We start from the raw sequence: 72,089 nt of genomic DNA, 5'->3' as shown, positions 1-72,089 counted from the left end.
GAGCACTTGCACTCCTTGCCGAGGCTCGCTAGTCCTCTGCCCAGAGAGATGCTGTACATATACTTAGCCGTCTCGGATCATGCCCTCAGTGTCGTTCTCCTTGCTGAAAGAGACGACGTCCAGCTCCTGATCTATTCATTAGCCATGTACTCAAAAATGCTGAACTCCGGTACCCCATGGTTGAAAATTTTGGCCTTTCTTTGTATATGGCATTCAAGAAGTTGAAGCCTTATTTCCTGGCACATCCGATAGTGTTGTACACTGACCAGCCACTCAAACGGCTAATGTCTACCTTGGAGTCATCCGGCAGAATGCTTAAATGGGCTATTGAAATGCAAAGTCTTGAAATCAATTTCGAATCAATAAAGGCAGTGAAAGGTCAGGCGTTTGCCGACTTCATTGTTGAAATGACCCGTCCGGTGGCTCCGGATAATCTTGATCAGGTTTGGAAAGTGTTTGTAAACGGGAGCTCAACAAAGAACGGTTGTGGTGTAGGCGTAATCTATGAATCTCTGGAAGGAGAAAAATATGAGTATGCACTACGGTTCAAATTTCAGGCCTCAAACAATGAGGCGGAGTATGAAGCCCTTCTAGCTGGAATTCGCATGTGTAAGGCAGCAGGGGCAACCAAAGTTGACGTCTATTCTGATTCTAAATTGGTCGCTAGCTAATACGAAGGTACATATGAGGCTACCCATCCGGCAATGATCAAATATCTTCAGGCGGTCAAAGAAGAGGCTGGGACACTCGAAGGGCTCACTCTGAGCCAAGTGCCTAGGTCCGGTAACAACCAGACGGATGCTTTGTCCAAATTGGCATCCTTCGCCTGGTTTGATACGCCTCGGTCAGTTTTTTGGGAAGTCCTAGAAAAAAGAAGCATATATGAAGAGCCCATTGGAATTTTGGACCCAAGATCTACCTGGATGGATGCCATCCGGGCTTACTTAACTGACGTCACGCTCCCTGATTCGCCACAGGAGGCAGGCGTCATGAAAAAGAGAGCGGCAAACTTCGAGATGAAAAACGAAGAACTCTTCAAGGCGGGGTTTCTAAAGCCTCTTCTGAAGTGTGTTACCCTAGAAAAGGGGAAGGAAGTTCTCGAAGAGCTGCATGCGGGGTACTGCGCCTCCCACATAGGCGGCAGATCCCTAGCCGTCAGAGCCAGGCGGCACTACTTTTGGCTTACCCTTGAGGCAGACGCCAAAGAGCTGGTGAAAAAATGTCACAAATGTCAGAAATTTGGCAAACTTATACACCGCCCGGCTACTGATCTGATGGCCATCCACAACCCAGTCCCGTTTGCAAAATGGGGCATGGACATTCTAGGTCCTTATACGTCTGCGCCAGGCGGAAAATGCTACATTCTAGTGGTTGTGGGTTACTTCACCAAATGGGTGGAGGCGGAGGCGGTCAGGAGCATTAAGACAAAGGATGTCATCTCCTTCATTTGGAAGAACATCATCACCCGGTTTGGGGTACCTATGTCTAGGGCTGTGCACCGGTCCAAACCTGGACCAGGTCGTACCGGAACCCTGAATTAAATTTTTTGGGGACCGAGACCAGACCGTAATCAATCGGTCCGGGTTTCGGTCCAAACCTAATTATTCCGGTCCGATTTTGGACCGAAATGGACCGGTTACATTATTTTTTTATTTTTCTTTTTCATTTTAGTATCTTAATAAATACATAAATTTTTAACGTCTTGTTTTTGTTTGCGTGTTTTCCTATTTTACACCTAGAATTTATAAATTACAAGTTTTGTACCTAAATTTTTTAGAAATTTAAAAATAAAATTTAAAATTTTCACCCAAAAAATTACAAACACACACATTCCGGTCCGGAATATTCTGGTTTTTACCCGGACCGGACCGGAAACCCGGAATCCTCAATTTTTGAGGACCGAAGACCGGACCGGAATCAACCGGTTCGGGCCGGTCTGGTCCAATTCCGGTCCGGTCCCGGTCGGTTTTCCGGTCCAGGTCCATTTATGCACACCCCTACCTATGTTTATGGTGTTTGATAATGGCCCTCGGGTTGAGACGCCTCAGCTCAAGACTTGGTTGGGGGATCAAGGGATCTCAAACTGTTTTGCATCAGTCGGCCGACCCCAAGCAAACGACCAGGTTGAAGCCTTCAACAAACTCATCTCATACGGCATAAAAAAGAAAATTGAAAGGGCCGGTGGCTTATGGGCATAGGAGTTGATTCATGTCCTATGGGCCATCCGAACAACAGCCAAGGGGGCAACCGGTGAAACCCATTTCTCATGGTTTACGGTGCTGAAGCCGTCCTGCCCATTGGACATTACGAGCCGACTATCAGAGTTATGCTTTATGATGAAGAGGCAAATTGGGAGGCCATGCGTCTGACATTGGAATCACTCCTAGAACGCAGGGTGTAACACCCTAGAAATTCCTTTCTTTTAAAATACCTGTTTTGCCATGTTTAAAAATTTAAATAGGAATATCTAAGATATTACCGCCACCGTGAAAACGGCTAAGGCAACCATCAAAGACACACAGCGGAAGACTAATTTCAAAACAAGTCAACATGAAAAGTCAACCAACGGAAGTAAAGTCAAAACCAAAGTCAAACGAAGTAAATAAAACCATCCTACAACTTGGAACCATTGTAGGCCCTTATTAAAACTAAACCGACTTTAAAACTTTTGCGTTAGTCATGCATGATAATAATATCATAAATAATTAAAGCGTTAAACACATCATATACTTATAGAAACTAGCATGATTCGCTCTTCACCCATGCCCATTCATGAATTTGCTTCATCACCTGAAAACCTCCTCTCTACTTGTCCCCACTACTCGCCATTAGAAAATGGGTTGTCGTAGGGCCAAAGTAAAGACATGGCCAAACACACAAACACACACAATCAGCAAGGCTGAGTACATAAGCGTAATTACACACACTAACATGCTTTCACCTATCAACACACACTTACCTCATTGCACCTGTTTACAAGCACACACAACAATCAACAAGACACATTAACTAGACACTAAATAATTCATTTAGCGTTGATTACGCATCGAACGGGTTTCCTCCTACTAACCTCCCCCAAATAAATTTGAGGTTAACTAACACGGGAGCTAACCGTGCCAGCGACAAAACCACTCAAAGGTGGCGGAATTCCTACGCATAATAATAGATAAAAAGGAATGTACAGCGTCCTGTATTCCATTAGAAGTTATGGTTAAATATAAAACCCCATAACTCCTCCCATTGTTCATACTCAAGGTATATACGTTCCAAGAGTTTTGGTGCGTAATCTCTTTCACTTTACGTTATTTACATGTTATTGGACTTGGTGATGACTCTCAAAGCATAATAGATCAATTAACCATAATTATTCAATCAACCAAAAATACCAATTTAATTCTTGAATAATTAGTGACCACATATTATTTAATGTTGAACCCTTTTTAATTCTACCTCAGTGTCAAAGACACCTTAAACGCATAAAGCGCCAAAAATCCTATCCCTCGGTGTTAAAAACACCTTAGGTGCACAAAGGCACCAACATACAATTTATTCCTTGTGTACATAGACACTTATATAGCTCCTTCCTCATGCTTAAAGCATCAATAAAAATTATTTGAACCATAATAAAATTCTTTTTCAATATTCCAAACATAATTAAACATGTAGTTTAATTAATCATGCCTTCTAACATGCCATAAATAAAAATGTGGTTCAAATACAACATGCCCAAAATATAATTTTCCAATCCATAACCATCACAAATAATTCATGCTTCACAATTCTATCACAAACACCATAAATTCACAATTCCATACATAAACCTTAGCATGATACTACTTGTAATTGATTGAAATCAAACCTAGCATGATTCTACATCATCAAAATATGCTAATTACGCGTACGTACCTCAAATAAGGTCTTAAAATAACCGAGTACTCTACAACAATTCTCGAACCAAGTCTCCTACATAAAGGGACAATAATACTATATTAATTACCCTTGTATACACAATTTCCAACAACTTAAACTCACTTTAAATTACTTATAATAATCTGAAAATTATTTAAAAACCCCTAATTAAACTCCTTTTTAATGGATAATCACACCCTTTTATTAAAAATCACAATTATACTACTTTAACTAAAATTCCAACATTTTAAACTAATCAAAAATCCTTTAAAACTTCATCAAAATACATCTTTGTACTTAAATTATCCATAGAAACATTAAATTATCTCTTACCCCTTTTAAACTCAAAGATAAAATTTAAAGCATAAAAAAAAACTTCGTTAAAAATCAAAAACTGCTCGAAAATCGTATTTAGAGACTGAATTTGGCCACGCGAGGGTGGTTCTCACTACCCAAGGTAGTGAGTCTTTCTTAAAACGTTGTTTCCACTCGAAAACCACTACTTCTTTTTTTTATCAAAATCGGAGGCGTTTAGAACCTGATCGGGATTAAAACGGGATTAATATTAATGAACGGAAATCTAATAATTAAAACATGAATTTACGTGTTCAAAATAATTTGGAATTAAGTTAAACTAATAAGTAGTTATTATCACCAAAATTTCAAAACATCATTACTATAAAAGCCCTAAATCAATTATTCATTAAAATCCTAAAATCATGATTTTCAATAATTAAAAACCCTAGATTATAAAATTTACAAAATCTGAAAATTATAAAGTTTAATCATAAAAATACAATTTGATACTAATTAAATTAATTTTAAACAATAAAATCAAAACCCATAAATCGATAATTATAATTCCACAAATTAATAAAACAAAGGAGAGAGAAAATAAGACTAACCTTTTTTGTGTGGGAAATTTTTGGGGATTCATGGGGAATTTATAGAGTAGAGAGTGTAGGGTTAAATTTGGGCTTATAAAAATGTGGGCTTGAGTTATGGGGTAGGGCTTAAGTTATGGGTTTTGGAATGGGTTATTCCAATAAGAGTATGTAGGAATAATTTACATTGCCCAATAATTATAAACGTTTGGCCCAAAACATATTTTACTTTTATAAACCTTTATATTTAAAATACTTTAACCCTTTAAAATATTTAATTAAAATACTTGAGCCCTTGACAATACATTTTATTAATACTTAAATATTTTATAAAAATACATAAAAATACGGGGTATTACACAGGGGCAATGCCGCCTTGCGTTATGAGATATATCGTCTGAGGATGACAAGAGCCTACAACAAGAGAGTACACAAGCACCCTTTGAAAGTTGGAGACTTCGTGTTAAGGAAAATGGAGGAAACCGGTAGGGCCAATGAACTTGGAAAGCTGACTCCAAATTAGGAAGGCCCCTACCGGATCTATGGGGAAATTAGAGACGGCAACTACCGCCTGGAAACTCCATACGGCAGACGCCTGCCTCGAACTTGGAATGTAGATAACTTTAAAAAGTACTATTTCTGAGAAATGTAAATTTTTTGTAAGCAGCTAGTCTATCAATGAGAAATCAGGCTTTGTTTGCAAAGTTGTTATCTTTATAATCACTTATCCGTCTGGGTTATACTCAGACGAAACTTTTGCTTAACTATCTAAGTTTGATACTTGGTGTAAATGCAAGGTCATAATTACTTGTCCTCTTGGGTAATACTCAGACAGACTATTTGTTTAACCGACTAAGTTTGATACTTAGTGTAATTTAATTACTTGTCCGCCTGGTTAATACCCAAACGGACTAATTAACCAACTAAATTCGACATTTAGTGTAAATTCAATGTTATAATACTGCATGGCCAATGGCCAGATTGAAAAAACTAAGCACAAAAACGCTTAGTGGCTATACAACCAGTCTCAAACAAGACAAAAGGCCAATGGCCGGATGGTTGCTTTTTTTTTAAAACCGCCTGTCCCAACATGGACAATGGCGTTCGGCGACACCCCTCCAGGTGCAATCGTCGCAGAGAGCAGACTCTTCGTCAGTTCTACGTACCTATGCAAACGGCAAAAAAGAACGACCAAAATGGTCAACTCATAGCTGTCTGACCAAAAAAGTTTAAATAATGATTAAGGTTCGACGTACCGAATGTCCCAAGACATCAGTCGGTGACCGACCGAAGTTGTTAAGCTTTTCATTCCAAAGTTGCACAGACTCTCCTATTAGGGAAAAAAGGGTTAAGCAATGGCTACGCAACCGTCAAAAGGATATGAGGCCGATGGCCGGATGGTTATTCGAATTTTGTCTACTCCAATGAGTAATAAGGCGACCGGTAACACCCCCCGGGTGCAATCATCACAAGCACTATCAAAAAGTGCATCTATACATACAGGCAGCATGGTTCAACTCATTGTCGCCTGACCTTGGTAATCTGAATTACCCTTTGAAATTATACGTCCTTTGAAAGTATAATTGGATTGCTAACCCCTCAGGCGGCCATTTGCCTCCTGTCTTATGATAGGACAGGCGACTCTTTGCCTTTTTTCTGATTCCCCGACAGCCTTTTTCCATCTGATCCTCAGCGCTTGAGGGGCTGATCGGCCTTTTTTCCGGAACGCCTATCATATGAGAGGCTATATACTTGGTTTGGGGCAATCACTGTTGTGATTGATTGACTTGCAAACATATAATGCTCTTTAAAGCATCAGATGTTTCCAAGCCAATCAATCGATTTAAAGGTGAAACCTACCACACAGCCGCCCAGGGGCAAGGGCAGCCGAGCTATCAATTTCCGCATGCTTTTTATAATTTAGGCAAAAGCAAAAATATCAAGCATACTTGAAAAACTAAAGATAAAAAACTCAAGCGCAAAATAATCAAAACCGAACTCAGTCGGCACCTTCATTAAAAAACTACCCAACCAAACGGTTGTGGTAGAACATTGTTAACCGGACCCCGTCCGGGAAAGTGATGCAAATCGTTATTTAACCCGGCTCCCCAGCCGGTAAAGACAACATATACTCGGCGCGCAGGCCGGAAAGAAAGTAATTTGGCATACAGCCGCTGAATTAGAAAAAAAAATAATAAAAATGGCGTACTGCTGCAGAGAATCATTGCTGAGACGGGTCCACCGGGTCATTGCCCCCTTCATCTTCTTCGTCAGAAGGAATCTCATGCGCTTGACGCCAGCGTGAGCCCAAGCTTCAAACGACTCCGGCTCTGGCTCGCCTTTCTCCCTCAAGAATAGAACCTCTTTAGCATATTTGTGAGCCAGTACCCAGACGCCATATTCCTTGTTTGGATACAAGGCATTCCAAGCAATATTCATTCAGGCTGCAAAGCGGATAAAAGTTAGTTATGCATCCGAAAATGAAACTTGTGAACTAAAAGAAAAGGGGGATAGGCGTCTTACCTTGGCCCTGATCGCAGCCGCCTATTTTTCCGCAATAACTCTGCGGATGGTGGCGGAGGACCTCTTCTGCAAAAAAGAGAAAAAATAACAGTATTTGCCAATCTGACATGGAAATACCCCAGACGGTCTTAAGGTTAGGCGCATATGTTTGGTAAACATTGTGCTGAGCCCGCATACGGATAAAAAGGCCTCGTCTCTAAACCAAGCGCTTTTTGGAATCCAGTTCTTTGGAACTTTTATTGTTTCCCCGGTTGATAGGGTAGCATTCTCAAGGCCAAAAACGTTGGTCTCAATTATTTTGTCGTAGTCCTCATCCGGAATCCGGGAAAAACAACACTTTCGGCCCAGAAGGTCGGGTTTCTTATTATACCGGCGTAGTTCAAAATTTTCTCGCTGGCTAGGTGCAGACAGCAAGTAGAAGCTGTGCTTCCAGCCGTCGAATTTGGACACCTTGTCCAAAGTCATCATGTACTGAGCGAGTGTGGTCAACGTATACCACGCCCTCCAACCGCCTGGGTTTCGACTCAAGTAATGCATATGGGGAAAGGCCTCCCAGCCGGGATGCAGCCCTTGAAACTCAGAGGCGGCAACATACCGCAAAATTTTATCCCAAGAATTGGAGGTAAGTTGCTATACTCAAAGGCCATAGCCTCTTAAAATTGCCTTCACCGCCTCATGAAGTGGAAATCTCAGCCCGACTAGGAACGCCGCTGTACGGAATATTTCAAGCGTTAACCCCTAGCTTGAACCCCACTGTGATCATACACTAAAGTACGGTGGCGTCCAAAAGGGAAGAAGATAGAGCAAAAGAGTCGCCAACAAGTTTTAGGAACTTGTAAACCGTTCACGAGGTGAAGGTTACACCCCTTAACGATCCAAAAGACCGTCAACTCCATAAGGTCTAGAACCAAATAAAGCTTCGGGATTGAAGGTACAAAACCTAAAAGAGATTGAACCTTCCCTAATAATAGGCCTCTACTTTATTCTGATCGTATTCATGTGCGCTTTCTGACTAACATGCAATCAATAGGATTAACTCTAAACCTGTTTAATCTATGTTTGTTGAATTTAATGCACAAATAAACTATTATTGGCGATCACTTGAATTTATAATCAAATTAACCCTAAACAAGATTATTAAATATCTTATTAAGCATGATTACAAGTATAGATTCCCTTTAAACATGCATAAAAGGCGTGATCAAGCAATAACAATAAATATCAAGCAACATAATAATAATAAATATCATGACAATAAATTTATAACAATAATAAAATTATAATCATCAAAATAATCATAATAATAATATTCATAATAATAATCGTCATAAATAAAATAATAATCATCATCATAAATTATAGTCATTATAATCATAATCATGTTCATGTTAATATAAAAGCATAATAAAAATAGCAAGATCCTAGGCATGATACTAACAAGATTAATTACAAACCCTAGCATGTCACTAAGCATTAAAAATCAAAGCTTTAGCCCTAACATGATACTAACATGAATAAATATTAGGAAGAACATAGGAGGAATCATAGCAATCATATTTAATATTAAAATTATACAAGGAATATCATAATAACAATGTAAACATGATTTCAACATCATAATATCAATTAAAATCATTAAAGCACTAACTTTGATGCCTCGTACCTCTTTCTAATAACAAAATACACACGTTAGTAACTTCAAGGAAAATAATAATCAAAACAATTAAATTAAATAATTGAAATAGAGATTTGGGACCAAACCCTCAGAAATTAAACCTTTCACGTCTAGGGCGAAGGCAACTTCGAATATGGCTAGGTGTTTCTAGATCTTGTGAATGCGGAATTTTGTATTTGAGAAAAGGCTAGTTTAGAAAAGAGAGAGAGAATAATCAAGAAAATCTTGATGAGAGTTGGTGAATGATTAAGAGAGAATTATAGAATTAATGATTGCGAATGAAAACTGATTGTCGATGAGAATTGGTGAATGAAAACGGAGTTTTTCATACGTTATTTATAGAGAAATCAGCCAAAAAGATAAAATATCAAAACAGAGCACTTGGCGCACGCAAAACGAGGTTGGCGCACGCAAAACAGAGCTGGCGCCAACCCTGACTAATAGGCGCCAGGCGCTAATGGCTAGCACCAGGCGCCAATGCCTGGAGTCAGGCGTCAGGCCTGTTTTCAACGCGTTTTCGAAAATCAGATAAGTTTGCCGTACTGGAGGATAAAATCGTATCTTTTCCTCGAAAATGCTATTTGATTTTAATTAAACTCTGAAAAGTCGACAAAAGTCAATTTATCAATGCTAATTGAATTAGGAATGAAAAGAACATTCTAGAAGAATCTAGAAGACTAAAACCATTCCTAATTGCATTAGGAAGGATAAATCATATTAGGCCCCCCCTAGATCATTGGGCCGTACATAAGGCTCAAACCGGGTCCAATTTAGGAAATTGGCCATAACTTCCTCAGTATTCATCGGAATTGGTCTTATAATATATCGTTGGAAAGCTCTTGTCAAGCCCCATCCAACTACACTACTATTGGACCCATATCATGGACCAACCAAACTGTATTGGCTGTTTTCTTAAAATAAGTTTTTAAAAACAGAAAGAAGAGAAAAGAAATTAAAATTATCCGCAACACTAGACTTTCCACACTTTCGCTTCATTCGATTATGATTCGACGTAAAAGGTACTCATCACTGGGTTTGGTTTTGGGGAGACACAAATGGGTGTCTACAGAAGCCCCCACTTTGACTGAGCTTGGAGAAACGCGAGTTTCGAAAACAAAAGTTAATGTATCGATAGGGACGGAGAATGACTCAGAACGTTCTACGATCCTAAATCTCTCTTGCAACGCCGATACCTACAAAACTAGCATTAGTTAAACAGATAAAAGAGTTAAGAAACGCGTATCTTGCACCGTCGAGCACACGTCACTGAAAGTAACCAATTTGCTGCCGCTTTATTGTTTTGATGACCTCCTGCAAGCTAGAGATTGCCATCCCGCTTGAAAACCGCTACGCCAGTAACTGCTTCCAAATTGGAAGATTGCTTCGCCTTAAACAATCCTCCTCCGCTATGATAATATTCCACATCCAAGGGAATACTATCGAAGATTGCTTCTCTTGAAACAATCCTCAGTTGTTTGTGACAACTCTCCACAATCTAGGGAATGCCACCTTGCTGTTTAGATGTTCACTCGTCTCTGAACAAAGAGCTTCCTTTTTTTGTTATGTCCACGCGCCTCTGAACAAAGAGCTTCCGATGATATGATCCTTTGAATGATGTGTCCACGTGTCTCTGAACGAAGAGCTTGATAATAGGATGCTCACGCGTCTCTGAGCGAAAGAGCTTGAAAATAGGAGATCTTTGATGATATGTCCACGCGTCTCTGAACAAAAGATCTTTTGAATGATATGCCCACGCGTCTCTGGAGCAAAAGAGCTTAATGGAAATGTTCACGCGTCTCTGAACAAAAGAGCTTGAATAATATGCCCACGCGTCTCTGAGCAAAGAGCTTGAAAGAAATGTCCACGCGTCTCTGAACAAAAGACCTTTGATGGAAATGTTCACGCATCTCTGAACAATAGAGCTTCGGTACTTGAACGTTTGTTGCGATAATATTCCGAAGAAAAATTTCCGAAGACCAACGTTTGCCGATCTCTAAAGCTTGCCTGAACTTTGTTTCCGCTGAAACCAGTATGTCGGTGTCTCCGTGATTAGGCGCTTTAAGCTAAGTGAGACGATCTTTCATCAGGTCGACCACTTATTGTGTTTGTAATCAAACTGACAACTTAATCATGTCAAATTGCTTATAGGGGCTAACTGGCGTACCAAGGAACCCGAAATTGCTATATGAGGTCGAAATGTCACTGCTGAAATATCTCTAGCGCTAGGAATTGACTCTGTCGCCAGATGTTGTGATAAGGTCTTCCCGATTCTGCTGCACCTGTATTTATTTTTTACTATAGAACTTTGCCAATCTTCAATTATCTTAGGGTTGACCTAAGGCTTAATTATCTTAGGGTTGACCTAAGGTTTAGCATTGCTTGACTCATTAACTTTGACACGACTCAAGGTATAAACTTGACTCTCTGTGATTGATTGACTCGAGGTTGACTCGAATCGAAGTGAAATGACACATGTGACTCATGACCCGTGTGTGCATAGTGTTGTGATCGTGCGACTCGAAAAATGCAAAAAAGCAAAAATTTCCGTATTTTTATGGAGGGTATCGACTTTCTCCCGAAAAAGAAAGACGCGAAAAAGAATCGAAAGTTTGAAGATGCATGTTAAATGAGCTTAGGCAAATGTCGTTTGATACTGTCTCTCAAGGTGCAAGGATTAATCCATCCTAGGTTATCTCAATGGTTGACTCAATGATGAAAGTATTTGGGTAACTTAGGCACGGAGGCTAAGCACTTCATACTTCGATGTAATGACAATTATGAGTGATGAGTGATGTGACAAGGCATGCTTCATTGTTATGTTAAGATTTCATGACAAAGGGTTCCTAAGGGAAGTATATTTGGTCATGTATATGTGCGGTGTATGAAAGTGACACTAAAGTTAGGCCGCAAGAGCTAAGTGTGTGGAGAAAATATTTTAAAAGAGTCAAATGGTGGTGACTCTTAGGCTAGGTAAGCTAATGATGTAGGGATCAAGCCCCAAGTCTAGCTCTAAGTGAATAGGGATGAGCATTGGAGATCCCTTGATATGATCATGGTGTAAGTGTGTGAATGTGAATATGAATGCATGTTTATTACGGCCGCACCTCGATGTGAGGTTCCCTACGTATCCGTTAGGAATCAGGCCGAACGTAGCTCTAGCCAAACCTCGCACAAGTGTGTGTATACCTCAAAAAGGTCTTTTAAGGGTTGTAACGTGGTTAGGCTAAAGGTTATAGAAAAAAGGGATAAAGGCTCAAGACCCTAAATAAGCCCCCAAGGTGTGCAACCTTGCTTTTGAATATTTGTATTTTCATGCTTGAGGTTTTCTACTATTTTTTTAGCTCTTTCTTTTGCTTTAGCATTTATTTCATGTTTATAAGTGTGAGCAATCTCGATCATGCGGTCTATCACTCACTTGGCATTCATGTTTCTCAAGCACGGTACCGAGCACTCGATAAGAGACGCAATCTGAGACGTGTTCTTATCGAAGATATTTTCATATCAAAGACATTGGAACACTTGCCCTTTTGTACACTTTTATTTATTTTTTTGCTATTTTTGCTATTTTAATCTTTGAATTTGCTCAAGCTTTCTTTAGAATTGCAAAGGTTTATCGTTATACGAGGCTCAAAGTGGTTTATGAAGAAAGGATTGCATATTTGAAAGGTGAAAGGAGATATGATGTAGCTACAAGGGTTGCCTTAAATCATTGGTATACCTTGTGTTTAATTCGACATGGATTTTTGTTTCTTTTTTTAATGCAATGCAATGTGATGATCATATGCAAGGAAATAAATGCTCATTTTGTTAAAAAGGGGGAAAATAATAAAGAATCTACAAAATTAATATAAGGGAAAAGAATGGTGCCTATGCTAGACTTATTGGGGAAAGGAAAAAATGAAAAATAAATAGAGAAAGAGGTCATGAAATCTTGTCGTTGAAGCTCGCCTCTGTCTTGTGTTGTTTGCTCCGACATCATCCAGTCTTCTCGCTAACTAGAGGCAATGGGATCTTATTTGCCTCTATGAGATCTTGAATGAGGTTTTGAAACCTATAGCATTCATCAGTAGTATGACCGCGCCCTCGATGGTACTTGCAATAGGAGTTTAGATTCCATCTCGAAGATCGATTTTCTGGTGTTGGATCCTCGGTAGGGCCAATAGGTTTGATTAATCCTTGATCATAGAGACGAGCGAAAGCAGCATCGTAGGTCATTCCAATGGGTGTGAACTCTCGCCTGGGTTTCCTTTTAGATCCTTGATTGTCCATGGCTAAGACACCATTATGGTCAAAGGTACTAACATTATTACTAGAGTGGGCGTTTTCGGAAGAAGAAGGATTGTCGCTCTCCTTTCCTTTCCAGCCACCGTGGTTACTATTGTTAGTATCTTTTTGCTTTGCGAGGTCATCTTCAATTTCAATTCCGATGTCATAAACGGCCTTGAAAGTATTCAGGTTGTGTTGATATTTTAAGTGCTTTGAATACTTTTCTTGGAGATTCTTGATAAACATCCTCACATACTCCTTTTCGGTGGGGACCTTAATCATCTTGGCGGAAGTTTCCCTCCATTTATTAAAGAAAGAAGTAAAACCTTCATTCTCTTTTTGTCTTAGCATCTCAAGTTTTCTATGATCGGTTTCAACTTGAATATTGCACTTGTATCTATCAACGAAAGCGTTTACTATCGATTCCCAGGTAGAGTTTTTCTCTTTGTCAAGGGAGAAGAACCATTGTTGGAAAACGATTTCAAGAGATAGTGGGAACAGAGAGGGGAAAACCTTCTTATCGATACCCTTAATGTTCATTATAGTTTCGAAAGCTCTCAGATTAAAATAAGGGTTATTTGTTGCCTTGAATTTAGGGATGTCAGTGGCGTTGAACTTATGCGGAAAAAGTTCCTTGTCCAGCAAGACCCCTTGTGAACTCATGCCTTGAAATTTATAGTCACTAGATAGCTTGATTAGACTCTCTTGCATGAGGTTCATTCGTTGTTGCTTCACGGGATCATCGATCTTGAGTGTGAGAAGCTTCAGTGTCTCAGTCACGGTAACCAATTGGTTCCTAAGCTCATTGAATTCTTCTTGAGTTGCCATTATCTTTTTAGACTTCCTATTTTGACGAATTGGTTTATCAAAAAGTGAGACTTGAACAAAGAGGTTATCCTTGATTAGTCGCCCTTCTCTCCTCGACCAAGTACTGTGGAAAAGGAATTTGGGGATATTCATTGTTAATTATTTGTTTCAAACTTTATTCAACATGCAATGGATGGAGGAAGTGAAGAAATATTGGAATAGAATGTGAAGAAAAAAGACGTAGATGGAGGGATATGGAGAATTAGGAATAGAATGTACCCTCAACTCAAATGACGAAAAAAACCAACTCATGCATAAACCTAAGACATGGTCATGGTGATGTGTACTCGAAGTGTGTGCTAAGACTAGTGAGTGTAGGTGGTACGTTAAGACTCGTGTCATGACCATGTGGCTAGACTATGTGACTAGACTCAATCAATGACTCGACAAGGTGTTATTGGCAGCAAACGTTAACCGAATTAATTAGCAAAATGGTTAATTAGACTCTAGGTGATGACTAGACCAATGACCATGTTTTCGGTATTTTTAATCAACTGGGGTATGCCTAAAGTTGTACTAGGTCAATTCCGATTAAAATATTAGACTTTATTTACGCAAATTAATTAATTAATTAATTAATTAGGCAAAGTTCTTTAAGTCATTAATCGGTTCAGAGAAACATAGAATATATGCACAACAATTAATGCGCAATTAGTCAAGTAGGCACAATATGATGCAATGCGTTTGCAACCTAACCATGGCTCTAGTTCTCTAAAGTTCGGGATATGGTTTAGTCAATAGAGGGTCCATGGTTAATTGTCCGGATGCACCGCGCGGAAGCCTAACCGTGAAGGGTTGGCGCGAGTGGATGGGACACCGCGATCTTTAGAAAAAACTCGCTTCCATGGTTTGGTGAATTCAACATCTCGGATGTACCCTTTGTTGCACATAGCGTTAAATCAGGTAGATGGAGCATGAATTCCCAGAGGGTTATGTCCATATGTAGCACACATATGGGTATCAGAAAAATGAGAAAAAATTCAATCAGGAAGTAGGATCGAGCAAACAATACGAAAAACCGGTCGAAATTAGAACGCATATTTCTGGCTCGGTATTGGGGGAAGTTGGCGCCAGCAATCAGAGACTGGCGCTAGCTATTAACTGTAGCGCCTGGCGCCAATGTTGGTGTCCGGCGCTACGACTAAAATGCTGGCGCCAAGCTCTGGCCCCTGACGCTACTTCCCACATGCCTCAGTAGCTTTCTGTGCTCGATAAAATTTTCCAGTTTCGCGCGGTGTTATTTCGGTCCTAGTTGTGAAAGATATTTCTCAAATTTCCTAGGTGTAAAATCCTATGTTTTTAACTCATTACGGATGGTCTTTCCAATGAGATCTTTTTTATGCATATGACAATAATGATAATCAAAATTACACACATGAAATACTTAGAACGTTTCGAGTCTCATCCACTCATTCTAAATCACTGCCAAAACAAATTCAGGAATTAAAATAGAAATCCTCCCTAGTGGAGTCGCCAAAAGATGTAGGGAATATTTCAAGCGTTAACCCCTAGCTTGAACCCCACTGTGATCATACACTAAAGTACGGTGGCGTCCAAAAGGGAAGAAGATAGAGCAAAAGAGTCGCCAACAAGTTTTAGGAACTTGTAAACCGTTCACGAGGTGAAGGTTACACCCCTTAACGATCCAAGAGACCGTCAACTCCATAAGGTCTAGAACCAAATAAGGGTTCGGGGATGAAGGTACAAATCCAACCTAAAAGAGATTGAACCTTCCCTAATAATAGGCCTCTACTTTATTCTGATCATATTCATGTGCACTTTCTGACTAACATGCAATCAATAGGATTAACCCTAAACCTGTTTAATCTATGTTGGTTGAATTTAATGCATAAATAAACTATTATTGGCGATCACTTGAATTTATAATCAAATTAACCCTAAACAAGATTATTAAATATCTAATTAAGCATGATTACAAGTATAGATTCCCTTTAAACATGCATAAAAGGCGTGATCAAGCAATAACAATAAATATCAAGCAACATAATAATAATAAGTATCATGACAATAAAATTATAACAATAATAAAATTATAATCATCCAAATAATCATAATAATAATATTCATAATAATAATCGTCATAAATAAAATAATAATCATCATCATAAATTATAGTCATTATAATCATAATCATGTTCATGTTAATATTAAAGCATAATAAAAATAGCAAGATCCTAGACATGATACTAACAAGATTAATAACAAACCCTAGCATGTCACTAAGCATTAAAAATCAAAGCTTTAGCCCTAACATGATACTAACATGAATAAATATTAGGAAGAACATAGGAGGCATCATAGCAATCATATTTAATATTAAAATTACCCTAGACATGATACTAGGAATATCATAATAACAATGTAAACATGATTTCTACATCATAATATCAATTAAAATCATTAAAGCACTTACTTTGATGCCTCGTACCTCTTTCTAATAACAAAATACACACGTTAGTAACAGGCCCGTTTATGAGATTTCGGTGGCCTGGGGCAAAAACTTAAGTCAGGGCCCTAATTCACATATACTGTATAAAATTTTAAAAAATTGGGTATGCAAAATGAAAATGCATATTTTATTATGGTTAATAATCTTTAAAAACATCAAATTTCATAAAACATTGAAATTACATTCCCGTAACTCTCGTTGAAGTAATTACACAAGCCGAACCATTCAAACTAAGTATTCAACCAATCAATTAGATTTTTTTCCTCAAATTTTGTAATATTTGAATGAGAGTAGCTGTACGGGTTAAGAAAAATATAATTTAATACAAAGAAGAGATCTTGATGAATAAAGTCGTGTATGCTCCGTTCAAAAAAAAAGTAGGGTATGCAAGAAGAATTATATATAAATAGATAAATTTTCGTTGAAAATTGAAGAGTAAAAGGACCGTTTATTATAGCTTTCATCTTCAATTGAATCACGAAAGAGAAGAAATTTAACTAACTGAAAATTGTAATGAGATACATTTTGAAAAATAAAATTACCAAAAACAGGGGTACAATTAAAAGTAATGACAATTTTTTTGTTAATTAAATTCACTTAGGAAAGTGAATAATTTGGGCAAAAAATTAGGGAAGAAATACGTTGACAAAATATGCCATTTGATATTTTGGAACTCTACAGTACTATTGTAGTGTTGTACAATACACACTTGTTGCTTTCTTTCTTTCTTTTTTTTTCAAATGTATATATACGTAATACTTTTATGTACAAAGTACTACCTCCGCTTCATTTTTTTTGCAACTTTGTGTATTTTTTGTGATATAAAATATTACAAAGTTGTAAAAAAATATGAAACGGAGGTAGTATTTTTTGGGGGGCCTTGTATTGTATCGAAGCTAGGCTTTTTAACAAGGGGCCCAGGGCAGCCGCCCCAACTGCCCTCCCCTTGCTATGGCCCTAGTTAGTAACTTTAAGGAAAATAATAATCAAAACAATTAAATTAAATAATTGAAATAGAGATTTGGGACCAAACCCTCAGAAATTAAACCTTTCACGTCTAGGGCGAAGGCAACTTCGAATATGGCTAGGTGTTTCTAGATCTTGTGAATGCGGAATTTTGTATTTGAGAAAAGGCTAGTTTAGAAAAGAGAGAGAGAGAATAATCAAGAAAATCTTGATGAGAGTTGGTGAATGATTAAGAGAGAATTAGAGAATTAATGATTGCGAATGAAAACTGATTGTCGATGAGAATTGGTGAGAATTGGTGAATGAAAACGGAGTTTTTAATACGTTATTTATAGAGAAATCAGCCAAAAAGATAAAATATCAAAACAGAGCACTTGGCGCACGCAAAACAAGGTTGGCGCACGTAAAACAGAGCTGGCGCCAACCCTGGCTAATTGGCGCCAATGGCTAGCACTAGGCGTCAGGCCTGGTTCCAGGCGCCAATGCCTGGAGTCAGGCGCCAGGCCTCTTTTCAACGCGTTTTCGAAAATCAGTTAAGTTTGCCGTACTGGAGGATAAAATCGTATCTTTTCCTCGAAAATTCTATTTGATTTTAATTAAAACTCTGAAAAGTCAACAAAAGTCAATTTATCAATGCTAATTGAATTAGGAATGAAAAGAACCTTCTAGAAGAATCTAGAAGACTAAAACCATTCCTAATTGCATTAGAAATGATAAATCATATTAGGCCCTCCCCTAGATCATTGGGCCGTACATAAGGCTCAAACCGGGCCCAGTTTAGTAAATTGGCCATAACTTCCTCACTATTCATCGGAATTGGGCTTATAATATATCGTTGAAAAGCTCTTGTCAAGCCCCATCCAACTACAATACTACTGGACCAATATCATGGACCAACCAAAATGTATTGGCTGTTTTCTTAAAATAAGTTTTCAAAAACAGAAAGAAGAGAAAAGAAATTAAAACTATCCGCAACACTAGACATTCCACACTTTCTCTTCATTCGATTATGATTCGACGTGAAAGGTACTCATCACTGGGTTTGGTTTTGGGGAGACACAAATGGGTGTCTACAGCCGCCTCATAACAGCCAAAGTAGGCATTGGCGTTCCTCTCATCATCTTTCCAAGAGACTGTGTCCTCTACAGGCGGTACCCAGATGCTATAATTACCGGCTAGGGGCGCATGAGTTTGAAATTCTCTAAGTCTTTGTCCATGATTGCCCTATCTTTGGCAGAGACGTGGATCTTGAAGGGGTCGTCCTTCTCACTCCATTTTATCCTCTCCTCCACCTCACTATCCTCAAGCGGTGACATAGGTTCGTCACTGCTCTAGGAGCTGGAAGCAGAGCTTTCTCCGGATGACTCCTCATCCTGCGAGCAGGGCATAGAGACGGCCTCTTCACCGTCTCCCTGGTCGCATTCATCAAGGAAGGAATCTCCAGGGGTTGAAGGGGCACGCGGATGAGACTTCTCAGCAGCCGTCGGGTTTTCCCTAACTGATGTCTCCCCTTCAGGGGGTTTCCCACCTGAGCCCTCGCTCCTATAATTGGGATCTATGGCCGTCTGCATTGTCCGAGCCATTATGTCCTGCACAGACACATAGACGTTCGGATTCCAAGCATAAGGGTGGTCCCAACACACCGAGGCGGCACTCCCAGTCCTTGACTCAGCCGTACCAGGAGACCGGATGGACTCTAACCTGGCTGTGCCAAGTGTGTTGGTGATGCATCCATTTATTGCAAAGAATATATACAAGCGGAAAAAATGAAAAGAGATGAGAGAGACAGAGGCGGTACCTTTAGAATTGATATCTGAAGGTAATACGGAACCGGCTGGGGCATACGGGAATGAGCTTTTTTGCTTGCGCTTGACACAGACGTAAAAGCAGACTCTCTCTCTCTAAGTTTATCTCTCTTGAAGTTTTTGCAAACGTATAAAATAATGAGGGTGAACGGCTACATATAGGGGGTAAATTCAGGGGTACCTTCATAATTTCCGCATAAGGTGAATAGTAAAAAATTGGCGGTAAAATCACCCCCCAATGGAAGAGTGACACCTGTCACAGATGCCACTTCAAATGCCACGTCACATCTGTGAGGGGCAAATGTTTGGCGTAATTTTACCCTGACACGTGGTTCAATCAAAGCATGACACGTGTCACCTTAGGGTTAGTCCAAAGTGGACCAACCCCTATTTGACACGTGTTATCCCAAAGAAGTGGGGAAAAAGGCGGCCTTCATGGCCCAAATCCCTAGAAAGCCGCAATGCGGCGCAGCCCACCAATGATTAGGGCTTGATGACCTAATCAAGGGCACAATTCCCGAGGACCCTATAAATAGGGAGATTTCCTCCATTTGGAGACACGTTTTGACCATTTATTACACATTTACTCTTTAAAAGAGACATCTCGAGCTTGGAATCCGAGCAGATACCCACCTAAATTTCCGCACCTTTTCTACTCCTATTCAAGTTACTAACTTGATCGTCGGAGGCAGAGTTCCAACCACCCGGGGTCTCCGTTGTTTTGCAGGTATAGCTCACGCCGGACCAGACTTTGTAACGTAACTCTCCCGAGGGACAAAAACACCCAAAACATAAGTAGTTCTAGGTTTGAGAAGTAGCAATTTGTTTGCATTTATTGGCCTATAACTTCTTAATGCAATCCTCATATATTCCTAAAACTTTCCCATTTGAGCCACTTAGAACACTTATCTTAGGTTCAAAATGATGCTTTGCTTAACTACTTTAAGCACATTTCATGATTTTGCTAAGTCTATTCAATCATTATTTATATTTGAGTTTAATCAACCATTAACTCTATATGAAATGGATGAAGAATAATGTCATTTGATCAACTTTTGATCATAGAGATTTCCAATCACTTTCTTATATTCAATCATATTGAAGATAAGAGATTTTATTGGACTTCTATACTTGTCTTTTAGAGGGTTTGTACCTCCCATCTCATTATATCCCTTGAAAAACTTTTCAAAAAGAAGATGTGTTGGCATCTTACTCAAGCATTTTGAATAAAACCAACCTTAAACATGTGACATGGATTTCTAAAACTTGCCTTTTAGAACCATCTTAGCAAAATTGGAATATAGGTTTATGGATTATCTTTTAACCTTTTGAGAACATTTCTCAACTTTATTTTCAATCGAGGAGATTATATATATAATAATAAAATTAGAACGACATGTTACTTGTAGGTAAACGCAAAATTCAATTATGTTTAATAAAATTTAAAGTACCATAAACGATTTAAATTGGTAACTTTAAAGCATTTATTTAATATTAAATTATCCCAATTGAATTAAATGATTCTAAGATCCTTTATTTGTGCAATAGTTGACCGGACTGAGGCCCTACCATCAAGCATTGCATTTTCAAGGTGAGTAAACTCTTTACTGATTACAACTCTTTGTAATTCTTGATTGAATAATTAATCATCACATGTTTAATTATTACCCTTAGCTTCAAGGTTCTAAACTCTTTATGTAATCTTGTAGAGTATAACCAATTAAATGTGTAGAACGTGATCTACCCCACAATTACCTATGATAACAAGTGACACTTTGCTGAGGCTGACCTATCACCCATGATCTAAGGATTGTTGGGTATTCAATTGGAAAAGCAACCTCAATACTACTGGGACCTAGATTCATTCATGTTGTGATTATTTAGTGAACTCTAACGCATCATCAATCAACATAAAAAATCTAACATGCATAATCTACCAATGCATAAAACATGACATAGTATGGCCCCTTAATCCTAAGAAAACTAATAAAGCAGAAAATGCTCCCACTTGAATCTTCATGGATCTCATCCATCTTATTCCTTTGGGCCTTTACTCCATAGGCTTCTTTGATCAACTGCAACCTGTAATATTATTCTATTATATCTACTACTTAAATAAAATAAAATAAATTACAAAAATAATTAACGGTACGCAGACCGTATTTAGATTACAAAAATAAGAAATGATGCGCAGATCGTATTTAGTTGCTATGAGCCATACTAGTCTATATATAGCAATAAATAATATCATATGTTATAAAATGCCACATAATAAATCATTCATCATGCTTTCCTAAACAACAACATCGAATGTTCACAATTAAGGAAACATGGCTCTAAAATGTCTTATATTTTAATTAATTATCGCAATTAGATAATATCACATATTATTTCTAACCAACCACAAAATATCATATATTTTATTTTCGGTAAAAGATAGAATCAAATCATATTTTAATTATGGAAGATAAAGCTTATTTATTTTCCATGATTATCCTAACTAATTTAGGAGTAACTATCCTAATTGCCTAGCCAATCACATAATTTTAAATAAATTATTATCCAAAATTAATTATGGGATAATCTCATTAAATCAATTATTATCCAAATAGAATCTTTTACTTCATAATTATCAAAAATTAACAACTTTAACTTTGTTGATTATCATTTCAAAATCAAAACTTATCTCTTTAATTTTAATTTTGAAATCTGATTTTTATCAAAATAAATTTTTTTTTTTAGAAAAATCGTGCACCAGCCACCGTGGTGTGGCCAGCCGAAGCCGGCCACGGTGGCCGTACACCGTGAGGTGTACGCTGCTTTGCAGCGATGCACAGCAGCAGCAGTAGTGCCACGCAACCCTTGCATGGTGCTGCTGTTGCTGCACCTCCCTGACTCAACTGCTGCCCCTGCCCCGACCTCCTTCCAGACCATCTGCAGCGGCAGTCGTCGTGGCTACTGACATGATAAAATCGTATCACCTAATCAAAAGTATTACCTAAGTCCTCTAACTAATGCAGATAGGTAAGTAAGGTCGAATCCACAGGGAAACGAGTCTTTTTATTCCTAATTAATTAATATAATCTAGATTATAGAGTAACAAATTATCATTATCGAAGGGAAACTAAACTACTAAGAGTAAAAGTGGGAAATAATTAAAGTAGGAGGAGAAACAATGAATAAAAGACCTAGGGCATAGGTTCACCAATAAATAATATTCCTAGGTAAAACATAATAATCAATCATCAATGCATCAATTAATCAGATCATAAAGGGCTTTCGCTACGTATTACAATCACATAATTAATCTACCTGTATTAAATCTCATCTCTCGAATCTCGACTTAACCATTTATAAATCAACCTGCCTATTGAAACTAGGCCTTAATATTAATTCTTATCTCTCGAATCTCGAATTAATATTGCTAAACTCATACATAAAAGACCAGCGCTAATCTAGTTGCAGAGCATTAAATCAATCAATAGGAAATTAATTAAGCATTGACAATCGACGACAATAAATTACCCCTTCATATTATTTATGGATCCCCATAAACCCTAGAAAGAAAACTACTCACGCATAACTAAATCTACACTAATCAAAGCAATTGAACAAGACATGATTAAAATCAATAATAATAAAGCTAATAAGCAATCAATAATAATAAAAACTAGAGAAAGGCAATTAAAGAAGAAGTAAAAGGAAATAAGGTACTCCGTATTTGACAATAATTTATAACTAATCTGAAACTAATGATAAACGAAACTAAACTAAGATTAAAACTCCTAAAAACTACCTACTGCCAATTTAGCCTCCCTTTATATAATAAAGAGGAGTTATAATCAAGGTCAACTTCTAACCCACTACCAAAAAGCCGCGTACTACTGCTAATCTCCATATTAGTGGGCTTTTTATTATATCCAAGCCCAAAAATAAAATATTCGGCTATATACAATCTCGAAGTCATACTCGCCCGATCGGCCATTTGGCCCCTGATCGGGCCCACCATTTCACACGCCCCCAACAGCTGACTTATTTAGAGGTTGGGCTTCTTTCCATCTTGAATTTGTAACTTGTGTTTAATATAAGTTGGCCCAATTCGCTTCTTCATGATATCCAAGTACTTGACTTGCAATTAGTACTCCAAAGTGATTCGAGCCCTCAATCACCAAACCAAAATTTCGTTAACATGGTCTTGGGCTTTAAATATACGGTCATAAAATACGGTCCGACTCCAATGTCTTCGTAGTGGCTCAATAAGCTCGGGAATTGTCATAAATGTGCAGATTCCTACAAAATAATACCAACTCTACAAAAACACTAGAAAACATATTTTAGTAATAAAAATAGCTACAGAGAAATTAAATAAGCACAAATATGACTGTGGGATGGGGAATTAAAAAAAATATAAAATAGACTCATCAGCTTCGCTACCTAGCCGCGGTTGCCGCTGCTAAAAATCCTTTAAATTTTTTTTTGATTTTTAATTTAAATAAACAAAATATATTTTGTTAAAAAATAAATTAAACTTAATGTGGTCTAATTAATTTCAAAATTAAATCATATTCAATCTTGAAATTAGGGTTGTTCATGAAATTAATCCCCAATTTAATTTAACTCTTAAATTAAATAATTTGATCATGAAAAATTCATAATTTAACATGAAATCAAATAGATTAAATTCTTTAATCACATAATTATCGAAGTAAATCAAAACCAAAACACAGATTTCACAAATTAGGGTTTAGGGTTTTGAAATTTTCGAAAAAATAGGGTGGGGGGTTCGAATTTTTCGAGTGATTTAGGGGAAAATTCGGATCTCTTTATGGATAATATGGAGCAAATTAAACAACTTTTAATGATTCTATATTTTTAAATCACATTTAAAATAATAATTGACCAATAATTAAATTATTCTCCCTCATAATTGAATTAAAATTATGGACTATCAAAGAATTAATATTCAATATATGTAAATGCATAGGCTAACTGATACCACTGTAGGAGTTTATAGGTATGAATGCGGGAAACATGAATCATATTCATATAGCATGACCTAATCCCAAGATCATGCATAACACATAAAGATTTAGAATTAATACCTTTGAAGCGTGATTCCATGTGTGATCGAATAAGAACAAGGGAGACAGAGAACCTCAAACGTGATTCCTCTACTTGGTCCACAGGCACAGATTAAGACCTCCACTAATGCTAGTTAGTTGCAATTAAACCCTTCAATTGACCTTCTAAGGAGAAGAACGATCAACGAACAAATCACGAACCACCACACGCGCCACTAGGGGTGGCCGACCGTGAGTCCAAGCGGGAAGGAGAGAGCTGTGGGACAGAGAGACTGTGTGTGAGGATTAATTGTGTTGTATTATATAACCCTAGGAATGGATCTTATTTATAGATCTCATCTCTAAATAAAAGTCCATGACCAAGCCCAAAACCTAACCCTAATCTAACTATGCTAGCCCAATCCAATTCATGATTAGTTACTTGTTCATGAGGCCCATAAATGGGCCTCTAATTTAACTTGCTTAACCCAATACCTTTGTGTGTGACCTCATAGGATCCATTCTAGTGGGCTTTGGACTATTTGACTAGACCAAAGATCATTGATCATAGTCTAACAATAGATAATGACGACCTAAAAGAACAAACTTATTATCTCCATAATAGTGATCCTTGATATATCTAGTAATTGCACTTATCGAAGACAGAACTCCTTCAGAAAGAACCCGGACTACAACACTGTAATGGCGCCATCACACATCTTCCTACGACTCTGCTTGATATTACGCTCCTCCAAATCAAGGTCCTCATCATCAACCACCGACAAAGTAGGAGAATCCTCAGCCAAAGTTTCCCTCACAAGCTGCAAACTACCACCCGATGCATTCCAAGAACAAATAGCACGAGAAATACTCTTCTCTTGAAGTCGACGATTCATGAAAGACCTAGACTTATGACTACTCCGCGGGTGAAAGGTTTTAAGGATGCAAAGAGGTAACACCAACAGCGAGACCCAATTAGAAATGTCATCCGGCTTTGAGATCACCTTATCAAGAGCACCTTTCAAAACCCTAGAAAACCTCAAACGACACTTGGGAGGGATAGATTTCACAGTGCGAAACCCCTTTGAGAACATACTATCAAGGAGAGCCACATCAAAACCACTGTACTGATCTCACGCCAGACCATCCACATGCCCAATACGAGCCGAAGAAGATGGAGCTTGTGGCTTGGAGAAATTATGAAGCACAAAACGAATAATACCATCTCCCATATAGGGGGTGACACATCCTCACCTCTATCCTAACGACACTTAGAACGAATTGTATGAGTTTTGTAACAAATTCCACATAACAAAATCCCCATACGTATAAAAGTAACTTCTTCCTCAATATAAACTGCCAAATTAGAAGTAAGAGAATGACGTGTGACATCCCGAGCACCAAGATAACAATGACGATCATGTAGATGCTTGATTAAAGAGCTTCTTTTAAGCCCATTACCACTTCCATCTTGACACCCACTAAGCCCCACGAAGGGACAATGAAACTACACACTGGCATCTTACATACCACCTAAAACAACAGCACGAAACACAAACAAAACAACCAAAACCCGCAAGAATGCAAATACCAAAAATAGCAAGCAAGAAATGACGCTAGAAACTAACCAAAGGCTGCCTGAAAAACAGCCTACACGTACCAAGAAAACGTCTGGAAAAAGCACTCAAAGCTGCACCAAAGTCGGCCCAAAAACTGCACCCAAGTCGCACCCAAAACTGCCCCCCAAAAAACCAATACTAGAAAATAGAAAATCGATACCTGGCAACAGCAAATCGCTGCCTGAGAAAGCCGACTGAAACTACCAGAAAGCAGCCTAAAACACGAGCCAAAAAGTGCGAGAAAGTCGACTAGAAACGAGCTAGAAACGCGAGCAAAATACCGCCTGAAACACGCTTAGAAAACCACCTGATTATGCCTGAAAATAACCCAAAAACGAGATTATACAAGTTGATATCAGATATCAAAAATACTTGTTAATTTCCAGGCTAATTTTGTAAATTTAGCTACCATACCAAGGGTAATATTGTAATATTAGCAACTACATCCCCTTTCTCTCCCCTCTATCACCACCGTGTAACCTCTACTACCACCCACATCACCACCTTTACCTTCACGAATAAAACCGTACCGACCACCAATCGACCTCAGCCGTCCACCACACGGCCTCCGCACCAACATTCGACCGCCGCAACACCACTAGCTACCACCCACAACAACACCTTTAGCTTCACTAAACTTTATGAACCGACCCCATCCGACCACCAAAGGCCGCTGCACCAACATTTGACCGCCGCAACACCATTAGTACGAGCAAATCCCTTTCCCTAAAGGGTTTGTATGGCCCCAATTTTCATAAATTGCTACTAGGGTATCATTTTTTTAGTCGGCCGGCCGTTGTAGATCCACGTATGTCGTCGACCTTGGGCATGGGAATGGAGGAGAGAGAAGGAAGTGTTGACCATGGTAATGGAGGAGAGAGAAGGAAAAATTGGTCATGTAAGGGGAAGAGAGAGAAAAATTGGTGATATTAACAAAAGTTTGTTGATTTCAGATATCAACTGGGTTTCGCTCCCCAAAAACCCAACCATAAACGAAGCAAATCTGCGAGAAAAACCGACGTCTGAAAACAACTAAAAATTTGCCTGCAAACAACCGCTAAAAAACCTTGAAAAACACCCTAGAAACAGCCCGATTCCACCACGAATTTTCCCAAAACGATGCACAAATAATGTCTGATATCACCGGACCTGATCGCACTACCACCTGGACCTTATTATTATTATTATTATTATTATTATTATTATTATTATTATTATTATTATTATTATTATTATTATTATTATTAGTATTATTATTATTATTAGTTTTATTATTATTATTATTATTAGTTTTATTATTATTATTATTATTATTATTATTATTATTATTATTATTATTATTATTATTATTATTATTATTATTATTAAAGAGTTAGTAATAATTATAATGAAAATGATAAAATATATAGGAAAAATTGCAAAAAAATAATACAAGCTTCGGTCCATTCTTTTTTCATAATACAACCTTTGGATTATTATTATATAATAATTTAACCTTTGGGGGTGTCAAGTTGAAACAAGACATTACTGGTTAGTAACTGTTTTTGGCCTCTACTCGATTCTTATTGTGAAAAGTGATTCTTGCAATCTCAAAAGTATGCAAACAAATATTCAATTGCTCCAAACTATTATTAAGCTAAATTGGTTGAATGTTAATGCAACATATAATTCTAATTATAAGTGATCACTTCAATTAAACAACAAGATTAAAAAGGAACCTAAACCGGTCGTCCAAATAATTTTTATTAACCTTGATTTTCAATTACATATTCCTTTTAAACATGCAATATAGTGATCAATAAATATAATAGAATCAACATCAACATTAGAAGCAATTTAACAATAAATCAAACAATTAATGTATGATAAACATAATAACAATTGTTAGAAATATAATAAGAACAAAAGGAACATGATTTCTTACTTCGATTTTGTTTGCTTGCAATTATAAAATAAAAAACGTTTTAGTAACTTCAAGGAAAATTGATTAACAACAATTGGAAATTAAATTAAAATATACTAGATTTGATTTGGGACAAACCCTTAGTTAATTCTACCTTTCACGCCATGGTTTAAGGATGGAACCTCGGGTCAAGTGTGGACTTCGTGGAGTTCTTAGGGGAAGTATTCACTACTACAAAAAGCGTGCTTTTTAGACGCTTTTCAGCCTTTTTTTCGACACATAAAAGCAGATGCACGACAGTAAACTGATTCCCGGTTTGTAACCTGAGTATACATTGACCATGGAAAGTTTACATCGTCAGGATCCATCTCACCAGGTAGATGATACGAGGAAATAAGAAAGAAGCGAGCAGTGGAGTGAAGAAGTTGACTGCCCACTCGACTAATTCATGCTTAAATGGCCAAAGGCGAGATATTCCCGACGCTTCTTAAAAGCGTTGAAAAATCATGAGTCGAAAATTTTGCTAGACACCAAAAAGCGTTGTGAATTTCGACGCTTTATTGTGTCCAAATTTTTATACGAAGCGTCGCAATTTGCCATAATTGGCGCACTTTCTTAACTTTGGCGACGCTTTTTCACGTCAAGAATATTAAAATTGTGAGAGAATAGGGAGACTAGTATTTAGGCTAAAGAGAGAGAAGAGAATGATTGTTAGTGCCCCAAAGGAAATCAGCCTCGTATTTATAGAGAAAATGTGAGGAGTGGAGCACGGAACCTGTAGACACCTAAAAATGTCTCCCCAAAACCAAACCCGATGATGAACAACCTTTCAACGCCACTATTGGTCAGGTTCAGTATTTAATCCCGAGAGTGTTTAAAAATATCGTATTTGATTAAATTCATATTTTTGAACAGTCCATGGATTAGTCCTGATGTTTGGTAAAAGCATAGTTTTAATTTCAGCCCAAATTTATTATTTAATTTTAGCCCAAACCATTTATTTATTTTATATAATTATTTTCTTTTTTTAGCCCAAATAATAATAAGTCGGAAAAGGCCCGAAATTATCAATCGGCACTTAAAATACCGAATGAAATTAGGGTTAAAAATGTATTTAGACGGAAAAGCGGGTTGGGAATTCCCGCGCCACGGCAGGTACCCACCGTGTTACGGGAATCATTCCCGTCTGACGTTGGGATTTCCCGTGACACGGGAAATTCCGTGTCTTTTCCGCGTAAACCCTTAACGCGTTTTCTTCCCTGAAAATTTCCCGCGTCACACTAAAAATTCACCGTGTCACGGGAATGTTTTCCGTCTGACGGTGGGACTTCCCGTGTCACGGTACAGTTTGCCGTGTCGCGGGATACTTTTTTAGGGTTTTTATCATTTTAGGGTTCCGTGTGCTCCCTCAGCACATTTTCTCTATAAATACCCCCTCATTTCTGATGTACGGGGCATCAATTAATTCTCTAGTTTATTTTTCTCTCTTCTATACTTTAGCCTAAACACTAGCCTACCCTTATTATTTCAAAATTCCTTCTTCAAGTGCTCAAAGGAGTCCATACTTTACTCGTGGTTCTGTCCTTAAGTCAATGCTTGAAAGGTAGAACTGTTTGAGGGTTTGACCCCAAATCAACTCTACTCTATTTAATTTAATTTAACTTAATTATTATTTTATTATTATTTCCCTGAAGTTACTAACTCGTTTATTATTTTGTAGTTGCAAACAAACAGAATCAAAGTAAGAATTATATTCCTTTTATTTCTATTATTTTACTAACGATTTTATATTGTTGGAATTATGGTTAAGTTGCTTTCAATATTGATGTTTATTCTATTATATTTATTGATCACTATATTGCATGTTGAAAGGGAATATGTAATTGAAAATCACGCCTAACAAGATAATTTGGACAACCGGTTTAGGTTCCTTTTTAATCTTGTTATTAATCAAGTGATCACGATATTTTAGAATTATATGTTGCATTAATATTCAACCAATTTAGCATAATAATAGTTTGGAGCAAATTGAATCTTTGTTTGTATGCCTTTGAGATCGCAGGAATACTTTTCACTATAAGAATCGAGTAGAGGCCAATACGGGCGAATGTGACTCCATGAATCACTTCGTACCATCATCCCCGATCCTCCTTTCGTGGTTCCGAACCATATGGAGTTAGTAATCTCATGGATTATGAATGGGGTGTAACCTTCACGGGTCAATCGTTGTTGCCTTCGTTGTCCCTTATCGTGGTTGCCTTTATATGATCCGTGAACGGTTTACAAGTTCCTTAAAAACTTGTTGGCGGCTCCCTACTTTATTTGTCCCTGATCGTTGTCCCTAATCGTAATGTCAATTCCCACTTCCTATGAGTGCAAGCATATTCACCACATGCTTTAACGTAGGCGCACTTCGAGCGACGCCTACAGAACCCTATAAGTGAAAAGGCGCCACGGAGAAACCCTAGAAAAATTCCGCATCACGGCATGCTTGCCGCGACACGGCGCAGGATACCATGACATGATATGAAATGCCGCGACACGTTATACGCGTTTTCCTAAAAACAGTCCAGATTCATTTTATTCTTTGCTTAATGACTAAGGACGTGATATTTTATGCGTCGTTCAAGATATTCCGGATTAATTTCAAGCTTAGGGTTTTATTATTTATAAACCGAGCTTAGCGAATAAATAACACGAAATGGATTAAAAAGGGTTTATGCTAGGATATGAGTTAGACTAAGTTTGAATAAATGGTTTAATTGATTTGTTGACAAAATATATTTGACTGAATATGGGTTTTAAGCAGTTTCGAGATTAAATACTTGACCCGACCAATAATGACGGTGAAATGTTGTTCATCATCGGGTTTGGTTTTGGGGAGACATTTTTAGGTGTCTACAGATATACACTTCTTATATAACAATGTTTGTATCAATGATATGTTTTAAAATTTGGAATATAGATAAAAATTTATTTTAAAATTCAATAAACAATGTTTGTATCCTATGTCAGAATTAAAGTTCTAGCTAAATAGGTATTCGTCTTTAAAAAAAAATCCTAAACGTCTAAGAGCAAAAGACTTACTTTTGAACTAAGGTATTTGAATAAAGTCTAGGAGTTCAAATTGTTAAATGTCAACGAGACTGTAAAATTAAGTTACTCATTTAAAGCTACAAAAGTTTTAAACGTGGATAGATTTAGACACTACTGATAATTTATTTTAGAAAATAATTATTTTTTTAAAAGTAGCCAATTAATGTAGTAAGGACTTTTAAAACATAAGGATATGTATTGTAACTTGTTGTGGGAACCCGGGGCATCGCCCGGGGTACATATTAGTTTACTAAATAATTAGATTTAATAATTTATAAATATAAACACCACCACCCCAACCACCAACAAGCCAACATCCCACTCCCCCTTCGGCAACAACCTCCTCCCCCCCTTCGGCAACAACCTCTTCCCCCACCGAACCTGCTTCCTAGATCCTCTACCTCTGACAACCTAGCTCCACTGTTGGTTGACCCTCCCTTTCCCCTTATTATTGTCGGCAACCACCACCTCTCTTCAAGTTTTGGCTCTTATTTACTGAAACATGTTCAAAGCAAGTCCAAATCAATTGCAATTTGCTTGTAAATCACCCTAGCATTACATACATACACAATCAAAGTCAAAACAAGCATAAATTGCAAGCAAGATGCATAAATTTTAAAACACCCAAATCAATTTTCTAGGGTTTTTCAAAATCAAGGAGGTGGTGGTCGCCGGTGGGATAAGGGAGGGTTAGCCAGCGGTTTAAGTAGGTCCTTGAAGGTGGGGGAGATCTAGGAGGCAGGTCCGGTACGGGAGGGGGTTGCTGCCGAGGGAGGGGGAAAGGGTGGAGGAAGGAGAAGGGGTGGTTGGTTGGTAGTTGCAAATAGTGGTTTTATTTATGTATAAATTAAATCTATTTATTTAGGGATTAGGTGGGTTAGAGGTTAATTAGAATAAATGAGCGAAAATTGAAAGGAATTGTGTCCTTCAAACAAGTGTATTATTCCGATAGAGGGTTTGGAATTATTAAAAAGCTAATTATTCAGTGAGGTCAAGTGATCGAAATGCCTAGGTGGAGGCCGCTTTTGATCAGTAATATTAACGTATAATTAATATTACAACTTAATCTTGACTAAACCCTTCGAGTCACACCCAAGTAACTAATGAGCAGAAGCCATGAATTAATTTGGAAGTAATTAATAAGTCGACTGAGTAATTGATATTTAGACGTCAAAAATTCGAGCTTAGAGCGTCGAAACCGAGCGTTGGAAGTGGAGCCAAAAAGAATAAAAGAGGAGACGAGAAAATAATAAAAAATAAACAATGACCAAAATAACCCTAGCATCAAAATATTGAGTGCTAGGGGCACGACCATGCTAGCAGCCCACACCAAGTGCGGGGCTTGGCTAGCATGCCGCAGCTAGCAGCCCGCACCAATGTGAGAGGCATGCTAGCAGGCAGCTGTTAGCAGCCCACACCAATGTGCGAGGCATGCTACCAGGCACCAGCTAGCAGCTAACAGCCAACACATGGTGTGTGGCATGCTAGCAGCAGCCCTCGGCAGCTGACAGGGTAAAGTCGTATCTCTTAATCAAAAGTAAATACCTAAATCCTCTAACTAAAGTAGATAGGGAAGTAGGGTCGATCTCCACAGGGAAACAAGTCTTTTTACTCCTAATTAATTATTATAATCTAAATTATCTAAATAACCAATATTTATATTTGAGTATGAAACTAAACTACAAAGAATAGGAATAGGGTGAAAACAATATATAAAAGGGTCTAGGCCATAGGTTCACCAATAAGTAATACTCCGGGGTAAAACATAGTAATCACTCATTGACATTGCATAAATAACATGGTTAACAGGCTCTCGCAATTTACTAATCAACATAGATCTAACAGGCTCTCGCAATTTATTAGATCTAAGTTCTTATTGAAAATAACCTTTAATATCAAATTAACATCTGCTCGATTCATCAATTTAATATTGCTATACTTTTACAAGCCGCAATTGTAAAACATTAAAACAATTCAATAAGAAATTATCATGCAATACCAATAATCAATAATAGTCAATCATCAATGCATCAATTAACCAGATTGTAAAGGGCTTTCGCTACGTATTACAATCACACAATTAATTTACCGGTATTAAATCTCATCTCTCGAATCTCGACTTAACCATTTATAAATTAATCTGCCTATTGAAACTAGACCTAAACATTAATTCTCATCTCTCGAATCTTGAATCAATATTGTCAAACTCATGCATAAAAGATAGGCCTAATCTAATCACAGAGCATTAAATCAATCAATAGAAAATAAATCTAGCATTGATAATTAACAACAACAAATTACCCCTTCATATTATTTATTAGATTCCCAAAAACCCTAGAAATAAAACTACTCACACATGGTAAAATCTAAACTAATCAAAGTAATAAAATAAATCATGATGAAAGAAATAAAATAAACAACTAAGATTAAGGGAAGAGAAATTGTTACCAAAATAAATCTGGAATTAAGAGTAGAATTAAGAACAAAAGTTTAAGAGAAAAGAAATCTAAGAGAATAATTAAGAGAGTAAAAAGGAGAAGAAGAGGAAGAAGAGAAATCCCAAAAACGTATTACGGAGGAGTATTTATACTCCGTACAAAATCCTAAACTAAAACAAATTAAAACGACGCTAATCGTCTACTAAGAAATACACGCGCCCGATCGGGCGCGCCTTTTTTTGTTCCTAATACTAATCTCGCGCCCGGCCGGGCGCGTCACCAGGCACCAGCCTAAGCTTCTCCCGCACGGCCAGGCGCGCCTCCGGGCGCCAGCCTTTTTGGTCGGGCGACTCATTTGGGCCACTATTTGGACTTCGATTGGGCTCTAATTCTTCGGGCCAATCTGGGTTTCCTCTTCCGGTCTTGAATACTCGGTCCAAATGCCCCGGTATCACCTATACCGAGCCCTTAATCACCGGTTCGATGGCTTTAACCGGCCCTGGGCTATAAACTCTTGTCGTGCTTCTCCAATGCTCGTGATTGCTCCAAAATATCTCGGGAAAATACTTCAAAAGTGTAAATCCCTGCCAAAGTCAACCAAATCTACGAAAACACTAGAAAGCACCAATTAGTAATAAAAGTGGCTCTAAAGAGCCAAAAACACTACTAATTATGACCAAGGGAAGGGGGTAAAATACTATATAAAATAGACACATCAAACTCCCCCAAGCCAAACCTTTGCTTGTTCCTAAGAAAAGATCTCATCAATGAATCAATAAATATGCTTCACCCCAAAAGTAAAAATCAAGCACAAACGATTCAGGGTAAATCAAATAAACATGCTTCAAAGTCAAACAATCAAGTCCATCTAATTACCAATCTTCCCTAACAATTGTCAAACAGAGCAAACCACAAGAGCATATAGAATTCAAGACTAGTGCTCACGCACTCAACTCTCATTTACATGGCGAGTAAAAGATGTACTCGATCGCTCTCCATCCAACCCCTTTATGTGAACAATGCCCTCCCAACTCACACTCTCGTGTGCATAAAACAATGAACGCTCAATCCTACTAGTCGACTCGAAATATGCCAAATTATAACTTGCATTGATAAACAACACTTTCACATTCATACAATTCTATGCACAAAAGTCGGAAGGTCTTTAAAGCTTGTAATGTAAGGCTAGGGTAAAGGGTAGGATAAATTTAGGAATAAGTGAGAGAAAAGCTATGCTTAAAGGAGCCATATCCTAATAAAACCCATGATTAAAATACATAGTGATCAACATCTCCTACATAACCAACTCTAACATCAACCAAATATACTCCAATCATAATAAATAAACCCAACTCTTAAAATTTCACTCATAAGATATAATAATGAAGTAATAGAGTGAATAAACAAACTTTATTTCCAAACTTGAATTTTTTTCATTGAAGCTCTATCATTTTTCTTTTGATCAACCTCAAACTAGAACATTTGAACACTTTTTTTTTTTTCCTTTGAAGTTCACTTATTTTTTTTTTCACATTTTTTTTCCTTGAACTTCTCTTTTTTCATAATATCATGCTTTATTTTTTTCAAGAAAATATAACTCTCAAACTCATCAAAAAAAACATGAATAATTGACAAAACAACTTCTCAAATCCCACCCAAATTGTGCAAATAATAAGCACACTACAATCTCCCTCACCTCACTCACTAATAGCTCCCCCAAGCCAAGCTTGGGACTAGTAACCAATGGGGCAAAATAGGCTTTTAATGCGGCTAATAAACAAAAAAAGGTCAAGGAAACAACATGGGTAGCAAGAAAGGAACAAATGTATCTACAATATCTGGAGGCTACCTAAAAGAACAAATGCCTTCGTCCTCCACAATGTGCATAATAATGAATCTTATAAACATTACTTATAGTTGCAAATCAATACTCAAATTCATTGACATACCAGGAACTATGGAACTATCACACATTCCTAACCAAATCAACTAGTCAAGCACTATATTCACAAGCAGTTGGCAAAATTGACGCATATTAAGGTTTCAAGACAATCAAACATCAAATCATGATCAACTAATCCACAATAGTTATCATCAAATACCAGGAATCAAAACAATTTTTCTCAAGTAAGGGGCACAGGGAAGCATAATTAATAATTCATTGGAACGTATTTTTGGATTTTTTAATTTTTCTTTTTTTTTTGTATTTTTATATATAAGAAAGCAATAAAACTAACCTAGAAAGCGAGAAATCTAACCTAAGAAAACACACCAAAAATAAAAGAAAAGAGAAAAAGAAAAATACCAAACCAAAATCTCCCCCAAGCCAGAATCAGACAATGTCCTCATTGGCTCGGAAACTAGCCCAGCATAGCTAGTCCTGATCATCCTCATCCATCGAGCCGAAACCCGCACCTCCACTGCCACCTGCACCAGAAGAGCTACCACCAAAATAATCAGCGTGAAAACTCCCCCCCCCATCGGTCCCTCGAAAGGAATGTCCTGCCCGTACCCGAAGAAAGAAGAATAGTCAGTGTAAATACCACGGGCAGTGGGATCCCTATCGTATCCCTGGGGTGGAGGCTGAAACCAGTCAGGGTGAATAGCGTCGTCAGGAATGTTGCCCCGACGAGCATAATCATCGTACATAGGGTAGAGATCTCTACCCTGGTTCCTCTCTAGGTACCCTAACCTCTGATCTAAGGAGCCTACCATCCTCCTATGGTTAGTATGTGAATGCTCGATACGTCCTAGGGCCTGACCTATACTCTGAAGATCCCAAACTGGGTCAGAGTCAACATGAGGGACGGAATGGGACATACGAAGTGGAGATAAAGCCACCTCGGGCTGAGGCTGGGGTGGTGGAACTGGTGGTGGTGGTGCCTGCCCCCTAGCGTTGGAAACTAAAACATCAAAAGTGTAAGAAGGTTGCCCTGGGGGAAAAGCGGTCAAGTCTGGACTGGGTAGGGGAAAAATGGGCAAAGGTTGCTCGTTCCCAGTCCGAATACACCAAAATGATGTCTGCTCGCTATCCGATCTAACCCACCCCACATCCTCAAAATACCTAGCAGTCATGTAGGTATCTGGTCCACAGTTAGTCAGCTGGTGGGGTCCGTCTACTACAAAACCGGCCTTTTCACCGCTATTCGAGTGATAAGGCCTCCTAAACGGATAGGGGACTTGGAAGTGGTGCTGGCTGTGGCATGCCTACTCAAATGGTGAAATATAAACCTACCAATGTTCAATTTCCCGTACCCATACACATAATGTCCTATGACAGCTAGTTCGTTAGTTTGAGCGTTACGTTATGAGGCTCGGCCCTACCTAAAAAACACAAACCCGCAAATGTTTGCCAGATTTTTAGGACAGGGTGGTGAATAGGTTTGGTACTAGCATGTTGGGGGTCGGGGGTAGGTAAACCAGTCAAAGCATAATATAAGTTACCCATTTTATAGTCCGCATGCCACTAGTGAGATAATTCAGAATTTAATTCAAAAACTTTACAAAATTCTACAAAAGTTAAACTAATATTTCTATTATTTAACCTGAAAAATAAATTTGGCCCATTTCTACTACTAACAACATGAAAAGTGGACAGGAATTCACAAGTAAGTTCTCGGTATGAAGGATAGTGCATGTCAACAAATTTTCTCATGCCAATGTCATTCAAAAATCGTTTAACAAAATCATACAAACCAAATGATTCTAGGGTAGGGCGGTGTAACCACCGAGAAGGAATTACCTCACGACTGACCAAATGCTCTAGCCGTTCATTTTGTTCCCGACTCACAATCCGGATCGTCGACCAGTATGGGAGTTGCAAGTCCGGGTCATATTACTCCTTCGAACTGGAGCTCCTACCAAAAATGGATCTAGCCCTCTTTGATGCCATGTTCAAGAAATGGGTTTGAAAATTTATTAAATTAAAACTGAAAAATTTTTGTATGAAAGTGAAGAGGATGAAGAGAGGATCACAAATATGTAAAGAGTTTTGAATTTGGGTTGGTAATGGAGGAGAAATCTTAGAGAGAAGTTAGAGAAAATTTGAGTTTTAGAGAGAGAAAGTTATGGAGAAAGAAGAAATGGAGGAAGAAAGAAGAAAAGAAAGAAAGAAAAGCAAGCGGACGTCATTTGCACCCGGTCGGGCGGTGGGTCGCCCGGTCGGGCGATCTGGGTTATTTTGCAAGCTGGTTCTCTCGCCCGGTCGGGCGGCCTTCGCCCGGTCGGGCGGCCTTTGCCCGGTCGGGCGATCTAAATTGCTCGAATTTCGTAACCTTTCGCGCCCGGTCGGGCGATCTGACTATTTGAGTCCGTCTTGCTCTCGTGCCCAGTCGGGTGCCAGTCGCCCGATCGGGCGATTTTTAAGTCTAAAATTTCTCCCTTCTCGCGCCCGGTCGGGCGAGGCTTGCCCGATCGGGCGAGGCTTGCCCGATCGGGTGGACAAATTACTCCGTATACGACGAATTTTGCGCCCGTTCGGGCGCCACTCGCCGTTCGGGCGAAATTACTTATTTTCAAATCCTTACTCTCGCGCCCGATCGGGCGAGCTTCGCCCGGTCGGGCCCGAGACTAAATCTTCTAATTATCATTTTTCTTCTTATCTCCAAAATTTGGCTAAATCTTTTCTTCAAACCTGTACAAACACTCATAAAACTCATTAAATTCCCTCATCTCTCCTCTCATAAGAAAAAGAAAAGAAAAACTAGTCTTAAAAGCATTAAAAATACGGGTTGCCTCCCGCAAAGCGCTGGTTTATCTAGGTCCCGCACGACCTTCTTACCAAGTACAATTTCTAGGACCCTTGGCCTAACGCTTGATCGGGTGGTTTCTCACCCGGTCTAGCGGTGCTTAGGCTGCGATGCGGCTTCTTGAAATACCCTGTGGGACGCCAAATCACCTTATCTGGTGGATCCTCCTTGACTTGGAATGGTAGATCTTCAATGCTACGCACTAAAGATCCTTTTTCGATTGAAGGTTGCTTTAAATTTTCCTTGCATGTAGCACTTGCAACTTGACCTGACGGAACACTTACCGTAGGCTCGATTCGCACAACTTGCTCGATCGGTTCCACTTGTTCATCCTCGAAACCAAGACCAAAATTGTAGAGTGCTCTTTCTATTGCATCGACTTCCTTCTGCCATTTGTCTATCTCATGTGAAAAGGATGCAACACAAGATACCGCCTCCAAGGGATCTTTTTCAAGAGCTTGGGGCTTGTTAGAATAATTTACAACCACATTAACACTGAAACATTTCTCCTCAGTCATGGAGCTTTTAGGGGCATTATTCAGATTAAAAACAACTTTATCATCTCCTACTGATAGTGTTAACTTACCACTTCTTACATCTATGACTGCTCCTGTAGTGTTAAGGAATGGTCTACCCAAACTAATTGGGGTTTGCATATCCTCAGCCATATCAAGAACAACAAAATCTACAGGTATATAAAATTTACCTACTCTAACGGGGACATCCTCTAAAACACCTAAGGGGTATTTGAAGGAACGGTCGGCCATTTGTAGAGTTATATTGGTAGCTTTTAATTTACCCATATTCAACTTAGAACACACATATAATGGCATGACGCTAACACTAGCACCCAAATCACATAATTCATTATCAATCAAGAGATTACCAATATGACAAGGGATAGAAAAACTACCCGAATCTTTTAATTTAGGTGGAGACTTATTTTGAAGTACGGCACTACACTCTGCAGTGAAAGCTACTGTCTCTACCTCACTAATAGACCTTTTCTCGTCAATATTTCTTTCATAAATTTTTCATATGAGGGGATTTGTGTGATCAATTCAGTAAAGGGAACTATTACCTTCAAATCTTTAACCACCTCCAGGAACTTACCAAACTGCTTATCCAAGTTTGTCTTCAATTGACGATTGGGGAAAGGAAGTTTGATAATTGGCTTTGGAGCATTATTATTCTTGTCGGGAGTAACCACCTTCTCTGGAGTTGTACCCTGCAATGTAGAATTAGATATGTTAGTTGTATCCTTTAGCCCTGCAGGGCTATCAACTACATTGTTTGGTTTAATGGAATCAAGATTAGCATTATTTAATAAAACAGGTTCATCAACTCTGGGCTTAGAGGGCCCTTCATAGTTTGAAACACTCCTTAGAGTAATTGCAAATGCTTGATCCGTAGGCCTATTCGGCTGTGTTGGCAGAGCTCCCTGTTGGCGGGCTTGTAGAGTGGCGGAGAGTTGCGCAATTTGATTATCCATAATTTTATTATGCGCTAGAATTTGATCAATTGTCGCGTCTCTGCTCTCCATGTGCTTTTGCATATTGGCCAACATTGCTCTAATTTCCACCAGGGAAGGGTCAGAAGATGGGGAGGGTTGTTGTGGCTGGTTCTTCTGGCTAGCATTGGGATGATAATATTTATGCTGTTGTGGCGCCTGTGGTTCTTGTGGTGGTGGATTTTGAACATTAGTGCTCCGGTAGGAAAGGTACGGATGATTTCGATCCTAGGATTGTAGGTGTTGGAGTATGGGTTATTCTGCCTATAAGATTGGAAGGCATTAACTTGCTCCACGGAACTCCTACAATCTTGCTCCCAATGACCTACAATACCACAATTTTCACAGAAAGCCTCATTAGAATTATTATTAATTTCAGAAACATTAGCTACATTAGCAGTGCTCAGATTATCTAATTTTAGGCAAATAGAGGTTAGTTGAGCTTGCAAAAAGAATACAGAGTCGACACTATGCTTCCCCTTGTTAGCAAATCCTCTGGGATTCCCATATTGGGAATTGTGTATCGCCATATCTTCAATAACCTGACCTGCATCATCAACATTAAGATTCATAAATCTCCCACTAGCTGCAGAGTCTAAAATTATTCTAGAGGAATTTCCAATGCTGTTATAAAAGGCTTGGATTAACTGCCATTGCGCTAAATTATGGTGAGGGAATTCTCTTTGTAAGTCCTTGAACCTCTCCCAAGCCTCATATAAAGATTCATAGGCTTCTTGGGCAAAGTTCTGGATCGCACTCTGTAGTACTGTTGTTCTCTCTGCAGGATAATACTTGCTATAAAAATTCAAAACAAGAGTTTCCCAGTCAGTTATACCAAGTGTAGTTCTATTTAAGCCATTAAACCACAATTTAGCTTTTCCAGTTAAGAGAAGGGAAAGAGAATCTCCCTGATTTGGTCTTGAGTGACCCGGCTTGCCTGATGGTGTTGCAATATTGACAATAGTCGGCAATGTGAAGATTCGGGTCTTCACCCTTAGCTCCACTAAATTTCTTCTTCTCTATCATCGTTATAAATTGAGGTTTGATTTCGAATTGAACCCCATCAAGAGCCGGAGTGGGGGTGAGATGTGGAAAATCTGTAAGCTTTGGTTGTGAATAGTCACTAAGCTTCTTTGGAGCTGTCATCTCTGATTCTGCGTCTGATGATGCCTCTGAATCGCTAGAACCAGTTGGAGGATCTCGGTGATTATTGTTATTATCACCAGAATCCGCCAGGATTTGCTTGTAGAAATTTTTCTGTCTATGGAAGGAAAGTTCGATCTCAAGATCGAATGGGATGTAACCTGATCTGGAACACCTGGGCATAAACAAAAACTAGAAGCAAATATGAGATTTGTCTCATAGAACTAACGCTCTCTAAGACAAAAAGGGAAATAATCTAGACTACAAAAACAATCAGAAATAAAAATAAAACCGTTTCCCCGGCAACGGCGCTAAATTTTGACATGGTAAAGTCGTATCCCCTAATCAAAAGTAAATACCTAAATCCTCTAACTAAAGTAGATAGGGAAGTAGGGTTGATCTCCACAGGGAAACAAGTCTTTTTACTCCTAATTAATTATTATAATCTAAATTATCTAAGTAACCAATATTTGTATTTGAGTATGAAACTAAACTACAAAGAATAGGAATAGGGAGAAAACAATATATAAAAGGATTTAGGGCATAGGTTCACCAATAAATAATACTCCAGGGTAAAACATAGTAATCACTCATTGACATTGCATAAATAACATGGTTAACAGGCTCTCGCAATTTACTAATCAACATAGATCTAGCAGGCTCTCGCAATTTACTAGATCTAAGTTCTTATTGAAAATAGCCTTTAATATCAAATTAACATCTGCTCGATTCATAAATTTAATATTGCTATACTTTTACAAGCCGCCATTGTAAAACGTTAAAACAATTCAATAAGAAATTATCATGCAATACCAATAATCAATAATAGTCAATCATCAATGCATCAATTAACCAGATTGTAAAGGGCTTTCGCTACGTATTACAATCACACAATTAATTTACCGATATTAAATCTCATCTCTCGAATCTCGACTTAACCATTTATAAATTAATCTGCCTATTGAAACTAGACCTAAATATTAATTCTCATCTCTCGAATCTTGAATCAATATTGTCAAACTCATGCATAAAAGATAGGCCTAATCTAATCACAAAGCATTAAATCAATCAATAGGAAATAAATCTAGCATTGATAATTAACAACAACAAATTACCCCGTCATATTATTTATTAGATCCCCATAAACCATAGAAATAAAACTACTCACACATGGTAAAATCTAAACTAATCAAAGTAATAAAATAAATCATGATGAAAGGAATAAAATAAACAACTAAGATTAAGGGAAGAGAAATCGTTACCAAAATAAATCTGGAATTAAGAGTAGAATTAAGAACAAAGGTTTAAGAGAAAAGAAATCTAAGAGAATAATTAAGAGAGTAAAAAAAGAGTAAAAAGGAGAAGAAGAGGAAGAAGAGAAATCCCAAAAACGTATTACAGAGGAGTATTTATACTCCGTACAAAATCCTAAACTAAAACAAATTAAAATGACGCTAATCGTCTACTAAGAAATACACGCGCCCGATCGGGGGCGCCTTTTTTTGTTCCTAATACTAATCTAGCGCCCGGCCGGGCGCGTCACCGGGCGCCAGCCTAAGCTTCTCCCGCCCGGCCGGGTGCGCCTCCGGGCGCCAGCCTTTTTGGCCGGGCGGCTCATTTGGGCCACTATTTGGACTTCGATTAGGCTCCAATTCTTTGGGCCAATCTGGATTTCCTCTTCCGGTCTTGAATACTCGGTCCAAATGCCCCGGTATCACCTATACCGAGCCCTTAATCACCAGTTCGATGGCTCTCACCGGCCCTGGGCTATAAACTCTGGTCGTGCTTCTCCAATGCTCGTAATTGCTCCAAAATATCTCGGGAAAATACTTCAAAAGTGTAAATCCCTGCAAAGTCAACCAAATCTACGAAAACACTAGAAAGCACCAATTAGTAATAAAAGTGGCTCTAATGAGCCAAAAACACTACTAATTATGACCAAGGGACGGGGGTAAAATACTATATAAAATAGACACATCAGCAGCAGCAGCCCGCACGTAAGTGCAAGGGCATGCTGGCCGAGGAAGCTAGCAGCAGCCCACACTATTTGGTGCAAGGCGTGCTGGGCCGAGACACAAGCAGCAGCGCTAGCAGCCCATATGGGGTGCCTTGGTGCCCAAGTGGCCTGCCACGTGGTGCGTGCTCATTAGGGATTGGGTGTTGTGTTGGGCGGTTTTGGGAGAGGGAGTGGGGAGCAAGTTTGCCCCCCCATCTCCAAACGGTCCTCACCTACTCCCTCATGTGAGCTTGACACTTGTTGATTTATTACTAGTTTGATTAATAATTTTATTTTAGCTTTAAAATAAAATGGAAAAATCAAATTATGTCCAACATTGATGGGAGAGATTTTCATACTCATGCCTTTCCCTATAAATACCAAAGTTGGGGTATTGTGAAAGGCATTTGAGTAAGTGTTGAAAAAGTCATCACCATTGTGAAAACCTTTGAACACATTTATTACCCGGGCTTTGGTCGGGCCTTGCTAACTCCAAGGCATTAGACCCTTGTCGGTGGTCGGGTTGTGGGTGGACTTCCGTTGGAGGTCGCCGTACTTTCGAGACTTGCTTTCGAATTAAGAGCCCCTTGAGAATGTGATACAGTTGTATTGTCTAGTGACATACTCATATACTCATAGTACGTTCGATAAGATAGATAGATAGATAATAGTTACAGCCTTAGTTGGATTATATCATTGCATTTGTTAAAAAAAGGATAATTTGTCAAAAAAAACTTTTAAAAACACCATTTTGTGAAAAAAAAACTTTTTAAAACCTTTTTGGCAAAAGAAAATCTAATATATATAGCTTTTTTGCAAAAGAAAATCCGATTGTGATTTTTTTTTTTATTATTAAAGAGAACCTAGTACTTTTAATTTTCTTAATTAACCTTTAATTAGCCTCTAAACATAAGACATAACATAACCATTTAATAATTAAGTTAATTTATAAATTAAAAACAAAAAACAAAAACCACCACCCCCACCACCAACAACCCACCTCTTCCCTTTCCCCCTCCCCTAGCAGTACCACCGGACCCCCCATCTACAACCCCACGGGCCACGGCTATCAATCCTCATCTGAAGACTGTACCCCCACCTAAGCCCCTAAAATTGACCACCCAACCACCAAGAAACCCCCAAAAATCGACCACCGCAAAATCCCCAAAAATCAATCACCGCATAAACCCCCTAAACCCAACTGTTACTGCATTTGCACCACTGTCTTTCATCGAAATGTCTAATTAGTTGTTAATTGATATCAAAACACACCTACAATGCATGGTTCGTGCAGGCGGATGCACGATCCACATGGTGCATCTCTTCCAAAAAAAAAGGCGGAAAGAACATTGCATAGAAATATAAAGAACATTTCGTTTAAGTGCAAAGAACATATTATAGAATTGCAAAGAACATTGTATAGAAATGTAAAGAACATTCAGTTAAAGTGCAAAGAACATGTTATAAAATTGTAATGAACATAATGTGCAGCTAAATAATGTTCTTTGATTGTCATAATAATGTACTTTTATTTGTGACATATGTGAATAGTTTATTTTGAAATATTCTTTGAATTTTGTCTTTAGATTATGGTGGTTGAATAAAAATAATATTCACTACAATATATCATCATTAGAGTTGATAAAAAATTCGGGTCGGGCTGGGCCTTAACATAATATCTCATGTCAAACCGGGAAAATGTAGTGGGCTTTTCGAGTTTTTTTCGGGCCGAGTTTGGATTTTTTTAACTAAAAATGCATTTTTAGCTTTGTCTAAACCCGCCTTATTTTCGGGCTGGATCGGGCCGGGCCAGGTTGGGTCGTGCCAAAATTGATCACCTTTAATTATCATGTTTTTAATTAATATTTCGGATGTTCTTTAGATATACATATAAAGAACATGAAGGTGGATGTTTTTTTTTACAAAATAGGTATATGTTCTTTATAAAAACAACTATATGTTCATTACAATACAACTATATGTGATGTTCTTTATGAAATAACTATATGTTCTTTACATAACACATGTATGTTCTTTACTGAACAACGGAATGTTCATTCCACGTTTTTAAAGAGAAAACAGATGCACGGAGCATCGTGCATCCGCCTCCATAAAAAAAATTTCAACACACCTATTCCCACCGCAACTGCCGTCGCACTCACCATTTTCAATCACTCGTGTAGGTTGTCAACTTTTGGGGATTTCAGAGTGGTTGGATTTTTGGAATAGTGGTTGGGTTGATTTTTGGGGTTTTGAGGTGGGAGGGCAGCTTTGTGAGAATCTGGTAGAAAATAGGATTGTGTGGAAGCTTGAGAAATTGTTCATTCATGGCAGAAATTTATCTTTCATTTTTATGTAAAAATTCTCTCTCCTTGCAGTAGAGGTTTTCGTGGTTGAGGTAGTGAGTAAGTGGATTGTCAGGGTTAGAGTGTAGGGAGGAGGGTTGAGGTGGGTTGCCGGGGTGAAGGTTTCAAGGTGGCGGTCAATTTATGGAGGGGCTGCTACTGAGGGAAGGGGAAATGGAGGGGGTGGATAGCGGGTGGTGGAGGTGGTGGTTTTTGTTTTTTATTTTAAAATATAAATTAATTTAATTATTAAACGGTTAGGTGAGTAGTAGAGGGTGATTAGAAGAAATTAGAAGTTAATTAAGTGAATTAGAAGTACAGTTTGTTTTTTAAAAAAAATTAACTTTAAAATTTGGGTTTTTTCATATGATAAAGCTTTTAAAAGATTTTTTTTTCGCAAATTGCTGCATTTAAAAAGTCTTTTTTTTTAAAAATAAATTTTCCAAAAAAATAAATAAAATAAAGGAGTTTATTTGAAATATATTTAGGGACAAAAAAGGAGAGTTAAAATGAAAATTTCATAGCAACAAATTCAAAGTTCAAACGTTAAAATTGGCTAGGTAACAACCACTTCCTAATTCTATGTAACAAGAAAAGTGCCAGCGGCTGGTATCTCTCTCCCACTATACTCAAAGGTTATTAGCATTACTGTAGCAGGCAGCCATAATCACTCATTAACGCAAGAAAAACTGCCCTTTCTCTCTCCACAATAATATTATTCAGCAATTTATCGTTTCCATTTTAAGGTATGTATAGCCATCCCAATTAATTTGCTTATACTTTCCCAAACATTTTACAATTGTGTTAATTTAATGAATACTTGTACCAAACAAAATGAATACTTTTAGCATTTTAATTTTCTAATGTCGTATATCTAAATTGTATTTTATTTGTCATTTGTTTATGGAATAATTTGAACTTTTACACTGTTCACTTATATGTTTGATCATTTTGTTTTGTGATTTATAAATTGATGTAGAGCATTTATGAATATGATCGATTTGATTTTAATATATATTTTTTTTAAAGCATTTAATTTTAATATTGTTCTCTTTCAAAAAGAAATTTATTAAAATACAACCAAAGATAGTAAAGTGCAATTCCGATTACTAGTAATTGTGATAATCGAAATGAATGGATGAAATATAAAATTATAAGTTGATTTACACATTAATGGAGGTGCATTTGATGGGAAAAAAACTATTTGAGTTAACAAATCAGGGATATGGTTTTAGTACTAATCAATTAACTAATTAATTTTGTTCAATATTGTAGGGTTTTTAATTTGGGAGGATTATATATATGTTTCTCTTTCTCAAATGTGAATAAGATTATATATTTATATGTTGATGGCGACATGACGCCTTTACCATTACTAGTTAAATTACCTTGTAACTGATTCATCTCAAATTCTCAATAGACTATTTTTTTATATGTTCTAATCATGTTTATGAAAAAAAAAAAATAACAATAATGGCTTGTTTTTTGTTTGAGAAAGGATAGTTTCAAAAAATTTGATGATCATAACGAATCAGCAGCACAATCAGCTTCAAGGGTGCACAACAGCACAAGTTACATAGAGTATACAAGATGACTCTAGGTAGAACCAAAGATTCATCATCTAGGTATTATAAATTTTTTTTTTTTTTCATTATATTCTAAAATCTAGAATAATGAAACTACAATAACATGAAATTAATCAATTTTACATGATCAATTTTCAGGTGTTCCAAACATGCAATGCCACCAAATAACCGTCTATTAGTGTGTAATACCCCCTTCAAGTTGGACAAAGTAAGCATTCTTCACCATGTTTTTTGATATAAAATTAAATGAAATAACTCATTATTTGAAAAATTATTGTGAATTATTTTTGACTATTTTCAGGGACTTCTAGCCAAAAAATCGGCCACAATAGCTTCCTTACTCGACAACAACCCCTTTGAAGACCTCTCTGTCTTCTTCAACGAAATACCATCAGAACCCGAGGCCTTAGAGCTCATAGCAAGATTTTGCCATGGACTCCACGTCGAAATGACGAGTGACAACATCATATCCCTCATTTGCCTCTCTAACCATCTCAAGATGACCGAAACTCACTGCCCTAACAATTTGCTCAACAATGCCATTTTATTCTTGAAACAAAAAATTCTTCCAAGTTGGGACCAAACTATAAGATCTTTAAGAGCATCACAGGGGCCCACTTTCCAGCAGGCCGTTGAGATTGGGCTTTTGGATTTTTGTATAGAGGCCCTCACAGCCCATGTTTTATCCGACCCAAATATCCTGGCCCAGCCCATTATGAGTGAGTACACCAACAATATAATTAACAACAGGCCCATTAGTAGTAATAGTAATGTAACAAGGAGGAAGCTCTTTTCTGAAGGTGATCATTCTACTGCTTCATCAGATTCTGATACTTCAACCTCAACAGAAGATATAACCTCATTGCCGGTTAAGATGTACAAGTCAATCGTCGAGACGATGGTACAACGACAGGTTCCACAAGAGAACATCGCCGGGTCCTTATTTCGTTACCTCAAGAAACATGCTGATGATAGTGAAGCAATTGAGTTAATAGAGAGACTTTTGCCTACTTGTACAATTAGTAATAAATATCCTCTCTACCCTTACACTCTCTTGTTCGAGATGCATGAATTGGCAACATCCTTAAAAGCAAGCTCAGATTGCGTGGCTTCCTTGGAAATTCGAATAGGTAAGGAGTTGTATCGCGCTACACCAGAGGATCTCCTTGCCTTAGACCTCGATATAGAGAGCCTTAAAAGGGTACTAAAGGGGTTTTATGAGAATTTTACGGACCCTGATTCATCGAGTTTGGTGGCAGTGGCGGACCTTATGGAAGAGTACTTGTTGGAGGTAGCTAAGAAGAGGAATATGGATGCTAAGAGTTTTACTGAGGTGGCGGAGATGGCAAGTTCGACATCAAATGTAGGGACTTACCGTTACTCGGATGGGATTTATAGGGCAGTGGACGCGTACTTGGATAAGAACACGGAGTTGAGTGAGTTAGAAAGGGAAGAAGTTTGTAGGGTTTTGGACTTTCAAAAGATGTCATCACAAGCATGTAATCATGCGGCCTTAAATCGAAGGTTGCCATTGAGAGTGGTTGTACAAGTCTTGTTTGTGTCTCAGCTTCAACTAAGGGATAACATAAGTAAAGCTGTAGGAGGGGGTTGTAGTAATAGTACTAGTAATGTAGAAGAAGGAAGCCAAAGGCGAATAAGCGAAGAGATTAAGCAAATCGGGGAAGATGAGTGGGATGATAATGATGATGATGAAGAGAGGCAAGAGATTAAGGAAATATGTCAAAGGAATTGTTGTGTGAAAAAAGGTAAAAAGAAGGTGGGTTTTTGGAAGGGAATGAAGAGAAAGTTAGGGTGTATGGGAAGTAGTGATTATGAAACTATGTTTGATTGCAATTGCCAAACTACTAAGAGTAACAAGAAGAAGAAGAGAAATTAGGAGAAATTTAATGATTTTGCTATATTTTTAATCTGGTAGTGAAATTTAGGTTTTTTTTTTTTTTTTTTTTTTTTTTTTTTTTTTATTTTTTATAATTTGGATAAGCTTATTTTCGTGTTTTGATTTTGTTATTGTCATTACTAACCAAGTTGAAAAAATCGGGTTTGACTCTTTAAAGTACTCTAATTTTGGAATGATATGATCAATATAATATGTACTCAGTACACTTAGATGTGTGAATGAAAGCTAGGTACTCTAGCAGCAGTTTTTAAAATCGTTTCCTCATTATGGTTATTATTTTTGTAGTATACAAATATAAAATGAACAAAGAATGGTGTAATGAAAATGAAGGCATATACAAAGTACTACAATAGCTATTTGCTCTTAAATTATTGTCTTTATTGATATAAAACAATGTCAATAAACTTATATTTTCTCTTGCTATTTTTTTTTATAAGAAAAACAATGGTAAAGCACTTAGGGTGTGTCTATAAGAGACATTGCATGATATATACATGTTGATTGCAACGTTTTTGATAACACTAATTCATCTCCAAATATTTACAATGCCACATGCATGTTTATCTAGACCTTATTAGTCGTCATTTGTTCTTTGGCATGCATATTGGAAATATATAAGCACCGACTCCTTTTAGATTGGGCCATATATGGCTTGAATGCCTTGAATGTCGTCTGGTTGGAGCCCTCTCTTCCTTTCGCCAGGATTAATAGTCGGATACATCACAGCACTAGGGTCTGCACTATGGGCAAGTCCGAGAAGGTGACCGATTTCATGTAGCGGAACGGAGTATAGATCAAATTGATCTGGTCCAGGGTCTTCGCTCCAATCCTCCGTTGCATCATAATGTGACCGCCCATCTTGAGGATAAAATGCATGAGCCAGTATTCCTTTTGGACCGTCAAACGGGCGTCCATCCCCGTGATCGCCATTGAAAAACCCGAAAACCAAATCGGACTTGCTGTCCTCGGGCACTTCCTGAAACATAAACGGGCTATACTGTCTCCATGTGTTCAATGAAGCAGTTACCATGACTGTCATGTTCCCGGCTCCGGGTACGAGGGTCTTGGACAGGATTTTGAACGTTAGTTCGTACTTTGAGGATGGCCACTTACTCCCTTTAATTACATACAAGGATGTTTTGTTGTGTTTGTGTTGCATTGTATTCCTACCTTTGACAATGTCCGGACACCCACATCTACGGTATATATATGAATCATCCAAGTTAATTCATCAAAGTAAATGTATAGAGAACGCATAAATTAAAACGTTACAAGGAAAATACAGAAATAATTCCGCGAAATTACAATTATGGCTTGCTTGGGAATAATTCCGCAAAAAAAATTCCTTCCAAGTTAATAAATTAGTTAGTTTGGAAATTAAAATTTATAATTAGCTATTTTAGTAAATACTTTTGTCAAACTAACCGTTTTGGTAAAAGATCCCATATTACCACATACATGCAGTTACAATTGAATATGATCTTTAATTTCTATTAATATGAAAGTAAGTGACGCTAACGCTAGCTAGTGTTACCTTAAAGTTTCTAAAAATATTGAAACACAACATACCGAGGATTCATCATCTGTTTTACTGTGGCACCATCCAAATGTCCTGTAGTATTTAGCCTGTAATTCCTTTGGTATAATTTGATTGCCTTCTCAAGGCTCTCATCGAATAATTTATTATCCTCTTTAATAGTCGAGCTAGTAGTTACCTCATTTTGGGAAACATGATGGTTTTTGAGGTACCCAAATTTTCTGAGGTACATTTTAAGCTGGTGAAGACCATCTACGTTTTGGCCCTTCTTGCTACCTTCTAAGCTCTTTAGGAAGCCGAAAGGGTTAGCGTTCGGTTTCGACTGGGTTGTGAATGGAACCAAAGTAAGGAGCAACAAGAAACTTACTGATAGAAGGTATTCTTTAATTGCCATATTTTGTGAGCTGAGAGAAAATGTAACTAGTTATTATTCTATGGTTAATATGTTTAATTGAGAGATTAACAAACTATGGTACTTATAGGCGTGTAAATCATGACTCTCGTATTAAAAATATTGCCAAATAATATATTTGACTTGATTGATATTATCACAATATCACCCCATAACTTATTCTTACAGATTTCATGCGTGTATTTAGCTCCATGTCTTCATGAATTTAATTAGTTCATTGTAAGAGAAAATTCTATTCATTCTATATATCTTTGCACAGAATCCTCCTAGCTAGAATCTGTTTTAACATTCTTAGCTCTTTATGGATAACTGTTCTATCAACCAATATCTAAATATTAAAATAATCCACATCATTATCCCCATAATACACGTATCATCATCAGAAAAAACTTTCCCGTCAAGGAACTTTGTTACTGTTAATTTTATTATTACTATTTTTGACAGATTTTTTTAAATTGGGTTATCAAAAGGGATATTATCAAAAAGGAAGAGGTTTGTTAAGATATCTAATTATGCACAAATTCACATGGTGAGGCCACTTTATATCACATATAAGACAATTAATTAAGTAATAGGAGATTACGGTGATGAGTAAATGGGGTTATCTTAACGCGTATGTAAGTTTTTTTTTTTTTTTTTTGAAAACACGCGTATGTAGGTTACTTAAATGAGAAATAGTGGTTACTCTAGTAAGTGATATTATTCTTTTATTTTTTAAAACAAAAGAATTGAGGTTACTCGAATGAACAAATGGAGTTACTTATTTATAAATTACTTGAATTCACTTGTATAATGAATTTGAGTTAATTTTATGGACAACATAAGGTTACTCTTATGAAAAAATTGAGGTTACTCATATATATAAATGATGATTACTCTTATAAACTAATGTGGCCACACCGTGTGACTAGCCACATACAAGACTTACCCTAATTAATAATCAGCAAGTTTCTGATGCGGCCAACCACACGATGCGGCAAGGTGCCACGTCAATAACCCTTCTAGTAACCCCACTTAAATAACCCCTTTAGCTAGTTACCCCTCAGTAACTCACTCCACTCAAGTAACCCCTCTAATAACCCCACTCTAGTAACTCTTCTAATAGCCCCTAGTAAGTAGCAATTCCCTAGTAAGTAGTAACCCCCCTAGCAATAATCGACAAAATTATAAGCATAATTACATAAACAAAACACCAACACCTACCTCATCCTCAACATTACAGTGATGCTAGTAAATACAACGAATGAAATGACACCATTATCACTTCATAATTACACAAACCGAGCAAGACGACAAATTCGGAGGTGAATGATATACATTGTTAACAAGACCTGCCATTATCACTTCATCTTGTTCCTCCTCTTGTTCAGCACCTCCAAGCTACGAACCGTAAAAATCAAAATCTGGAAATTGGAGAATTTGTTGAAAAAAAAGAGGATAGAGAGAATCTAGAAATTAAATTAGGAAATTAATTAAAGAACAGATGAAGATGGAACCCTAAAACTAAAAAAAAAAGGGAAAATCTAGAGAATTAATCGAAACAGGAGAGAAGAGAGAGAATGTGATGCTGAATTTAAAATAAAAATTTAAAAAATTTGTGGTTGGCCACACTGTGTGGCTAGCCACATATGAAAGTTTGTGATTATGAATACTTTTGATGGTTAAATAAAAAATACAAAAAGTTTGTTACTAAACTTTGGATCGATAGTTATGTAATAGTGTACTATGAAGCATAAGACCCCGTTCACTTTACCTTATTTTTGTAATAAGTCTTAGTTGCACTTTTATGCAGCTAAGATTGTAGCACTAACACTAAAATGAACATTTAATAAATAAATATGAACACGTAAAATAATTTCAGTTCAGTAAAATTATTTTAAGTTCAGTAAAAATAATTTAACTTCAGGAAATATAATTTTGTTTTAGTAAAAAAAAATCCAGTTCAGCAAAAATAAGGTGAAGCGAATGGGGCCTAAATAAAAAAAATATCAACACGTAATAAAAAAATTAATATTCACTAATAAAAAAAATGAACACATACAAAATTAAATGCACGTTTAGTACTTGTAACACCCTAGAAATTCCTTTATTTAGGGCAATCCAAGATATCACCGCCACCGTTAAAACGGCTAAGGCAACTATCAAAGACACACAACGGAAGACTCTCCTTTAAAATATTTTAAAACGACTCAACTTAAAAAGTCAACTCACGAAAGTAAAGTAAAACTAAAGTAAAATAAAGTCAAACCTACAACTTAGAACCATCGTAGGCCATTAACAAAAAACCAATCCAATTAAAAACCTTTACGTTAGTCTCGCAATAGAAATATCATAATATAATTAAAAGCAATAACACATCGTAATCTTATGGAAACTAGCATGATTCGTTTTTCACTCATGCCCATCATGAATATGCTTAGCTTCTCTTTACTTGTTTCCACTACTCTCCATTAAAAATGGGTCATCATAGGGCTAAGGTAAAGACAAGGCCAACAAACACATAAACACACACAATCAGCAAAGCTGAGTATATAAGCGTATTTAAACACACTAACATGCATTTACCTATCAACATACAACTTACCTTGTTGCACCTACTTTCAAGCACACAACATACAACAAAACTTTTCAGCTAAGTGACTAAATAATTTATTTAGTTTTGATTACGCATCGAACGAGTTTCCCCTAAATCTGCCCCAATAAAGGGTACTAACACAAGAGCTAACCGTGCCAGTATAAAAGAACCACTCGTAAGTGGCGGAATTCCTGCGCATAATAAATAAAGGAAAATACAGCGTCCTGTACTCCCAGTAGAAGTTATGGTCAAATATAAAGTCGCATAACTCCCCCCATATTTTCATACTAAAGGTATATACGTCCCAAGAGTTTTGGTGCGTAATCTCTTTCACTTTACGTTTTTTACAATTTATTAAACTTTGTGATGACTCTCAATTCATAGTAACATCAAACATCATGATTATTCAAACAATTAAACACTTTAATTTAATTCTTGAATAATTAATGACCACATAATATTTAATGTTGAACCCTTTTTAAATCTACCTCGGTGTCAAAGACACCTTAAACGTTTAATTAATGCGCCAAAAATCCTATCCCTCGGTGTTAAAAACACCTTTAGTGCACTGAGGCACCAACATACAATTTATTCCTCGTGTCCATAGACACTTACATAGCTCCTTTCTCATGCGTATAGCATCAATAAAAAGTATATGAACCATAATAGAAATCCCTTTTAATATTCCAATCAAAATTAACATTTAGTTTAATTATACATGTTTTCTATCATGTCATAAATAAAAAGTGTGGTTCATATTTAACATTCCAAACTATTATTTTCCAATCATTAATCCATCACAAATAAATCATGCTTCATAATTCAATCACCAATATAAACCAAATCACAATTTCCATTCCAAATCTAGCATGATACTACTTGTAATCAATTAGTCACGTCTAGCATGCTACTACATCACCAAAAATAAGCTAAGTACGTGAACGTACCTTGAATACGGTCTTAATATCGCCATGACTAATATAAATCACTCACTTCGAAGTCTCCTACAATTTAAAAATAATAAAAGAGTATTAAAATCCTCTCTACACAAATTTCCAGCAATATATATACTATTATTAAACCACTCATAATTTAGTTAAAATAAGCTGAAATTATATTTAAAACATCATACTTTAATCCCAATTAATGGGTAATTAAAATTCCTTAAAGAAACTTGATTTTTTAATATACTACCAATAATTTCAGCATTATAAATCAATGAAAACTTGTTGTAATTGGGCTTTAAAACACTTAAATCAAAGGTTCAAACCACCCTGAATCATAATCCTTCAATAATTAATAATTTATGAATCTAGGGTTTCAAAATTGGGGCTTTTTAATTAGAATTAAAATCTGAAAACTAAATTACTTACTACTTATCATCAAACATCATAATATTAATTACAAAACTAATTTAAAAATTAGATCTAAGGTTTAAACAAAAATTAAAAAGAAAGATTAAGTTTTTTTTTCGAATGAGAAAAAGCAGCCGGACAGCAGCTGGCCACCACTGCCGACTACTGCCAGCCGCTGGTGGTAGCCGCTGCTATCGGCTGGTGCTGCTGGTGGCCAGCGGCCAACCGGTGGTTGCGGTGGCCGGTGGTGTGAGTCGAAAACAAGGGGAAGGGGAAAAAGAAAGAATGAAAATAGGAGAAAAAATAAAGGAGAAGGGAAAGAAAGTTTACCTTGGGTTTTCTCCACTCTGGGCAAAGTTTATTTTGCCCAAGTGTTGAATATTTATATCCCTTTATCTAGAAAACCCTTCTTACCTAAACTTCCCTTTTTAATCTTTCCTAATCCCTTTCCTAATAAAACTTTACTAAAATAAAACTTTCCTAAATTAAACCCCAACTTTAATAAAATAAATAATTAAATGAACTTTTCTTTTATAAAATATTTCCAAACTTATTTAAAATAAATAATTAAAATACCATAAATAAAGCATTTCAAATTATTTAAATACTCCATTAAATACTTATTTTAAATAAAATACATATAAAATATAGGGTATTACAATACTAAAAAGTAAACATGTTAAAAAAATGATTATACTAAACATAAACATGATTATCATATCGTCATAAAATCAATGGACCACAACCTTAAAAATGAACATTTAAAAAAAAAAAACATTTAGTAATAAAATTTAATAATAAAAGTGAACACGTCAAAATAATAATAATTAATTTTATTATTTTATACTAAATGTTCATTTATTTAGTGTTCACTTTTATTATTAAAAAGTTAACACGTCAAAAAAATTTAATAATTTAATGTTCATCTATTAGCTATGGTCCAACTATTCTATTATTATATGATGAATGTTCATATTTAATATATTAAATGTTCATAGTTCTTTTTTGACGTGTTTACTTTTATTATTAAATTTTATTACTAAATGTTTTTTTTAAAATAAAACATTTAGTAATAAAATTTAATAATAAAAGTGAACACTAAATAAATGAACATTTAGTATAAAAAAATAAACATGAAAAAAAATAAACACGAAAAAAAAATAATGAACATGTAGTATATTTAAAATGAACATGATTTTCATATAGGTTCAAATAAATTATATATAATTATTAAGGAAAAATAAGGATAAAAAATTGTTCTCATAAAAAAAAATTAATATGTTCATTTTTTATGTACTAAATGATCATTCTTAATGTACTAAAGGTTCATTTTGTACAAAATATTCAAATTTAAAGTACTGCGTGATTTTTATTTTAATTTTTTATTTAGGGAAATTATTCCCAAGTTCGATTGTAATTTTTTTAACTCTAAAAATTTTAATATCCACCTTTAATCTAAGTTTCATTCATCATAGAGACAATAATTATCGATCGATAACATGGTAGATTAAGAATCATAATAATCAACAATTTTATAACATTCACATATTTTTTAACCAAAAAAAAAAACTCAAATTTACCTCAAGATTCACCATCGTGACGAAGATGATGACGATGGAGAATGCTACAATGGTGACAAATTGGAGAATATCCAAATTAGAAGGACAAAGAAGTGTAAAAAGTTAAAGAAATTTAACTAATAAGGAAAGGAAAAAAAGAGAGAGAGAAAATTTTGAATGGAAAAGAAAACAGAGGAGAGAGACAGTTACTAGATTTAAGAGAGAGAGAGAGAGTATGTGTGTGTTAAGATAAAGGAAAAATGAAAATTAAAAATCCAATCTTTGCTCGGTCTTCTCTTAAAAATCCAACCTTCCATCAATCTCATAAAAATCCAACCTATATACCCCACTTTAACCAACAAATCCATTTGACTTTTAACCTGTTAAATAGGTTAAAAAGTTCTTTCTTTTTTTTAATTCTCTCAATTTCCTTTCTCACTCCTCTCTCCTCTGTCCTCAAAATTGGAAACAACTCGACAATCCACTAATGACACTGCCACCACACCACCAACAACAGTCAACCACCCCAAACAACTCGCACCAACACCAACGAATACTCGTAACCCAATCACCACCACCAAAATTCGAAACCCGAAACCTGAATCAAATAGGAATTGTTGCGTGAAGTTGGGGCTTGTTGAGGTTCTAATGGTGGCAGCACTTGGTGGGCTTCGATTGCGATGGTGAAAATGATACGGTGACAACCAAATTGGTGGTCGATTTGGGGTAGGTGCGTGTATTTGGGGAAATGTTGTGAGTGATTAGGGCTGTGATTGGTGGCCGTAGTTTGGGGAAGCAGGTTGGTGGTCAATTGTTGGCTAATATCGGGCTAAAATTGGTGGTTAGTTATTGCAATTGCGCCAATTGCTATTGTTGTTGGCGAGTTGATGTTGTTAGTGAAGGTGGTGAGTTGTTGTTGGTGAAGTGTGTGGCTGTGCGGTTGTGTTGTTGGTTCGTGTGGTGGCGAGCAAGATGGATGTGGATTGGTGATCGGTGGGAACGCTGCAGCTTGAGGTTGGAGTTGGAGGGTGGTGCGGTTGTGATTGTGGTTGTTGTGAGACTACTGAAAAATAGATTAGAAATGGATTATAGTGGTGGCTGGCTGGCGGGAGGAGTGATCAGGGAAAGAGGGTGGTTAGTTCCGATGGCCGGTGGGATGGAGTGGTCAAAGAAAGAGGGTGGGGCTGGGTTTTTTGATTTTTTTTCTTGTTAATTTTATTTTTTCTTTTAACTATTTTTGTTTTTTAACAATTAAAAAATTAATTAACCTATTAATAGCTAACACGTGGCATATAACCTAAAAAGACTGGTCATCAATAGGTAATGGGATATTTAGATGAAGGTAAGGTATAAAGGTTGGATTTTGTGAGATTAACTGAAGGTTGGATTTTTAAAAGAAAACCGAGCAAATGTTGGATTTATAATTTCCATTTTTCTTAAGATAAAAGAAAGGGAAAAAAATGTATGTTCATTTTTTTAGTGCTATATGTTCATATACATAGTTGTTGCACCAAGCTTAGTTGCACTAATGTTTAGCTAAGAATCTGCATTATTTTTGCTCAATTAAATTAATTTTACTCAAGTTAAATTAATTTTGGTAAACTAAAATTATTTTATTTTACTGAACTAAAATAATTTTAACTAATTTCTATTATTTTTTTTTCTTTGGAGTTACCGATTTTTGCTAAATTAAAAATATTTGGAAAAATTGAAGAGAATAATCCCACCCTTGTTCAATCTGCTCAAAACAAGCCTACCTTCGCGTAATCTGGGAACAAGCCCACCTTTCACCCCTATTTTCTCAAAACAATCATTTTTACCTACAACCTGTTTTACAAGTTAATTTTTTTTTAAAATCTTTCATAAAAAAAAACTATCTTCTCTCTCCTCCCCCTTCCCTTCCCAGCTCCCCACCAGCGACCAACTCATCACCTCCTCCCCTTCCCTCACCAGCAGTCAACCGCCGCTTTTTATTTCTCCCTATCTCTCTATCCTCTTTATCATTTCATTCCACCATAAAACCACCGTCTTCATTGTTGTCCAAACCTACCACCACGGCGGCACCACCTCCTTGAGCTTCGGTTTTCGATAAGTTAGGTTTTCTAATTAGGGATTATTGTTGGTAATTGAGTAGGAACCGATTTGGACTGTTGTTAATTGTGCTCATATTATATTTTTCATGATAGAAAACTCACAAATGTATGATTGGAAGTGCAACAAGGAGGATATTAAATTCATTTATAGTGGAAATTATTTTCTGACAACGTTTTATTTTAGAAAAAAAAATAGAATTCTAATATGTATGTATTTGCATACATCTTACTAAGAAACTTACACATAGCTTTTGAAATGAACATGTGATGATATAAAAATGATCATTTGTTGAAACACGAATAAACAAAAATGAACATTGGATGATGCAATACTTCTTATAATAAAAATGATTTGAACGCAACAATTATTATATATAAATCTTACAGAAAATTCTTGAAATTCAATTCAAAGAGTATTAATTTGAACAAAAAACTTCTTACTATAAAAATAACATCTAATGATACGTAAATGAACATTTACAATACAGAAATGAACATGTTATAAAAATTTGTAGGAAATTCATAAATGAAAAAGGGCGGGGCGAGACACGCGCGGAGGGTGGGGGGGGGTGCAGATAGTGTTCCCTGTCATGGGGTGTAGGTAAAAATTTGTAAAGAAAAAAAATCTAATTAAAATATATAATAGTTTATGGACTTAGTTTTACTTATGCAATGCAATGCGTACTTATAAATATATCCAACAGTATTAGATACCCTCCAACAAGTTAATTAAAAAAAATTATTAGCTTTTATTATTTAGCTCTCATATCACTTAGTTAGGTAGAACTAGGTTAGTCTCGTGCGATACACGATTTTATCAAAACATATAATGATGAATATATCATTTTTAGCATATATTAAGAACCAATACAAACAACTACTCATTTTTTATTTAAGAGAAAATTCGTCTAAAAGCATTGCTAATGTTGAGCACCACTTTGATGACCATGTGTGTTTAAATAACTTTGAGTCATTTGACCAAACTCATAAGTTGTTAAGCATATCAAACTAGGACATGGACACCATACACATTCTTAATTCTTTCCTCTATCATCATAAAAAGAGAAGATCATTAGAAAAATATTAACATGTACCGCATAATATTAACAAATACTTCGTAACATGTACTTGAAGCAGAGTTGAATTACAAAATAATCTTTTTGCGTAACATAAAAATGAAATGAAAGGAGAGACCCATTAATTAATAAGACAGTTAATTTTTTTATCAGTTTCTTATATATGATTAGCAAATTTGTACAATTGTTTGATAGCCTTTAGAAACATCCATTCCGTATTTGTAGTATTTCTTTTTAAACAATTGCAGTCATTATTAATCCAATTTTCAAAGGAATGTAAATGAAGTAGCTAAAAAAATTAATAAGATGATGTTGTCATCAATGCGTTTAGGCGAGAAAAAATTTCATGAAAAAGCGACACGTCTACAGGTTTGGAGAAGGATGATGTCAGCGAATTATATTTTAGTTATAGTTATAGAAGATTTACAATGTTTCCTAACCTCTTCACATCCTTTTACTCAAGTTCCCTATGATTAACATTTTCCAAAATACATAATTTTTAATTAAACCGCTTCAAATCTTCTCTAATTACCTAAATTTAAGCCTTTTGTATTTGGCTAATTAGTAGGAAAAATTGATAGGAATATTATGACATTTGTTTGGTCCATAAAAAATAAAACCACCTTTTGATAATCCTTCAAATAAACGGCCTTTGACATGTATCTTCCAAAAATGAAACCAATTGATAACCTATTTAATAGGTTATGTGTGACATGTGTCGTTTTGTAATTGGTAGATTATTTTTCTTACGATTTTTTTACACTAATAAAATTGATTTTAATTTAAAAAAAAAAAAAAAAACCCAAAACATCCCTCACCCACTAGCAACTACTATCTGACCACCAGTCCACCCTAACCAGTCTGAAACCTTATCACCGGCCCCACCCTCACCCAACCTCACCTCTCTCCGGAAATCCTACCCTACGCTCATCAGCCTAAAAACCCTACCTCATTACTTGTTGTAAGGTTTCGATGATTGTGAATAAATAATGATTATCTAACTAATATGTGTATTGAGACGTGCATGAATAAGTCATGAAGAATGAAAATGATTGATTGAGTACAGGTTAGATCATCATAGAAGATGGTTTCCTACATACAATGTATGGATCGTGCTTGAGTTCCTCAGGGGAACACAAAGTGAAGAAGTCTAAATGTAGTATTGTTAGACTTTACATGCAGTTCCTAAAAAGAATGGGAAGATGTTCTTTGCAAGGAATGCGGAGCAGTTCCTTAGGGGGAACAAGAAAAGAGAAGTTCCTTCATGGGAGCAGAAGCTTCAGAGTAAAATTTTCATCAGAGAAGAGAAGTTCCTTAACGGGAACAAGAGCATCGGAGTAGAAGCTTCATCAGAGAATCATAAAGACAATTTCTCTTGTCCAACATACTTACATTATTCCTAGAAAAATAGAAAAATAGGAGTATATTTTTCTAGGAATAATGTAAGTATGTTGGACAAGAGAAATTTTCTAGGAACAAGCCTAAGGAACTACATTGGAACTTCAGTCAGTAAGGAACTTAGTGTTGATGACCAATAATTTCTTTACTAGTCAGTCTAGAATTCATTTATAGACGGAACACGAGTTTTCACAGCACTAGAGGTCAGTTTTCCACGTTAAATAGTCATTGCACTATGTTTGCCTACTTTATAGGAAGTTAGTTTTGACTTGGTATTAATATTTCTTAATTGATTTTATTTTATAAAAGATAAGTTTTTAAAATAAAATCTGATTTTATTTTAGTAAAAAAGATAACGTATTTTCCTAGATTCTAGGGATTTAGTTTCTCGTAAACTAATTTCTAAAATGATTTTATTTTATAAAAAAGGTTTTAAAAATAAAATCTGGTTTTGTTGTAGTCAAAGTCATGGTAAAAAGATTTTCAAAGTAGTTACCTTAAAAGAAGGAGTTTACTTGATATTTTGTTTGTTAAGGAACATAATGAATTTGGTCTATATGTGAAGTTAATTAATGAACAAGTTAATTATTTTTACTTATCTTCTTAAAGAAGTCTATTTTAACTCCTATCTTTTAGCACAACGTCAAGGAACTTGTGGCTGGAATTTGTAAAATGTGCTGATTGTTATCCTAAGAAAAAGGAGGTTATTGAGCAAGTCGTGGAGCAACAAATTGATCCATTCTTGTTGCTTATGATAAGATTAGTTTTCTATTCGTGGGCCTAAAGATTCAGACCACTCTTGATCATAAGGAACATGGGTAGTTAGTGGGCTTTCTAAACCTTCTATAAATAGAACGTTTTAATTCTTTCCAAATTGACTGATTTTAGAGAGTTATTCCACATAGGGCCTTACTTAAGTGGAATAGTTTTTCATGAGAAATAAATTATGTCTTCCACGTTGGTGAGTTAGTTCCTTTAGGTTCCAAGTTCCTTACATGTCTCAAAGTGTCCAGCATATTAGTTTCGTACATCTATCTTTCATATGTATTTGAGAAATAATCAAGGGTTTCAGTGAACTCTTATATTCGGGAATTTATAAGGTTTGAGTGAACTCTTGTATTGGGGAATGGGAAGTTTGAGTGAACTTCTATTTGTGAGAAAGAGAAGAGAAAGAGAACTGAGAATGAGAAAGAGAAAAAGAACTGAGAAAGTGAAAGAGAAGTGAGATGAGAAAAAGAGGAGAGAAGAGTAACAAGTTGGGTGACTTGTTCCTCGGGGCTTTATGTTCATTGAGGAACTCGGAGTTAGAGTCTTAGTTTGTAATAGGGCATTGCCCTATTCTAGTGAAGATTCTTTTCCTAAAATCCCTTATAGTCGTGGTTTTGCTTCTTGTTCAGGGCCAAGAAGTTTTCCACGTAAAATCTCTCCTGCTCTTTCAATTCCTTTAGCTTACTTGTTTTTATTTCCGCAAAAAGTTTGACAAATCTGTCATACTAGAATTCAAACCCCGCTTCTTGTAGTATTCATTGAAGCAACATTACTGGCCTAAAAATATTTAGGATTTTCAAATCCTAAAGGTTATATTATTTCAAATATGTCATACACAATAGTCTAAGAAGAGGGAAGAACAAAGGTGAGAATCGAGAGAAGATAGGGGAAAATGAGGGAAATTGAAGAGTGAGGCCCACTATGACGTCACTATAGAGGAATTGGGAAATCAAGTGGTAATTTTTAAGGTTTTGAATAATTGTTTGTGATACCTAAAAAAAATAAAATTTGGTGGTATTTTTAAAATTTTTCTTTTTTTTTTGTTTATTTGTACTAATTAAAATTATTTTTACTAAACTTAATTTATTTTACAGAAAATTATTATTTAATGTGAACTAAATAAGGTCTAAAACTACATTAAAGATTACTCATATTTATATACAAAGTAAAACTATTATCACAATTTATTTAAGCGTAAAATCTTAAAAATTCTTAGCTACACACTAGTGTAGCTAAGCTAGCCGCAACAGGTTTAATATGAACAAAAAGTACATGAAAAATGAACATATGTATTTTTCTCTTCCTTAGATTTTTTTTTTTGAAAACTTTCTCTTCCTTATACTTTAACTATATTTGTCTTCTTCTTTCTTAGCTCTATTAATTTCCTCTCTCTTCTGGTTTATTCTCAATTCAAAATTTCTCTGTTTTTTTCCTTTTCCTTAAAAGTTTAATTTATCACTTCCCTTCAATATTTAAACTTCTTTGTCCTACTCCGGATATTCACCAATTCATCCACCGTAGCATTCTTCATCGTCATCATCTTCGTTGCGATTATAAATCTTGAGGTAATTTAATTTAATTTTTTTTGTGTGTTTATGAATATGCATGTGAATGTTGTAAAATTGTTAATCAACAATTTTGCATTTGTGATTAAAAATTCTATCATGTTATTGATCAATAATTATTGTCTCTATGATGAATTAAGATTAGATTTAAGGTAGAAATTCAAATTTTTAGAGCTAAAATAATTACAATTGAACTTGTGTATAATTTCTGTAAATGAAAAAAAAAAATCAACACGTAGTACTTTAAAATTGAACAAGTTTGTATAAAATGAGCATTTAGTACACTAAAAATGAACATTTACTACATAAAAATGAACATATTTTAACAATTTATTTTAGCTTTATTTTTCATAAATTTATTATACACAACAAATTTGAATCTATATGAATATGTTTTTTTTTGTTGCAAAAGAGGGAAAACCCGAATACAAAGATAAAAAGCTAAGAAATTAGCTAATAAACCGGGGAGAGGTAACCCCAACTATATCCTCCCAGAGAAGATTTTTTATTTCGATTGGAGGGGAATCGAAATAAATTACCCTCTCTTCGAGAACTACTCCTAGATTAGCCAAACGAAAGTCTCCCTAAAACAATGATTAACTACAAAACTATGAAAAGATTTAAATATATTTCTACAATTGTTCAAGATGTGATAACACTCGCCTCCTTGAAAATGTGCATTCTTGAGAGCTTCGATACAAGCCTGGTTATCCAATTGAATCACTAGCCTCTCTATGCCTTGGTCAACAACCATCTGGAGTCCTATTTCGAGTTTTAAGAGCTCTGCTCTGTACGAATTGCATACTCCAAATTTAGCTGAGAATCCCTGTATAAACGTACCTGTGGCATCACGCAATATCCCTCCTCTTCCAACTTGTCCTGGAGCTCCCTTTGCTGCACCATCAGTGTTGAGGGCAGCCCAATTGGTAAGAGGAGCTTTCCATTTAACAAAAGTCTCATGTCTAGCCTTTTTGCCTAAGATATTTCCTTGAATAGGATCAGCACTGAGAGCAATCCAGGTTTCCTCCATTATAGCTTTAAGGAAGGAACCTGTATCAAATGGAATTGCATACATGCTTCCAAAAGCTCTGGAGTTTCTCCACCTCCAAATCCACCAAAGTGTGGTTGCAAAGCAAGTAGGCCACTTATCTGAAGGAACGGAGTCACTTGCTTCCAAGTTGCGAATAAACCATTCACTCAAAATTCCAGAGAAGAAAGTAGGATGGAGAGTAGAGTTGCCTACACTCCACCAGATTTGTCGAGCTGAAGGACAGTCTCTAAGCAAATGTATAATTTTTTCGTCCTCATTGGCAGAGCATTGAGTGCACCTTGGGTCGTCCGCTATCTGTCTTTTGACTTTATTTGCATTGCACAAAATTCGCTGATGATGGCAAAGCCAGAGGAAGCTACGGATCCGCTGCTGCACAGGGGCCTTCCAGACCAGGTCCCATTGAGGATGTTTTGCTACTGTGTCTTGCTCCTTCATATTGTGCATAGCATATTTGATTGAGAATTTACCAGTCGTTGAGCCTTTCCAGAAAATAAGATCTCCTACTTCAGTGTTCTCAATCAGTTTATGGGATGCTATTAATTGTAAGCATTCATTGGGAAGAATATGAGCAAAGACATCCCATTTCCATCCTAGAACAGGATCCCACATATCTTCCACCAATGCACCATCAATAGCAGATGGGATGGTGGTAATAGCCGCATCTCTCAAAGGATCATTCGAAGCCCAACAGTGATCCCAAAAAAGTGTCGATTTTCCATTGCTCACAGCCACCTTCGATCCCTTTTTAATCCATTCAGCATTATCAGATATTCCTCGCCATACATTTGACATGTTTGATGTAGGAGCAAACATATCCAAGTCGCATCTTCCATGGCAACATTTATGTCGCAGCACTCTAGACCATAGTGATTTAGGTTCTGTTGAACTCTCCAACCGAGCTTAGTGAGGAAAGCCGAATTGGATTGTCGAGTTGATCTCATACCGATGCCTCCTATTTCCTTTGGTAGTTGCAATGTGTCCCATGAAAGAAGGTGGATTCGCCTTTTTTCTTCCGATCCTCCACAAATGAATCTTCTAGTACGTTTATCAATATCATCACATACTGTTCTAGGGAGTTTTTCTGTTTGCATAGAGTAATTGGATATTGTTGAGATGGTTGATTTAGCCAAAGTGATGCGGCCTGCCATCGAGAGATATTTAGTTTTCCACCCTGAGAGTCTTCTGTCGATCTTCTCAAACAAGTGAGCAAAGGTTTCCCTTGTAACACGACTCTTTAGAGTTGGCATACCCAAGTAGAGGCCCAAATCCTCCGTACTATCCATGCCTAAAGCCTGATTAATATTCTCTTGATCTTCTAGAGGGACGTTCCTGGAATAGTATACTCGGGATTTTGAAAGACTTACACGCTGGCCCGAGGCTTTTCCAAATCTGTCTAAGCAGTCCTTAATCACAGCAGCCTATTGAGTGGAAGCTTCTGCAAATAAAATCAGGTCGTCTGCAAATAATAAATTTGACAGTGAAGGCCCTCCTCATCTTGCAAAAATTGGTTTCCACTTCTCAAGAAAAACCGCTTCTTCGATGATTTGATTTAAACGTTCCATACAAAGAACAAATAAATATGGTGACAAAGGATCGCCTTGCCTAATGCCCCGAGTGGGATAAAAGGCTTCCGATTTTTCCCCATTCCACAACACTCGCATCGATGGAGATGTTACACATTGCATAATCACTTCTATCAACAACAAAGGAAAGCCCATGTCAAGGAGGGTGTCTCGAATAAATTCCCATTTGAGGCGATCATAGGCCTTTTCAAAATCAATTTTGATCGTCATATAGCCCTTTCCTCCTTGTTTGCGCTTCATAGTATGGATAACTTCCTGGAGAATTACTATGTTATCAGTAATTTGTCTCCCCAGAACGAAGCTTGACTGTGATTGAGAGACAATTTTAGGAAGAAGTGGTTTGATTCGATTAACAATGGCTTTGGTAATAATTTTGTATGCAACATTACATAGTCCAATTGGTCGGATTTGAGCTGGAAATTCGGGCTTCTAAATTTTTGGCAGGAGAACTAAAAACGTTTCATTGATTGTTGTTGGCAGTCCCTTTCCTTCCAGTACACTAAGGGCCATGGAATAGACATTAGGAGCAACCAAGTCCCAATTTTTCTAATAAAAAAGTGCTTGATATCCATCCAGTCCCGGTGCCTTATGAGCTCCCATAGTGTTGACTGCTAGATCAATGTCACATTTCGAGAAAGGTCTTGCCAGGGAATTCCATTCTTCATGAGAAATCGGATAGCTTTTCCCTGATGGAATATTGTATTCCCCTTCTTCGTTGTCATCCGTGAAAAGCTTGGCAAAGTAATCCACAACGATGGACTTGACTTGATTTTTATCATGCACCCATTGGTCTTCATTGTTTTTGATGGCTACAACGTTATTCCTCCACCTTCGAACAATTGTACTGAGGTGAAAGAATGTTGTATTCCGATCCCCATTCTTTAGCCAATCTACTCTAGCCTTTTGAACCATAAGACCTCTTCTTGGGTAAGAACTGTATCCAACTCCCTTCTCAATTTTGCCTCAAGTTTAATTAAACCTGAGTTCCTTTCGAAAATAAGTTTTTTTTGTATCCCATCAATTCGAGCCATAAGAGTCCTTTTTTCACGAAAAATATTGTGAAAAATTTCCTTGTTCCAATTCTGTAATTCAGTAGACAAGGAATTAAGGAGGGGCATAAGCGGCGCTGTGTTATCCCACTTGTTATGAATGAATTCATTAAATTTTTCATGGGTTAGCCAGGCTGCTTGGAATCGAAAAGGACGATCAATAGACTCTAATGGCGCAAAGCCATTGGGAGAGATGAGTAATGGACAGTGATTCGATTGAAGAGCTGGAAGATGACGAACCTGGGCTCTGTCAAACCGCATCCCCCATTCCCCTGTACAGAGAGCTTTATCTAGCCGACCACTTCTTCTAGTCTCTGGATTGATGCCCCTAGCCCAAGTATGGGCAGGCCCCGAAAATTCCACTTCAATAAGGTTGTTTTCATGAATCCAGTGATTGAATTTTTTACTCCTACGAGAAGTTTCTACACAGCTTGAGTTACATTCCCATCCAAAGCGGGTGTCATTAAAGTCACCCGCTAAAAGCCAAGGTTTGTTTTTCCTATTAGCAAATTCTGATAATTCATCCCATAGGTCAGTCCGTTTTGACGGATCAGAGCTAGCATATATTGCTGAGAAATACCAAGGTTCCTCTCCCACCTTTGAAATTTGCATTGTGATGTATTGGTTTGCTTGCTCAATTGGCTCCACTGTAACTAATTCAGGTTTCCAATACACCCAAATTCCACCACTAAACCCTTGAGCGTCGACACGGGTGTGTCCATTATATCCAAGTACCGCAGCAATATGCATCGCACAGTCACCTCCCATATGAGTCTCAACCAAGGCAAGCACAATAGGTTTATTTATGCGAACCATTTCTCTGAGGACAATGAGGAATTCTTTACTTCCGTCTCCTTGTACGTTCCATACCATACACGTTATGGGATAGGAATTAGAAATCATATGATGATTATTATTCTTAAGCACATTCGATTGAGGGAATTTGGCTGCATAAGCTCTTAAAAGATGCTTAAAGGCTTGGTTAATCTTCCATGGCAACTTCAGAGTCATCATTAGTTTCGGTATCATTTACCTCGATACCTTCCATGAATGAATCTCCACCTCGATCATGTGAATCAGGGGGTCGAGAGTGTAGAGATACGGTTCTGCCATTGGCGAACTCAAGCATAGTATCTTCTCTAGGGGAATTTGAAGCTGGATTGGTGTTGGGAGTGAATGAGACCTGGGTGACAAGAGGGGAAATTTGGGACAGGTTTGGTAGCTCAGAGGTTACGAATTTGGGGTCAATGGTAAGGGCTTTCGAATGTGCTTGTCTGTTTGCTTCTCCAGTAGCTTCGAAGACAATAGGTGTATTTTCTTTGCCTTGAGATGAATTCAAATTCTTGTTATTAGTGGGGCCCAAAGATAATTCATTAGTTTTATCTTTTAGAATTAAACTAGGAGAGTGATTATCTTTTTTCCCAACTTCTTGCCAAATCTTCATATTGCCCAAAAATTGACCATTGATCTTGGGATTCTGACTAGATTTTCCTACTGAGAAGGGAGATTTTTGCGCAAGGAAGTTATCTTGTTTAGGAGATTTTCCTAATTCCACATTAATTCCTTGATTTGCGGTATTATCACCAAGATTTACTAACAAATCAGTTGAATTTTCCTCAGGAATATTCTCTGTTCTCCAAAATTTCAAATCTGGAGCCTCCTTTCTTGAGCGTTGACTCGTTGACTGTGTGAGTAGCGCCATGGTTCACCCCTTTGACTTGACCATCCTTTCCCATCAAGTTGTTTTTGTCAGGTTTAGTTGGTATTTTCCTAGGTGGTGGATTCTTGACAAGCATCCAGGAGCCATAGTCCTGTTTCTCTAGAGTAGGCACCACCACTGCTTGTGAAGCGGGCAGAGTTTCTGACACCAAGGTATTGTTATCTTTGTTATGCTCCATTGCTTCACAATTGTCTCCTTGGTGTCCGATTTTTCCACATTGGAAGCATATCATACGTAGCCCTTCATATTGTATCTTCCAGATTTTCCCCTTTAACCAGAATTTAGATAATAAAGGCTTGGATAAATCCAGTTCAATACTTAATCGGGTGAATTGACCTCGTTGTGCCATCGCAGTATTATTGTCAATATTGATGACTTTCCCTATCTTACTGCCAATTTTCATAAGAAATTCCTTATCAAAGTATTTGACAGAAAGATTCGGGATACGAACCCAGGTAGTGAGAAAGCGCATTGGTGCATCATCTGGGATAAAATTTGGAATCCACTTACGAATGGTAAGATAGTTGTCATCCAGCATCCATGGTCCCTGGGTGAGAAAATGGTTATAATCACCAATACTTGAGAACCGAGCAATGAAGTATTTATGCCCAATATCAGTCAGCATCAAGCCTCCTTTTAATTCCCATTTGCGTTTCAAACGCTTCATTAGAGACATATACCCTATTTCGCTATTAAACATTTTAATAATCAAGGTATGTTTCCATGGCTTCCTGATTCTCTGCTTTTCCTCTTTTGATAAGAGAATGATGGGGCATTTCGGGTCTTCCGTTACATCATCAGGTGGTTCGTCATCATCCGAGATGTCATCTTCTTCTTCAACCATGACTTGTTCACCATGGATATGTCCATGACTATCAACAGCCAACATGTCTCTGAAAGACTTCATTTGATTTTGCCCTGGATCAGTTGGGTTCCTTTCATTGACTACTAGGACTTTTTCATCAGGAAAATTTTTATTGTATTGATTATTATCCACATTATTGAAAATGAGATGAGTGATTTTTCGTTTAGGTTTTTTGGAGGAACGATTGATCATATTTTGTTCTTGCGGGTTAGGCTCTTTGTTGAGAGAATTTTCCATGTTTAAGGAATATCTCACCCAGGAAAATAGTTGCATTATCTATATGAATATGTGAATGTTCATTTTAATATATTAAATGTTCATAATATTATTTGACATGTTCATGTTTTTTTTACGTTTTTTATTTATACTAAATTATCATTAATTTAATGTGGTCATATATTTTTACGAAATGTTCATATTATTTGGTATATTTTATGGTTGTATGATAAATGTTCATTTCTAATATACTAAATGTTCATTTCTTTTTTTTTGACATAATCACTTTTTATTACTAAATGTTTTACGCGTTCATTTTTTATTACTGAATATTCCTTTTTTTACGTGTTTATTTTTAAGATCGTGGTCTATCAAATATATGATTATATGATAATTATGTTCATTTTTAATAAATGATCATTTTTTTATAACATGTTCACTTTTTAGGATTACATGTTCATTTTTTTTTATTAGAGGTTCATTTTTCTCATGTTCATTTTTTTAAACTAAATATTGACTTTATAGAGCGTGAAGTTGATTTGGGCGGGTGTTTATGGCTTTCCTTGTTGCAGCCATAATAGCTACATTAGTATGTAGCCAAGACCCTTTGGTAAAATCTGATTTAAGCTCCTAAAAGAATTAAACAGTCCTCCTTAGTGGGCTCCCTAGGCCCGCTTTTGATTTCTCGAAATTTAACTTAACCTAGATTAGACTACTGAGGAATTGATGATACTGAATTTGGTACTACTTTCGTGTGAAATTCGTAACTAGCAACTAGCATTTTAAGAACTCTCGACAAATTCCAGCGATGGCTATATCTTCTTTTCACATGGGATGATGCGCAACTAGCAAGCAAATTCCATTTCATGATTTTGTCATTATTTTTTTTTTTGGTGATAATGGTCCATGAATAAGTATCATTTTGTTTTGCTCTATTATACTTAGTGCGTTTCAGATATTTTTCAAATTTAGCTCACTTTAGGTTTAATCTAGTTCGTACTACTCCCTTTATTATTATTATTATTATTTTTTTTTTTTTTTTTTGATAGGCCCTTTATTAATTATTCCATACATCACTTTGATATTTACAATATTTTTAGATTAATCACATGCAAAAAGTATAATCATAACATCAACCTTTTGCCAAATGTATTCGTTAATAGAAAACTAAACAAGGGGATAATGTTCTAGATTTTTTATAAGTAGAAAAATCTAACCTAATATTTTTTATTTTATTTAACAAAACTAAGGGCCTGTTCTGATTGACTGAACTGAGCTGAACTCAGCTGAACTGAAATGAACTGAACTGAGATGAACTGAACTGAACTGAACTTATTAATTAATGATTTTTAACTACAGATTAGTGATCTTTGATTATTCATTACTATACATATGTGTATATATACAAATGTACATATTAAAATATTTACGAAAAATATACTATATAATTATAAAATTTATGGAAAATATATTAAAAACTTGAAACCTCTAAACATTTTAAACACATATACTATTTAATTTAAAAATAAAATAGTATTATGACAAAAGAACACAAAACACTTACATGTATCTAACCCATTTAAAAAAAATTTAAAAAAAAGTATTTAAAAAAAAAAAAGAAAAAAACACGAAAAGCTAACAGAGGCAACGACCCAACAATCCAACACCCTAACCCACTCTCTTTAATGTTTTAATTAATACATGTATCTAACTAGTATCTAACCCCAAATTATTATTATTATTATTATTATTATTATTATTATTATTATTATTGTTATTATTATTATTATTATTGTTGTTGTTGTTAATATTATTATTATTATTATTATTGTTAATATTAGTATTATTATTATTATTGTTGTTGTTGTTGTTGTTGTTGTTGTTGTTGTTTTCATCGTTGTAATAAGAGTTTAAAAGAATGAAATTTGGCTTTATATCATTAGCAATATCATTAGACATAAATTAAGAGTTGAACTGATGAACTGAACTGAATTTCAACGGAAGAGAACAGGCCCTAAGATATTTTATCTTAAGTTTTTGTGGGGAAAACATTATTAAGAATTGATTCAAAATCAAGTTCCACTAAAGCTAAAATGCTTTGCAGGAAGGAGTAATTTAATACAAACACACCTTGTCACTAGATAGGTTACTGTCTTTCTTACTCTCCATACACGAGAAATACTAAAAGCATGAAAAGAATAGTTAACATTCCTATATCATCATAGAAAACTAAGAGAAACCCTTGAAACGTTGCTGACCTTACTAGTCACTTACAATTCGTTACTTTCCTATTTCCACCCAAATGTGAGAATGGCCCATATATTTGACAACCAAGCACCCAAGTCATCAACTGGAATAATACTATACGCGTAAGAAAAGTCATTATTATTCGTAAAAAAATGAAATAATTAAAAATAAAGAAAAACAACAATGAAAATCATTGGCTCATTGCTAGCAAAATGCAATCAGCGACGACTTGGTAGATTTTTATAAAGACTGGGTAGACTTCTTGACAACGACTGCAAGCTTTTGCACCACTA

General features: G+C 36.5%; 2 protein-coding genes across 2 annotated transcripts; one reads left to right on the top strand and one right to left on the bottom strand.

Annotated features, from left to right (window-relative positions):
- The first annotated feature begins 46,813 nt into the window (after positions 1-46,813).
- Positions 46,814-49,352, top strand: LOC110713774 (BTB/POZ domain-containing protein At3g03510-like). Its single transcript, XM_021892218.1, has 3 exons — positions 46,814-46,848; positions 46,948-47,017; positions 47,111-49,352. Exons 1-3 carry the CDS (start codon positions 46,814-46,816, stop codon positions 48,704-48,706), a joined length of 1,701 nt encoding a protein of 566 aa, XP_021747910.1. The 3' UTR covers positions 48,707-49,352.
- Positions 49,353-49,358: 6 nt separating this feature from the next.
- Positions 49,359-50,658, bottom strand: LOC110713773 (metalloendoproteinase 2-MMP-like). The gene is made up of 2 exons (XM_021892217.1): positions 50,297-50,658; positions 49,359-49,923 (listed from the first exon to the last, which is right to left on the bottom strand). The coding sequence occupies exons 1-2, from the start codon at positions 50,656-50,658 to the stop codon at positions 49,359-49,361; spliced, it is 927 nt and encodes a 308-aa protein (XP_021747909.1).
- Between the last annotated feature and the right edge of the window lie 21,431 nt (positions 50,659-72,089).

This window comes from Chenopodium quinoa, unplaced genomic scaffold, assembly GCF_001683475.1.
Source record: "Chenopodium quinoa cultivar QQ74 unplaced genomic scaffold, ASM168347v1, whole genome shotgun sequence".
In the NCBI taxonomy this organism is placed as follows: Eukaryota; Viridiplantae; Streptophyta; class Magnoliopsida; order Caryophyllales; family Amaranthaceae; genus Chenopodium; species Chenopodium quinoa.
Note: the sequence above shows the minus strand (reverse complement) of the source record. Positions and strands in the feature narration are given on the sequence as shown.

Coding starts and splice junctions, on each gene's coding strand:
- LOC110713774 (XM_021892218.1), top strand. CDS start 46,814: ATGACTCTAGGTAGAACCAAAGATTCATCATCTAG. Junction 46,849..46,947: donor ACCAAAGATTCATCATCTAG/GTATTATAAATT, acceptor ATCAATTTTCAG/GTGTTCCAAACATGCAATGC. Junction 47,018..47,110: donor CCCCCTTCAAGTTGGACAAA/GTAAGCATTCTT, acceptor GACTATTTTCAG/GGACTTCTAGCCAAAAAATC.
- LOC110713773 (XM_021892217.1), bottom strand. CDS start 50,658: ATGGCAATTAAAGAATACCTTCTATCAGTAAGTTTCTTGTTGCTCCTT. Junction 49,924..50,296: donor AAACAGATGATGAATCCTCG/GTATGTTGTGTT, acceptor TATATACCGTAG/ATGTGGGTGTCCGGACATTG.